The sequence below is a fragment of the Scomber scombrus genome, chromosome 11, assembly GCF_963691925.1.
Source record: "Scomber scombrus chromosome 11, fScoSco1.1, whole genome shotgun sequence".
Taxonomy (NCBI): Eukaryota; Metazoa; Chordata; class Actinopteri; order Scombriformes; family Scombridae; genus Scomber; species Scomber scombrus.
In genome coordinates this window covers 8590125-8662213 of record NC_084980.1, presented here as the reverse complement: position 1 = coordinate 8662213, position 72089 = coordinate 8590125, and the positions used below count along the sequence as shown (strand labels likewise).

The 72089-nt window shown below is 39.2% G+C and overlaps 2 protein-coding genes across 2 annotated transcripts; one reads left to right on the top strand and one right to left on the bottom strand.

Annotated features, from left to right (window-relative positions):
• Positions 1-34477: 34477 nt before the first annotated feature.
• Positions 34478-45670, bottom strand: LOC133990413 (WW domain-containing adapter protein with coiled-coil-like). The gene is made up of 13 exons (XM_062428721.1): positions 45328-45670; positions 44841-44874; positions 43868-44057; positions 43241-43332; positions 40228-40343; positions 39949-40043; positions 39498-39779; positions 38709-38825; positions 37595-37743; positions 37308-37399; positions 36477-36657; positions 36074-36201; positions 34478-35984 (listed from the first exon to the last, which is right to left on the bottom strand). The coding sequence occupies exons 1-13, from the start codon at positions 45366-45368 to the stop codon at positions 35915-35917; spliced, it is 1587 nt and encodes a 528-aa protein (XP_062284705.1). The 5' UTR covers positions 45369-45670; the 3' UTR covers positions 34478-35914.
• Positions 45382-71537, top strand: LOC133990757 (MAGUK p55 subfamily member 7-like). Its single transcript, XM_062429161.1, is given in 22 exon segments — positions 45382-45387; positions 45537-45605; positions 45607-45669; positions 48416-48450; positions 48859-48967; positions 50052-50129; positions 51599-51679; positions 54296-54433; positions 56731-56812; positions 56964-57049; positions 57995-58072; positions 58761-58957; positions 59033-59094; positions 59303-59314; positions 59781-59832; positions 60340-60344; positions 62901-63074; positions 64877-64957; positions 65064-65157; positions 65328-65436; positions 70248-70388; positions 71307-71537. Coding segments are annotated over 22 exon segments (1983 nt in total).
• The last annotated feature ends 552 nt before the right edge of the window (positions 71538-72089 follow it).

Genomic DNA, 72089 nt, shown 5'->3' with positions numbered 1-72089 from the left:
AATTTAAAGAGGGCAGAGTCATTTCAAATTACAGTCAAAATTCCACAGAGAAATGGAGTGGACCCAATCACGAGCTAGAGGGGGGAAAAACAGCTAAACAAGATGGAAGTAACCACGGCTGGTGAGGATAATGCATGCCTTCTTCAATTAACTTTGAAGAAGAAGTTGGAGTTAATTTAATGGCTAAGAAAAGACTGACAGCAGAGATAGTTTTAAGGGTTTTTTTTTGACTCTATGATTTTGTCTTCAAGAAAACTTTCATTATTATTATCATCAAAAGGTAAATTTAACAAAAAAATCTAATAATGACTGCTGTGCCAAGTGGTATTATTCTGGCTGCTGCTTCTAATGTTGTGTATGTTACAGTTTATTTGAAGAGATGGTCATTATGCATGTTGCTAATGTTGGCTGTGAGCGCACTGTGATGTGTGTGTGTGTGTGTGTGTGTGTGTGCGTGTGCGTGTGCGTGTGCGTGTGCGTAGGCTTATTAAATTCTGTTGGTTTTGTGTGGTAGGAGGACTTGCTGTCAGCCACCCATATTCTGCTTAAGTGCACACACAGCTTGTGTGATGATGCGATTATTTGTAAGGAGGATTTGCATTTTGCTTAAGAACTGTTTGTTTTGGTGATAACTCTCACTCCCTCAATGCTGGACTTAGTGTTCTATATACATTTCAGAGCTGGAATTTTCATCAGCACCATTGTAGGAAAGGACACAGTTAAGTTGGGCTGGTAGTTTGCTTTTTTCCCACCAATGAGGGAAGCAGGAACAGAGACCCAAGGTTTACAGTTTGCCATTAAACATAATAGTAGGAAAAGGTTTGCTTGTTTTTTCTCCAATACTACCTAATTTTGGTATGAATATAATAAAATCTGGTTATTTATGTTGGAGGGATGGTCATACATTTTCCCCCGGTCATTCAGGGAGGCTCAAGGAAAAGTACTTGTAGCTCCGGGGAAGGTCAAGATAAAAACAAATGAATATATAAAATTTAAAACAATGTCCCACCCCCCCACCCCCCCACCCCCCCACCCCTCAATCCCTGATAAATAATGAAGAGTCCCTCAAAGAACAAAAAATGAGCTACGGGCCAGAAAACCAAAATAGTTGTCTGACTGACACTATAAATTTCTGTGGAACTGTGGGGGATTGCAGGGTCTGGTGATAATTCTCTGTGAGTCTGTCTCTACAAGCTTCTCTTCTCCCATTCAACTAATCATGAGATCCATTGTTAATATATTGTCTATATCCACTTTGAGTCCAATAAAATCTATTTAGCACAGTTACATTTTACAAAATATAAAAGACATTTTGTTTCAAAATTCATTTGCTCACACACACTGGTGTCAACAGATGGACGTGTGTTTACAGTTTTCCACATTTAAAACATGTAAAATATTCCCTGGCACTGCGGAAAAAGTTAAGTGGATAAATACTGCATCCCAATTTAACACACTAATGCATTTTTTAGTATAGAGAGCACCATGTAAACATTGACTGTATGATAGGGATGCCAGGTTGGTTTGAGCAGCAGAGGCTGAGCTTAATAGAAAACCAGTAATCCCCTTAAGCATGAATGTTGTTAATGTGATGAATTCAGTGTAATACTTCTATGCTTGAGCATTTGATGATTTCATCATTTGCCATTTCTTCAGGGTGACAGGAGTGCAGTTACATGGATCATTGTCTCCATAATGTGTGCAAAACAAATTAATGTAAGTGCACTTCAGAATAAAGCAGCCTACTGGTGTGCAGTACTATACTCTTTCATTTAGCTATAAAGTAAGGACTGTTTGTCTTTATGTATGTATGTCCTTCGCATATCTCGAGGACTGTTTATCTGATCTACTGAACCTTTGGTGGATGTATTGCTGAAAACCCAAGGAAGTGCAGTGTCAAGCGCAAGTTCATTAAACTCATTATAACTGATAACCGATAACACTTTAATCTGTGCAATAACAATATCATTTCTGGTATATTACCACTCAATACCAATATTACTCTTGTAAATAAATGATGTCACGATTATTTTTATTTTTATTATATATTTTTACTATTATTGTTTTTGTACTTATCATTTATTGTTCTTTATTCTTTTTCTTAGTGATGCTCTGCTATTTTACTGTCCACTTGCTTTTGTAATAATGCAAATTTACTTATTGTGGGACTAATAAAGGAATATCTTATCTTATAATTATTGAGAATTATAAAACCAACCAACCAGCGCAGCTTTTCTAGCCTTTACAGTTCTAGTTCAGCAGCCCAAAAAACTCACAGACCAATTGTATTTGTTGTAAATCCTCTCACGTGATGCTACTCAGCCAATCAAATATGTGCATTCTGATAAGAACACAGGGGAGAGACGAGATAAGAAACTGTCGGTCTGAGAAATAAACGGGTCACAGAAGAGTGATTTCATATGGTGTGTTCCAAAAAAGAAAAGTAGACAGTGAAACAGAGTTTTTAATCAAGAATGGACAACCTCTTACGTTCATTCATCTGACGAAAATGTTGAAAATGTTCAAAAGCAGTTTTTCTCACATGTCCAGACTGTGGCAACTGTGAAATGCCACTAAGAGACAAAGCACAGAAAATAAACAATGTAAGAGCCCAATGTGATCGATACATTTCATTTTAAGGTGCACATTTTTTTCAAAAGCTCTCTGTTATGTTATTTTTAAATGCAGCCCTTACTTCACATGAAATGAGAAAATAACATTTATTTATTATTAAAGCCCTTTTCATTTAGAACATCTATAACAAAAAAGTTTCTTTCATCATGTTGGTGTATACTCAATGACACCTCACATCAACAATATTAATTCTTCTATGCGTCAAAGCAGCAACACTAGAGGCCAAACAATCACATTTTGAATGGGCATTGTACTAGTGAATAACAAAGGAAGACAGTGCACAGTAAGCACATGATGTAGGCCTAATTTCCATTTATTTTCTGTAGTGTTCATTTCCCTGGCTGCATACAAATGCATCATCAGTGATATTTTTACTGTTAATTAATCTGGGGAATTAAATATCTGGTCTTTTCATTAAGACTGATCCTGTTTTTTATTATTACTCCTATTACTGATGACAACTTTATTGCTTGTGTTTGTCACAGATAGTCAGGGGAACTATTGTCGGGGACAAGTGTAGATCAGGTTATCATTTAGCTAATAAAGTCATAACTGAAAAACTAGTCTGCATTTTTGTGCCATCCTGGCATCCCGGGGAGCAGATCTGGCCCCTTGCCTTGATTTAAGTCTTTTCAAGTGTTTCAAGTGAAATATCATGCCAAACTGATAAAGAGACAATATGGGTAAGAGCATAAAAATGTTGTGCAATAAAGACTTAAAAGAAAACCACAAGATAAAAATCGTATGTGCATTATGTAATTTCACACATTACTCACACACCTATAGTGACAAATGACTCCCAAATGTGCTTATTCTAATATGACACCAGTTATCATTCTCACAGTATGCAATTACAATGAGTAATCATTATTAACCTCATAGACAAATTCCTGTGTGCACTAAAACACCTCAGATCAAACAGATGTATTGATTAGTTAGTACAGTGGTTCCCAAACTTTCTCTGCTGGGCCCCCTTTGGTTGATGAGAAAATGTTCGCTTTACGTTTACGTGGGAGCCCAGTAAAAAACTTGTCCATGTTTTGATAGCAGTGTCCAAGCATGCCTCATTCATTTAGCCCTGTGGTTTTGGATTTTGATGAGGTTGATCGTCTGTCATCAGCTTTCAAGAGAAGACAATCTTTCTTACAAAAGGTTTAACGTTGTGGAGCTACTTTAATAAATTCTTGATCCAAATGAAAAGAAAAGAAGAGCTTTGAATATGTTCCGATTCCTGAATCCTTGAAACAAAGTTTATTCTGAAGAGTGTAGAATCTCTATATTCCTATGTGTAGATGATTTTGGGGTATGTATTCTCTTAGGAACATCTCGAAAGTAACATAAGATAACCTCGGTATACTGGATATTGGGTCCTGTTTTCGATCCAGCCTCTTTTGTACACCTTGCATGTTTGTGCAAAGCTGATGATATTAAAAAGATTTGGGTATACAGATGTTCTCAAGCCACTGTTAGATGAAATAGCTACACTGCAACAAGATGGTATTTTGATTCCTGTCCTTGGGAAAACTGTCAACGGGACTGTTTATTGTGTAGTTGCTGACAATCTTGGAGTGCATTCAATTGCTGGCCTTGTTGAAAATTTCTCAGGACCATACATTTTTTTTAGGTTGCGTCTAGGAGAGCGCTCTGAATTTTAAGAAAAGAAAATGAGATCAGGTGCTTTTCCCCATCCACACAAATGAGGATTATTCTGTTCATGTTCAGACTCTACATTAAAACCCTGAACTAAGCCACTACGTCATAGTGAAAAGGCCTTATCTATTAACAGAGACATTGAGACTCTTACTTGGTTGAAGGCTATCCACCTGATATTTTGCACAACAAGTATTGGGGGAAACGCCCAAGAGAAGTGAGGGGGGGGGGGGGGGGTTTATGCCCTTTCTCAAAATGTTTTCTCTTCTGTTTGAGTTTAGGAAAAGAGAAGAGACAAAAGTAGGAAGTCACTAAACCACTAAATCAGATGTTGAAATTTCAGAAAACTGTGTCCAGCAAAAAAATAATATCACTCCTTAAAATAAAAAAAACTGAAAAAGGGTGAAGAGGTTTTTTGTCAGGATGTTTAGGGCCATGTGCTGCTGTTGCTGATCATCATAATTGTTGTACTTACAAATATAATCTGTAAAGTAACTAGTAACTATACTGAAGATCCAATATCAAAACTGTATAAAGTACAGCACTGAATTAAATGTACTTAGTTACATTCCAACTGGGAATAATTTCCTAATTAACGACAACAGATTAATTATTGCCAGATGTGGAAATGAAAAATGCTCTTCAGTGAAATTGCCAATGCAGTGTTAATGTATTTATTGAAATATGGTGCTTCTCTATTTGAAATATGGACAGTAACATAACACACTTACATGTTTTCCCTCATTTGTGGCCAACACGAGGAGCTAAACTAGTTCATTATTCCTCACTCAGAGTATTTGTGCCAGTTAGACACTGACAGACACCAAGAAAATGAAAACAGAAAAATTCTCTGTGTTTTAGCCGTGCTCACGAGGATGATATTTTTTAAGGTCAGTTGATGGAAGGCCCTGAAAAATCAATGCGAGGTGGTTAAATTTCCCTAGGGCGTTGTGGGGAAGTGCTGCTCATCAAGTAACTAACAACCACAGGACCCAAATGAATACCACAGAATTACTTGGAGAAAGTGAGAGGAGCTCTTCCAAAGGTTCATGCTGCACGAATGTGAACCAGTAATGACTACACAGAGGGAAAGCGTGAACCGCATTCAATCTGTGGCCTGCAGGGCTGAAGGTGAATGAGATACTGTGCGAGTCAAATGAAAGTCAGGGGCGTGGACTCCATATTCAGCAGCTGCTGGGTTTGACAGAGGCTCTGTTGGTAAATTTTTGAAGAAAATGGCACTTAATTCATTTGTTACAGCTAAAAAATGCAATTAGAGTGAGAGCTACAACAGTCTTTCTGGTCCCTCAGTCCTTCTTCTTCCTGCCTCTGTTTGTTCTGTGACGTAATTTTCCCTCACTCTCTTTCCCTCTTTGATTGACACTCTCTCTCTCTCTCTCTCTTTCTCCCCGCTTTCCTTCCTGTTCTATCCATTCTGTACTGGATAAATGAAAGCCCATCAAGAAGATATCAAGATAAACATAAATGTGGTCTGAGGTTGACAAGAAAATAACAGTCATCCATCAAAGAGCTTGACTGCTTACGCAACATGTCAGAGGAACCCTTGGGTTCTCAACACCGCCTGATTCTCTTTAATTCAGGACACTGAACCGGATCACCACATCAGACAGCTGGACAACACTGCAGCGAGAAAGAGAGAGGGAGGAGAGTATTTTTTCTTTTCTTTTTTTAACAGTGTTGACCAGTGTGGTGTCCTGGACAGTGTCGTACCTCTCAGAGAAGATGGTGGAGAAGAAGGAAAAAGTCTTCGTCTTCATATCAGACATCTGGAATCTGCATCATCCTTCTTTTTCCAGGTTCCTCCCACTGACACATTTGAGCTTTCAGCCATCGGCCTAATGCTTCATTTCACTTTCGTACTCGAATGGAAATTGGAGGGCTACATCATTTCTTGTCCATTGTTTTGTCATAGATAAGGCGATGTTTATACAGTTTTGTCCTCCTTGGTAATGCACACCCCCATCCTGATAAATGCCACCTGAGTGAAGCCGACTTAATCTCGTTTTCTACCTGGTTATAAATAATTCTTTGCGGGTGCACCATTAGAACACATACAGGTACTGGACATTACCAAAATAAAAATAAAAAGAGAACTTCACACAAATCACTTAAAGAGGGTAATGCTGCAGTATATTAGGTTTGGCTACCTAGGAATTCTGTGAGATATGAGGAGGTCATTAAAAGACACTGCCCCAAGCATCTCCAGAGTCACATTTATGAATCATTTCCCTCGAATCAATACTTCATTATGAGGAAGTGTTATTGGACAAACCTGGCTCGTACTGTACAGAGCTTCAGTAACCGCTGATGGATTTCAATTTCTGATTGCATTTGGATGTGAGATGTAGCTGTGTAAAAAAGAAGCGCAGTTTCCGCCGCCACTGCACTCAGCTGCTATATTGTGACTAAACAAAAATAGCTTTATCTGTATGGGGCTGTCACCACCTGCTAGGAAACAAATTACATCTGGCTGTGAATTAAAAATATCTCGTATTGGATATTTTGTAAGTGCGGGGTGTGTCAGGAAAAAAACACTCTCTCACTGTGTAATGAACAAACCTGCTGGGTTGTGCTGAATATATTTCAGAAGATTAAGGACATGATTCATCTAATTGTGGGGCAAAGATATGAAAGGGTAAATTCATTATTATACTGGACATACTGTTAAAGAACAAACTGAAGCAGAGGAAGGGTGACAGAGTTGTTAAGAGGGTAAAAAAGGTATTTTTCCAAATAAAAAAAAGTTCATTCAAGATATATATTTTCCCATCGAAGTGACTCAATAACACGCATTTCACAGGATCCACCTAATCCTGTCAGAAGAAAAGTGTAGATGAGACCTAATTTGACAATTTGGGTAGGAGCACTTCCTCTGAGTGAATTCTGCTGAAGTGACAAAAACGTATGAAGTGGGATGGCGGCCCTCAAAAACCACAAACAACCTCAATACCATGACTTACTTTATCGTTTTACTTTCTTATGCTTTACTTTCTACAAACACTTCTCCATCAGAGCCACAGGAGTGATCTACCTTTTGTGGAGAATTCATGACAGCAAATGCTACTTTGGGGTTAACGTGTAGATCTGAGAAAACTTTTTATCTCCGAATGGTTTTACCAATAACTTTAACATGACACTATATAAGCACATAAATGCTAAATTTACTTTTCACACCTGATACAATGGTGACTATTTCACTCACTATTTTCACCGTTTCACTCACTGCATCTTGAGAGCTCTAGAGGTGCAGGACTCCCTCTTAGGGATGGCAGCTTTTTGAGCCAATGGTTCCCAGGATGGAGGTGAGCTCTGCGGCATGTCAATAACATTAAATGAAAATCTTGACCCCGGCCCTAATATTGATACTGCTTACAATCAGATCTGTAGGCAGCTTGACACCTGTGTTTGACAGGTCCAAAATGCTCAGCATCACACTGAGCCTGGGTCACACTGGCAGCAGAGACTTGCTCGGACAGGTGTTACAGCCATGGCACAAAAACTGGAACCTGGTTTAGGGTGAAAAGGTGGAAAATCCTGTGGTTGAAAAGGCCCATTAAGTCTTAGCATATAAGCTAAAAGTATGCTAGTATTTAAGCTAATGCCTCTAAGGATATTGATTTTCTTGGTGTCACAGTTATACAGGCAAGACCCAAATGCAAAGTGAAACCAGCATAGGGAACACCAAAAAACAGATTGACACTGTTAAATCATTTTAGCATGTTAGACATTTAGAGAACATCCACCGTCTGTTCACCTATAGATTCCCCTTCAATCTATCTATAAATATCAATCTATCTATAAATATCAACCGAGAACTGATCAATAAACACAAAGGGCATCTATAGCAATGTAAGAGCACAACACCGAATTAAACAGTCAGTTCATCTTAATATTCAGAGTATCTGTCCTTCTCCAACTCAGTTTGAACTTAACATCACAGGGAGAAAAAGCTGAGGGTCTCTGGTGGACTGCTGGATAATGACAGCTCAGGAACATAGAGCCAGTCTGGAACAGGGCCTTAACAAAAAGTTGATGATGTACATTTCCATTTCTCTCTGGGGCAAAGTGTATGAAGCTGTGGAGACTAAAAGTCTATGAGAATGAAACAAAAGACGGCTTCTGTAATTGAACTGCTTAAGGTTACAAATCCTGTGACAGACAGGTCAGGATAATGAGCCGAAATAAGAAGAGATGGAGCAAGGTTATTCACATCGTGACTCTTTGGCAGTGGACAAAAGGCTTTTCTGCCCCTGGCAGGAAAGCATCTTGGCACAGATACGTTGCCGACCTTTCGACCTCCCCTCTATTCTGCTTTCAAATGTAAAGCGTACCCCTGGTCTTATCAATTCTTACACACTTATAAGTTATGTGAGGTAACACCTTGATCAGTCACATCTGGCATCATAACATACCCTGAGCCCTGATGATAATTAACTTGCCTTCAGCAGAGGCTGTGCAGCCATCCTGCTCCCAGTCATGTGGAGATAACCTGGCTTGTTGCCATATTTGCCCGGCACATCACACACAGTCCTGCTGGGCTGTGAAAAAGCCATAAGGACTACACAGGCTCTGCTGGCTGAGCACATGCTTGAGTATAGCTCAGCTCAGTTTAGCCCCTTCGATCCTGCGACTACACTGTGATAATCCTAAAACCGCGGCGAGAGCCAAGAGCGCCATTCATCACTGCCAGGTTGTAGGCCGCAAGCCATTAGTTAGGAAGCATTCGCCCTTCCACACCAATACTCACCACTGAAAACAACACAAGCAGTGGACTGTAGTGGTCAAACTGCTGTGCTCCAGGGTACACAACGTGCAAAGAGTGGTACAAAAGGGCAGAGGTAACGTCACTCGTTTGTTTTTTTGTTTCTTTACTCCTTTAAAAAGGAGTAGTTCGCAAGTCCTCATCATAATAAACACTGAGCCACTGCTGCCCAACCAGCATCCAAACCACATGGCTACATCCTGCCAGGAGAAACAATTGATTACTGAGCGAGCCGTGCATTCATGTGTAATTAAATATCTAACATAATTAGTTTAAAAGGCAGGTTAGAATAATCAGGGCCAATTAATCAACCTGTCTCTTATTTGTCTGTTTGCTACAAAAAAAAAGGGATTTTGGCGTGTAAGGTTGTTCAAAGCAGCCAAAAGAATGAGATCTTGCTTCCAGTAAGCTTTTCAATCAATTTTGCTGTCGACGTGGAAAAATCCAGCGTGGAAAAACCCGGCGTAGAAAGAATGAAGATAGATGGCTTTTATTAGCCGTTGTGATTTGAGGTACTACATCACCAAAAAAAAGGGTGGCTCTTTGAATAAAGGGGTCAAAGGTGATATTGTGTAATTACAGCGATCATTAAATGAGGTGGAAGCTGTACTTGTATTTCTTCTAGGCGGTGTGAGCGGTGATCTGAATGTCACCTGCAAAAAAGGCGAAAGCGGTGGGAAGAAACCTGCAGCGCCCTTTTTTTTCTTTTCTTTTTTCGCATGATATCCATCGAGTTCTTTTCTCTTCTTTTCCCCCCTAATTAATTATCTTTAGTGAATTGAGTGGAAAAAGGTGCTTGTGCGCACTGAAACTGAAGCCTCATGTTGGGATCTTTTTGCCTTGTCTGCTCAAAAGCTGAAGGAGGAATTCTTGAGGTCGGCAAACTGTGCCTGTGCTGATTTATTCAAACTCGGCCGATTATGGTAGTGAATTAGAGTGAATAAGAGATGATTTGCTGACATTGTCTCTCTTGCGATTCCAGTCGCAATTACGTACACAGGAGGTCACGTGAAACAAACACATACATCAAGTTAATCTAATCTGAAAACCGCATCCAGTTGTTCACAAGTAATACACACAGTGAGTGATGCAGATGAGGATTAATATTTCATTCAAAGGATTTAATTGAATTGAGATTATCTGTGTGAAAGAACTCTTTGTGGTGTGTGTTGCTCTTGGCCTACTAACTTTCATAATAAAGTTGAACAATTGTGTGTGCTCATACATTACCAAGTGTGTGTCTTTGTGTGTGTGTGGGGAGCATGTCTATCTGTGCATGGCCATAAAAACAATTGGCACATTTCTAATAAAATCTGATTGCTGTGATTATAATTTGATGTAAATTACCCTTTCAGGGCTCATAGTCCCCCAGCGTGTGTCAATTTTTGGCGTCTACAGTTTCAGCAAGCGGCTTAATCACTACAGTTACTATCCATCTGAACAACAAATGTGCAAATATGTGTCTAAACTGATGTGGCACGAGCTGCTATTTTTCTTACTCTGCATAGGAGAAAAAATGATGATTTCAAATAGATACAAGATAACCAAGGATGTCAGTTTTTTTGTTGTTTGAACCTTGTGAAACAGATTAAAAATAAACTCTTCTTTGCAGTGAATGAATATTTTCTCTACCGGCAGAAACGAAGACTCCTTTAGAATTCTGGGCGTCTCTGCAAGAAGGTGCCAAGTGCCATCAAAAGACCAAACTTTCAAAGTTTGTCTTGAACAGAGCGTAGAGAAAAATAAGAGGCTCACATCAGTACTGATCAATGCTAAAGTGTCAGATGATTACATGGGAACAAACTGGAGTCAGAAGAAAGTTTAAGCTTTGTCTTGATGACATTAGAAAACAAACTTTTATTAATGATAATTTATGGTTTTTGACAGGTTACTTTAGAGATACAAGACACTGCACTGCTGCACATTCAGTAAGTAATTATACATACGCTCACACAAATAGTATCATTGGCAGGTTTCTCAAGTAACCCCAGCCTTCACCCTGATGCTGTAATCAAAAACGCTTTTATCGTCATCATCATTTTATTTATTTAAAACCTCTGAAACGCACTGAGGGAGAACCCTCATCTTCAGTGGTGCTGTGGTACAGATATACAATAATTGCTGACACACCTAAAATCAAAGAGCAATAACAGAAGAAGACATGGCTACTTTATGTACTTTAGGCACATGTTTAGAAGGTTTGTTGGACCCAACTGGAAACCAGCCTCGACCTGCATCTCTTCACCAAATTAAACAGTCCAGCTACATTCACACACACCTCAGTTTGTAATTTCAAATTTCAAATGTTCTAACCAGGAAGTTCTGATTAAAGGGGGCATATAGTGCTTCTGGTGATTTTTTCTGTTATTTATATTTTGTTATGATGTTGAAATCTGTGTTAAACATGGTCAAAGTCCCAAAACTTGAGGTGAACTTATGTAGAAATACTTCCTGCAAATAAAATGCCAGGGATTCAACCTGCATTTCAAAAGAGTTTCTTCCTACATTACTTATGAGCTAACATCCACTCATTGGGCATGTCCATAAACCGCTGTCCGATCTGTACATGGATGTATTATAAGAGTTGGATACCAAACCAAAATGGCACCCATTCAATCCTATAAGTTTGCTCCAGTGTTATGCAGCCCACTGAATATGCGCAGTAGTGCTAACTCAACCCTTTTATGCAGAAATGAGATGTTCAGTGGAATTCGTGTACATTTCACATTCAACATTAATAGTGGAATTATTATGACTGAGGGTGTTAAAAACTGATAATGTGATTAATGGTGGTCCACTAAATGATATAAATTATGTTCAGACAATAGGCTTGTTTTACTACTAATTACATCATTGGACTTCATAGTTAACCTATAAGTACTTTATAAATACATGGTAATAACATCATTATTCTTGGGCATCTTGCTCTTTTTCTCATTACTACTGTACTGTACCCCATCATATTTTCTTCACTGTAGCCCTTAATAAATGATGATATTCTACTGTAGGGCTGAAATGTAAAGCATTAACCAGAAATCTAATCAACATATGCATTTTAAGTGCTCTCATTGCTCCATCAGACATATTGCTCTCAACAAATGAATTTTCCATGCGGACCTGTCTTTAGTTTAAAAGTATTGATGCACGTTTGGCAGTAAGACACAGAAGTGGCCTCAGTGCAATTAAGTCAAGCACAACTTGGATTGTCTTCCATGGGCAGCAGCTGACAGGATTAGCTATAATGAGGACCTATATGGACATGTTGGAGATTACAAAGTAATTCATTCCTCACCGTGATGCCCTTTTTATTTATTTAGCACCACGGCGGTGAGACTGAGGAGACAAGTTGTATCTCTCCTCTCTGACTGAAGAGTGAAGTGTCTCGAGCAGTGGAGGGGATATGAAGACGTTGTTTAACACAGTCATCTTTTCATTGCTGTGCAGGTCCTGAGAGCAGGCAACGCATTTTCTATGGTTGTTCCAAATTCATAATTCAGTGTGTTTCGTTCTATAATAAACAGTACTATAGAAGGAGATGTTGAGTGAATACTCAAGACACTCAATATAGTATTTTTTTTTTTTATTCTCACTTGTCTATATATTGGAGGCATCTGTTTTAGTCCCTGATTCCCATTTGCTGTTATTGGTACTTCTATCAAATGAACACGAGGTCAAAAGGACCCAACATCTGCAGGCAGGAGATGATGGGATCTTGAGTAAGTGCTGCAATTCAGCAACAGGACCATTTTTCATGTGTTGTGTGTACACTCCAATGACCTACAGTAGATTTAGAAGAGCATCCATACAGGCCTTACCTTGAGCACCAAGTGTAATTTGTTTTGTTCGTCACACGAGGTGAATACAGAATTGAAACAGGCTCGTTGTTGGTTGCCAGGCCGAATTTACAGCTGTGACTGACAGGGACGTTAATGTTTCGTCCGCATCATCAAAATGGATTATGGGGGAAAATTACATCGGAAAGAAAATTCCTATTCAGCTGTTTCCAGACAGCTGGCATCAGGGATGTCATGTAGTGGACAACAGAGAGAGATCAGGTAAACAAGTGGGGGGGTGCAAAGAAAGCAAACGTAAACACAGGAGGTGGCCACCTCCTTCATCTTCTTTTTCTTCACCTCTGTTCACACTTGCACATTTGTTCTGCAGGGCTCAGAGCTCAGGGGAGATCAATACTTAATTTAGCTGAGCATTCAGCCGTCTTTAAGAGTACAAACTTCATTTGATTATCAGTGCATCATTACTACAACACAAGTACTTCTTTTTCTTATATTGTCTCTTCGCTATCTTCATATTTCTTTGTGCCTAACAGAATGAGAGATATATTTTTTGAGTCACATTTCAAGTATGTAATCATGGTCAGATGTGTCTGTCAGTGGAAGGAAATGATGCAACATACCAGCAAGTGTTCAAAACTTGTAATTTTGTGGCTGCAGCATCTGACGTTATCATAACATCAGCTAAACAAAAAAGTATCAATCCAGAAATTCTCTTAGAATTTGAAAGGAAAAAGTGGTCATATACCAGTGCTGCTACTCATTGAATTGTACCAGCAAGCTAGATATTCATCAAAACTTTTACTTTTTACAAGAGTATAAAGTGCTTTTAAACCAGGGGGCCACTCAGAGTTTATCGATAAAACGCCCACATAGACACAAGAAGGGCAGAGGTAGAAGTCCAATCTCTTAACTGTTACCCTGTAAGTCTTCCTTCTATTTAATGTCGCCTTATGCTTTCCTTTCATTCAGTTTCATTTTTTCCGGTCACGTTGACGCTGGCAGATCAGAGGTTAGCGTGTGCTTCAGAAGTAGCTGCATACTGTGATAAGTGTTTTGTTGTTTGGCTAAAGTGTTCCTCGCAATCAAATTGGCTTCATCAGACTATTGTCGTGCAAGCCTGTAATTTGGCATCAAGATTAGAAACTAATCCATTTCACTCTGAATGAGGCTGCTTGCTGGTGCGGCAGCTTCACAGATACATCACTGTGAATTGGCGATCGGCGACATAGTCAATTATTTAGCTTGTTGTCTTTCTATTTCCACCCCAGCCTCGGTTCAGAAGTATCATGAGTACAAATCATAGTCTCATTCGAATCTAAAAGGGACATGTTTGCGTCCAGGGCCAATGATTCTCATGGCCAAATGCTGTGTAATATTAATACAGGCCATGCAGTCTCCTGACTTTCAGCAGTTACAAGTCATTTTAGAGATATATTCCTTAACTGTATTTTCTTTTCTCCAAGAAATATATGTATTTTTACAATCAGGTTGAGGAGGAAGAGGTAAAGAGTCATTAAACTAGGGATGTAATCAGGTGATTTTTAAATCAGCCCAATATCAAATAGTCTAACAATGGAGGACAAAACAATTTGGATGAAAAGGCTGAAGGGCAGAGCACAGCTGTTCAAGTCAATTATTTATAGAGCACATTTCATACAATGTAAGCTTAATGTCCACACACATACAAATATGAACAAACACGATAAATCATGAATACATTTTTAAATACATATGTGAAGAATATATATTTGTAAAAAATAATGAATCCCCTGCTCACCTACCAGCACAAACATACCCACTCACACATACCCAGGGAGAGAAAGGGAGACGGTTTGAGTTTTTAAACTAAAACTCAAATAAACACTGGGGGAATTATTCGTAATTATTCCGAACCCAGAGGAAGGTAAACTTGAACTGTCTTCAGTCCGTTGAGAAGAGGCTCTAAGAAAGTGTCACTGAACAGTAGGGCTGGGAAATATATTGATTCTATATAGATATTGTGATATGAGACTAGATATCGTCTTAGAATTTGGATATCGTAATAACGTGATACGGCAGAAGTGTTGTCTTTTCCTGGTTTTAAAGTCTGCATTACAGTAAAATGATGTAATTTTCTGAACTTACCGGACTGTTTTAGTTGTTCTATTATTTGCCTTTTACGCACTTGTCTTTACATCCAAATTACTGATGATTATTTATCAAGAATCTCATTGTGTAAATATTTTGTGAAAGCACCAACAGTCATCCATACAATATTGTTGTGATATCAATATCGAGGTATATGTGCAAAAATATCATGATATTTGATTTTATCTATATCGCCCTGCCCTACTGAACAAGGTAAGTGCAGTTATGTTAATATATTTTACTCAACGTGTGCTTCTTAGTTGTGATAAGCAAACATGTTTGTGGCAGATTATTAACAGTAACGAAACCTAGATGACTGGACCGCACACAGTAAACTGCTAGCTAACGGTACTGGGGTTATGATACATTTATTTAGAGGCTAACATTAGCGTTGACATGCCTGTTATTTTTAAAGGAAGTTTTGAAAACTGATAATGTTAATAATGTTTGTCAAAGCCTGAAAAGCAGCAGATTTAATGTTAGTTAATGTTGGCATGTCGTGGTTGTGCTTATCACAGGACAAGGCATTCCTATTAAGTTGTTAAAGTTCATGTAAGATTGTTGTTGACTTTATTTTTGGCAATTTCTTTTTTCTGCCTTCTTTTACATAGCAAAGCTGATCTGCGGCAAGAAATGTATAGTTGGCAGCTAGAAGACGTATCAGGGGCCGCATGAACAAAGGGTGCGTACGCACAAAAACGTGGCGTACGTTTTTTTTCATGGCAAAGTTTAGATGTGTCAAGAGTGAAATGACTGTGGAAATGTGCGGTGCCTCACGCCAACTTCATGGCTGGCGTACGCACGTTTCTACAGCTGTTGATCCTTTGGCGACACTTAGAGGTGATGCTGGGAAACTTATAATAAATAAATGTGAAAACAATTAGTCCTCAGACTGAGTGATGTGCACATCAGAGACACATGAACAATTAACACTGATGAACAAGTAACACACCCACGTGTCTGCAATTACATGAGTGGATATAAAAGCATGCGCAAAGTGGTGCGAGGAGTCATGCGCTGCCTGTATCCATACAGGTGCTGACCACACTGGGGTTCCTAGCAACCGGCGCATTCCAGAGGGAGCTGGCCGACCGATCGGGACTGTGCCAGTCGTTTAGAGAATTATAGCAATGTGTGTGCTTCTCATCCACCTTGATGTCGGACCACTTCTTTTTCAATTCAGCGTGTGTGCGCTTTTCTGACCCCACAGCCTTGACAGCCTCACACACTCTCCCACTCACTCCTCTTGCGTTTATTGTTTATGCCGGAGGACATCGTGCCAAAGAGTACATTTTTGCGCGCCTCCACTTCAGTGAGTAGCGTCTCCAATTCACTTTCTGTGATGTTCTTCTTTTTTCCCCGTCTTACTCATTCTTTTGTTTTAATTTTCTGATCGTGCAGAGAGGGGAATCTCAGGTGCAGGGCCCTTTGAATATGATTTGCGTATTTAAATGGGTGCGTGGACAGGGAGGGATCGGGTGTGTGCTTAATTCCATGTTGATTGGGATGTACAAAGGAAATGTGCTTGGGTTCATGCGTACCCACAGATTCATACATCTGGATGTTTTTGTGCGTACAACGTTTTCTGGATTTGAGCGTACGCCATGTTTCAGTAGGAAATCCACGGACGTCTTTGTACATGAGGCCCCTGGTGTACTGTTAACATCCTAGGTAGGGCTGGGCGATTATGGCAAAAATCTAAATCACGATTAATTGAACTTTTAACCTTGATTACGATTAATGAACGATTATCTCCGCCCTTGATTAACAAGTATGTATTTTCACAGTTTCTTTTGTTTTGTATTTTACACTGACAAACTCAAACGATAATTTGTGATATTTCGCGCATGAGTATGAAAATAATGATGTTTTAAGGTGTGACGCTGTGGTTAATGTCTCTCTTCATCTCTCCTCTAATCTCCCCTTCTCTCCTTGTTTTTTTTTGTTATTTTTTTGTTAACCAAAATCCAAATAAGAACATCTTAGTGAAATGCTTTCCAAAAGACATCAGTAAGGTACTAAGTGTTCCAAATAAGGACATTAATCTGGAACATTGTGATATGGTCTCTCTTACTGAGCAAAAAGGACAATCATCTGAGTCTGTCGGCTTTAACAGTGATACAAATACAGTTGCACAAATTCTATGTAAAATACGCCTTTGTAAATCACCCGTATTTTTGGTTGATCATGGTTTATAAAGCCTGACCCATAGAGGTTTTACCTCAGATTGGACTTTAAATTCTCTCCCTGGGTGTGTCTGCGCTATCTATCTTTCCAAATTAAAGGCCTTGATAAAGACCAGATGAACTGTTTTCTCACTTTCTATAAGTGATTTGACATGGGGAACATTTTTGAAGAAGCCAAATGAGACAAAACCTCTAATCTGGGGACACAGATGTGCCGGCCATTTAATGCACAGTATAGATTTACAGAAGCATTCATTCACAAACTCAAACAGGAGACATTAAAAGTTTTCAAACCACATTGTACATGCTCTGACACACACTAATATTTTCCATACTTCCTTATCATTTAAAACTAGGCCAAATGTTCATTATACCACATGACCTAAATGATTAACAACCCAGTACCAGACCTGTAGAGGCTACAAACCATCATAATCTCATCAATTCAGGTAATCTGGCCCTGTGGGTGCTGTCCATGGTGCTGATTTTCTTCCACAATAAAAACAACTATTTCAGTGGACTGACTAGCACATGCAGCTAAATACAGGTAAGCGAAGCACAATGAGCAATATAACCACATCAAATATTCACACATATACATAGTCAGCTCAGTCAATAGTAAAAGCCACAGAGAGAGAAGAAGGTGTGCATTTCATTCACTCTATTTAAAGAGGAAGGCCATTCTCCTGTCATAGAATTTCCTACTGACACACAGGACACTGATGAGGATGAACCAAACAATCTCATGAACAGTGTGTAGGTGTCAATAAAAAATATGCCATTACCTATGAATGCTCTACATGCTGTAGCCTACTTGTAACATATTTTTTTGTTGCTGGACCAGTCTGAGCTTTGCGGAGCCCATCAAAATTGAATCTACAAAATGCTACTTTGGTCTTTTGTTAGTCGTGTTTTCCAGAATGTAGAACCTCTAATATTTGAATATCTCTAAACATGGTATTATTTTTCATAATGTTTGATCAATACTGAATATTTAAACAAATTAATGATATTTTTTGTTCGAATTGAGTGGGAAGACATTTTGCCCTCATCATACGGCTATGAGGGAGAAACTGCCAATAAGGAGGAGCTGTCAAACCCAGAGGGAGGCAGCTCTGATGACTGTGTTCCCTCTTTGTGTGCGGCATGTTTTGTCTTCAGTCTGGCTTAACAGTGATTCAAAAATAATGATGATACTACATTGAAGAGTGTTTGGCGAGTGTTTTTTATCATGATCGGTAAACACAGTGGGAGAGGGGATCTTGACAGCTTACCGTCTTCATTGTGTTCTGCCAAAACTTTCATTTTCCACTTTTAAAGTTTACAAAAGCCATGTGAGATTGATTGATGGAATTGGTGTACGACTGTTGTAATTTCTTCCTATGACACAATATTAGGTTTCTCTAAAAAGAACTGGTGGTGCCCTCAAGATGCCTTTTCCAGTAGAAACACTGCCAACTGCAGGCATCAAAAAAACGTGTGAACGATCTTAGAAGAAAGGAAGAACCCTCAATGCCCGACATCATGTCTGCTGAAGATGACAGCACGTGTTACGTGAGGATGACATTGTTGGTGAGAAATCTTCCACAGCATATCAGGCAACTTACAAGCTTTCTCAAATCCATATTGACAAAGCGCATCTACAGTGCAGTGGAGTTGAATGTGACACTGTTTGACTCTTTGAGGTCATCATTCAGCCATAAGGTAACACAACCTCTATTTAATAGGTGAGGAAGCTTGTAAGTGACCTTTAATGCAGCCCGGTATACACTCAAGTGTTTTTGTAAGTTTAGCTAATTAATTATTTAATTAGTTTATGTGTTGAGGTCAACGCTCTTATTTTGAAAGGTTAATGTTGCGCAGTGCCTAAAACCTGTTAATGAACCGCTGATAAGGGCATAGGGTGGGTTTACGTTGTTTAATGTACGTTCAACAAGGTTATGATGAAGCCCATATGACTGCAATCCTAAACCACTCTGTCAGTCTTAAAAGAGTAGGTGTAAAGGTTGTTGAAGTGCCTGCTAATATAATGACATTATTCATGTGAATTTCAGTAATACAGATAAGGTTAAATGTGTGTAGGTTCAGGATGTTTTATGTGGACTGCTTATATTTGATGTAAAGGAACAGTTCATGAAGTTAAATATGATGGTTTATAGTATTCATGATTTTAATATTAAAGTTGTAAAATGATTGGAAAGCATTCAATTGTAAAAACTAATTTTAAGTTTCTTTTTGATTAATATGTGTATTGTAAGGTTATACTTTTCTAAGATTTTCAATACAATGTAAAAGATGGTAATGATTTCTTTGTTTCATTGTAGCTCTTATGGTGTGTTCACAGTGTAAAAAAGAAACAAGGACATTATTCCTGTGCTTCTAATACTTGGTTAAACCATGTTTATCTTACACAGTCTGCCCATTTCATCTGATGTAGCATACATTTCTGCCATGTTATCATTATTTATGTATAATATCACTTTATGTTAGTTACTGTCCCTCACAGGTGCGTTTGCGAGGTCACAGCCTTTGGAAGTGGGACTCCCATCCTGTTTTCAAGTTTGTCATGCAGAGAGGGGACCGCATGCTGGCCAAAAATTTACTCCTCTAAGGAAACTATTATCATAAAATTGCTTTTTTTTGTTCAAATTCATGAATGTGGGCATTGTAGCCAAATCCACTTTCTTTGTTGTGCAAGATTCCTACTGTGTGGACACCCTCCTGGAGATCTGGTAGGAGAAAAGGTCAGCAAATATCAAGCGCCTGCATTCAAAGGACAACATTGTAGCGATTGGTGAGTGCACGGGGATACATGAAAGGCAAATTATTTCAATGTAACACTTTTTGGAATTGTTGTAAACATGTTTGGCCTCAACTAACTTGATTTTCTTTTCTCCAGTGGATGGAAAGGATTGACTCACGTGAAAAAAACAATAAACAGGGTTAGTGAAGCAGCTGATCTATTGTGACGAGCTTAGATAGCTGCTTTATTTTTTTTGCATTTGTAAATACATCATTTCTGTGGTGGAAAATTATAACCTCTTCTGACACTCTGTCACCATTTTTCCTATCTGCCTTTATTTGCACCAGTACATTTTAAGAGAGCTTCATGGGACAGGGGATAGTGGAAGATGGAGGGGGGGCAAGATCACCTGTAGGCTTACGTCACACAAGGACGAGTTGTTGTAATTAATCATAATTGTAGAAGAGAAAGACAAGTTGTGCGCTCTAGGGTTAGGGTTAGGTTTGGGCTTTAACAGCTGTTTCTCAGTAATAGCGTAGCATGCCTGATTGTAGAGAAATGTTGAGAACTGGGTCAAGGGAGCAGTTGGAGGAGTTCAGCTGCTATATCACCTCTTCTAGATCAGTAGAGGTAATAGGTGAACACATTTACATTGTGCCCACGGTGGAATGATGATGTCAGGGAAGAGACAGGACAGATCCATCAGTGTGTGGAATTGTTACATTTCTTTCTAACATCAGAAAGCTTTTCCTGGAGTGCACTTTTAAAGATTTGAAGGTCCTTCCAGCAGGCTTTCATTAGCATTTTTATTCTTATCCCCAATTTCTCCAAGGAGTTTTCAGTGTTACAGATACCTTTTTTGGTTTTTATGGGTGAAATACTGATTAGAATTAGGACAAAAATATTTCATAGTACAATCCAATCAATCACCTTTTATGACAGTGAAGTTTAAGGTCCACTCAGTCACTAAATGGGAAAGCATCCAATATTAAATATCCAAAGAAAAACACAATAACCAATGCATGCAGGCCAGAACTACGTCATTACTCATTGATTACCCTTAAATTTAGGTTACATTTCAAATCGAGCCCCCAAGACACACTGGGTTTTCAGGCACTACAAAGCCAAGAACTGAACTGATCAAATAACACCCAATGCTCAACCTCAGACCAGCACTGCTTTCCATCCACCTATCAGAGTATTTCTGTACTGGCAGAGATACAAAGCAGAAACCAAATACAGTACACTTATAGAAACAGGTGAGATAGAGACAAAGATGTGACAAATATGATTATATTAGAGTGGTATACTTTAAGAAATGTGATATGTTAACTCCAAACTTTACAAAGCTATGTGACAGTACAAAGCAACAGACTCTATTAAGAGAGAGACATGCCGCAAACAATGTGACTGTATGACACAAATATGTTTCTATGCTTTGGCAGCATTGCGACTTTACTACGAGGAGTTGCCAAAAGTAGTTTCACACACACACGTGCTTAATGTTTCCTACCATTTTCTTTTTCTTCTTTTCTATTTATTTAATTTTTAATTTTTTACTTAATTAATGAATTGCAGTTTTATTTCCATGTCATTATTTTACTCTTTCATCTTTCGCACGTGTAATATTTTCTGCCATTTTCTTGTTCTTTTTGATTTACTCATTGATTTTAGTTTATTTTATGAATTATTATCCTTGACCATTTGGCAATATTTTTCATCTGACAATCAAGCTAACAAAGCTTATTGAAACAATTCCCCCCCAATAAAGATTTGGCTTCAAATGTTGTTAATGAGCCAATCCTTTTATATGGAACTCAGGTTTTGGGCCCATTAATTAAGCAAAAGCACTGGTATTAAAACCCATTTGAATAAGTACATCTTGAGTTCTGATAAAAAAAAGAAAAAAAAACATACTGGGAGTGCACAGAAAGTGTCCAAACCACGAGTACAGAGCAGAGCTGAGCCAATTTCCCCTCTTAATTAAAATGAAGAAAAGAACAATGACATTTTGAAACCACTTAAGAGTTAGATTCAGACTCACACCGTCACAGAGTGTACTTAAAAAGGCAAAGCGTAAAAATACCTAGAATAGAAATGAGGAAATCATGTTCATGTCTGTGTCATTCATAAACTAAGACATATCAAGCAGTGGAGTATAGAAAGACAATCAATAGACTACAATGCTACAATGTTTTAAACCCTGCTGGGAGAAGACCTCAGGTCACAAAGCAAGAGTTCAGACTTCTTTCTTTTGTTGTCTCTTTTCCACAATGCCATACCAATAAAGCCAAAGCCAGAGAGCATTACACAAGTAACATCACCACCACAGAAATGAGCCTACAGGGCCGTAGGCGAACAGCAAAGAGTTCAATACCACAACGAACACACACACACACACACACACACACACACACACACACACACACACACACACACACACACACACACACACACACACACACACACAGTTTTAAGTATAAAAATCCAACCTGTGACAACAACCTTAACAAATAAGCACCGACATTCATCACCATCTTTATCAATCAATCCAGCACAATAATTAAATCAACCAGCAGCACAAAGGAAAAATGATAGAATATGCTTTCACTCTTCAAAGTTGACAACTTACTTGAAGGGAAAGGCGATTCTTCCTCTGGGAAAACTTGTCCATGACTTTGGGGATCCACGTCCTGTAGCCTCGGAGTCGTCAGACTTTCCATGAACAGTATGAACAGGCCAATAAGTTCAGTCGTGTCTGCCTCACGGTACTGCAAGTGAAAGTTTTTTATCCTCCTCAAGGTGGAAAAGTTAATCACCCACAATTTAGGCAGCTATGTTTACTTTTCGAAATAAGCATTGTCCAGATAATTCCCACTGCTCTCATTCTTTTTGCAGTACTTTCCAATCCTTGAGACCCGTCCTCGAGTAAGGTTACAATCTCCACCAAACAGCAGACAGTGAAACAGAGGGGTGCCATCCTGTGTATGCTAACGTTAGCTGTAAGCCACTTTGTCTCTCCAGGTTTTAACCCAGCAATTTAATTTCACTTTGAGTAGCTATCAGGTGGCTTGTGGGCTCCAAGGCGCTTTAAGTCCAGTTTCTCCTCCAAAAACCGTTTCAAGTCTGTGTTTGAGTATGAAATCCACTCATTTCCTCAAGATAGCTGGTGTTAGCTAACAAAGTCTCCCCTCTCCTTGCCCACTACCACAGTCATTTGAAATATTTCAACGTCAGCTTTGCAAAAGTCTAGCCAAAATATTGCTTATTGTGGAGCTGCCATTTGTTTGTTCTTTGGCGCCAGTTTATGCGCACTTGCGCAGTAGAGGACCCGCGGGACACGCCCCCTCAGTCGTCCCACTGTCTGAAGGTTTGAGAGAGGCTGTCACAGCTGTCAATCATGGCGCAAAAAATTGTTTTTTGACATATACTTAGATTTTTTAGTTTGTTGGTTTAGTTTTTCTAGTCTTAGCAACACAATGGCTGTCCGGTCTAGGTGATAGGTCACTGCAGTTATGTCTGTTGTAAACTATTATTGGATCAAGTGTAACATTGCATGTATGCCTGCGGGTGTTTCATGATAGGGCTAAGTTGAACTGTGAAAGGTTTGCTTAAAATGCTTAGAATATGGACTCATTGACTGTTAGATGGTGAATGCTTTACAAGAATGAGTAAGATCAAATTCAGTTTGGATGAAATCATGTTAAAAAAGATCCAGTGTGTTGTAAAAGGTGGTGAAATTGTCCATATGGTGGAGCAGTAGCCCTTCAGCCAGATATGCAGTTGCCTTAGCCAGCTAAATTTTACATCACCAAAATGGGGGGGGGCTTAAAATGTACTATTTGCTAGTGTTCAAAACACTGTGTCCGTGAGACAGTCTTCTGTAAGCTACTTCAATTGCTGCATCTTAAGGTCGTTGATGCCCACATGTTTAACCACAGTGGAGACGGACGGTTGAGGAGGAAGCAGCTGAAGGTCAGAGGTTTTAAGGTCATTAACAACAGCAACTGGATGGCATGAAGTGCAGCACTGTTGATCTGAACATAATATGAAATGGATGACATTGACAAGCACAGGGTGGGTCGTTGGTATGATTGCCCTCAACAGCTGCTTCGTTGGATGTCTCATCTACCAAGTGAGATCAAGCCGCAGTAGTGGCTTTGGGTGATGAGCAGTTTGCTCAGGCATAGTTAGGGCCGGCCCCTGGCATGAATACTCCATGTGGTCGTTTTGGGCCACATCGGCTAGGGGTGCCACACGATCAGTGTGACTTTCAGTAGTGTTAGCTCCTCACATTGCAGTGCGGGACATTTATATGTAAATGATAGTCCATTACATTTAAGCCCTTGCCAAACAAGTTCACATAATGTTGATTAAGCCTACCACCACTAAATATAAATTATCTTAAGTCTGTGATGACGATTGATCTCAGCACGCCCGAGAACAGGCTACAGGGCCCTGAAATGCTGCACCAAGCAAATCTAATGACGAAGCTGTTGGGGGGATTAGAAGTAGTTAATTCTCTGATTTTATGGCTCTTATATACTTATGCCACTGTTTTTTAGTATTTTACATTTTAGCATTTAGCATTATCCTGTCACAGCTACACGTGGCCCATGGTCCCTGTGCAGGAGCAGGAACATGAATTCGCTACAAAGTTTAAGAGGTTCCACTGGTGAGGCTGCATACTTTTAGCTGTCGAAGCAACTTTTACACATCTCCCAGAGTAAAATCTTCTTTAGTCATACTAAACAACTTGGATGAGCTGTACACAATAACAGTCCTGCCATGCAATTATCCCCCAGCTGATTGGCCATTGTTCTCAGAAGGCTAATTGGTCCAGTCTGATGGTGCTCCAAGCTGTCTGAGTATTTCTGAGTTATTTATTGGTATTAAGCATTAACATTGACATTTCATCTTTGGGGCACAATGTTCTGGCATTTCCAGCTCAATTAATGTACCTTTGATGAATATTGTCAACTCAGGGCTTTTTTAAAATGACTTAAACACACTCACTTGGCCTGCGGGGAATGAGGTCATTTGACCTCAGTATTGGATGAGTCAGTGGATACTAGATAAAAGGTCTTACAGTACATCTGATGCTTTAATCCTTGCATTTGGTTCTTTGGTTCTGGGTGTGTAGTTAAATCACAATATAGCAAATTGTAGTTTCTACAGGACTATGCCCTCACAGGCCAGGTTCACCCTGTGAAGAAGCCCGTCCATGAGGGACAAGAGATACAGCCATGTTGAATAATGATTAAAAACAAAATACACATGACCTTCTTTTAATACCCATATGAAAGGTTAGTAAAATGTCACATATCTCGCCTACAATTAATCACACTAACTATGTCGCACAGTGTTCAAAACCTCCCTTTGTTAGGAGGGACCACACAGCAGCCCACACACTGAGTAAATGCCCATCTACCTCTGTGGATATGCACACAGTTGTGGCTCCCACTTGGTCATGTGTATGTATGTGCTAGGCACGCTGGCTGTTTTCTCCTTTCTTTCATTTTCTTCTTTTAATGTTGGACTGTAGGTGGATTGGAATATATGTAAATGTCAATATGAAAGGTGGCGTGTGTTGGCTGGAGGAAACCATGTACTTTTTTAAATACCCCACTCCTTCCTTCTTGTCTTAGATTTCTGTATTACCGTGATACGTAGGGGAGGTTAGTGAAAAATGGCATGGTAAGACGAGTGAAAAATATCTGGCACAATACATAAGACAAAAGTAAAAAGCCCTCATTTAAAGTGAGTTGAAATAAGCTCCGACATCCTTTGAATAATACAGCTAGTTATTGTAACTGTTCTTCATGCTATACAAACCTTGTGTTGGAGGAGAGATGAAGAGGAAGAATATCATTAGATTTGTTAAGCAGGACTGTCAGTAAACAGAAACCAAACATTGGGCCAAATGGTGTTACAGTTGGTTGTGATGCTCTGATACGACTTCAACAGTTCCAAGCCTCAACACCTACACTGCACCCACTGACACTGCACAGATGTGAGCTACTCCTCTGAATATATCTGCACCAAGAGACCAGAGGAATTGTTTTCTTGTAAGAAATCTAACTAAATCTAAATCTATATCATACTAAAATATACAAAGATATAATTCTACCTGCAGCTGAGACTCTAAGACCAAAACATGTATCCTCCTCCTTTCATCCTGAGCCAGTGGTGAATGTTTTTGGTTGCTTGGTACTGAAGTGATTTAGTACTGCACCTCTGTAAAGGTTAGAGCTCTACGAACAGACAGAAAAGAAATGTTAGAAATCAGAGCAGAGTTATCCTGACTTTTGGTCCCTAGGTGGGTAAAGTTTCCAAAAACACTGGATCCTTTACACTTCCCTTTTCTTGTACAAATGCCCATGTCTTACAAACTTCATGAACCTTGTAATTCATGATTTCTGTTCCACATTTATAGTCTCAACCCCAAACCATGATAACCCCGATGACATCATCAAGATGTTGTCTTTGTTTGAGTTGTGATCCTCATGATATAAAATCAGTGGAGTATCCCTTTAATGGTCTTAATTTGCAAGTTCCAATGGTCCCAGACCATGAATACTCAAGTGATTGAGGTGGTAATAAATGTGACTTATATCTACAGCAACCTACAGCACATAAGTGCCTAACTGTTTGTATATAAATTCAACCTCTTTCCACTCCCTGTAACATCTCTGTATATTTGTAGAAGAAATTGAATATTCCAATGTAGGAAAGTCTCGACCTCTCTTTTATGTATTTATAGCTCCTATTGGAAACTTTCAGGTCTCTTGGTCTAAACCTCAGGCCAAATACCATGAAATTATTTAATAAATATCTAAATAGTTTCATGTTCATTACAGTTTCAAAATGTGGATTAAGCACTAATTTCCTTTCTGGGTGCACGCCAGACAGTAATTTGCTCATGGATTTGTGTTTCACTCATACTTGGACCAAAGCTCATTTTCTAAGAAACATCATTCCAATGTCTGACCACTAACTAAGAGCACTCCCCTGTGGTGGATCTACATTGTCACAGTCAAAGATATCCTGCTCAATTGTACCCTAATAGAGTATATGTGAATATATTTATTTTCACCCATTTCTATATACAGTGTGTCATATGGATTTGTATTTATTAATGCATTTTGTATATTTTCTATCTTACATACCATCAGAACTGAGGTAAATGTATAAATAAGCACATTTACATCAGGTCACATTAACCAAACTGACAGGAAAAGAAATTCACTATTTGTGCACCCCCTGTGCTTCATACCAGATCTAACTTATTATCCTGAGATGCTTCTGCAAACAGATCTCACCTCTGTGATTTCTATAGTAAACTCTTATTTTGCAAGGATGTGCACCTGGTTACACAACACATCATTCTTTGCAGTTTCGGTTTGGGGAAAAAAAGCCATCTTTCAAAAACAAAATCCAAAATGGATGTTTTTATACAGTCTTTGTGCAAGTCATTTAAAAGATGAGCCATCAGTGTTTAGATAGACAGATTACAGAAGTCCCCAGGCCCCAGAAAACATACTTTAGTCTAGGAAATAAATGAAAACAAATAAAAGATGCATACAGGCACTTGCAGAAAGGTAATTCTGATGTTGGTTGTCATTTTGAGATGCTCTATTACCACAGAAAAGAAGAGTTGTGATTTGAATAGTTTATAAGACGATATTTCCATTGGTAAATAGTGAATCTCACATAGTACTGCAGAGACCACTCAGTGCTCTTACAATGGTTTCCCAGGTACTCAAAGTTTTGGTGCAAATGTGAGCACCTATAACAATGTATGATATAATGCATCTATGTAATTGTCTTACACTGCCTGAAAAGCCTGAACCTCAATACAATATTCCTGGCTAATAAGCAACAACAGAAGTTAATCTTGCACAAATGTTTTTCTTGGCCACTTGGAGGCAGCAAAAATGTGCTGTAAAGACAACTCTGCCAGAAAGTATTACAACCTTTTAGGTTGTTGAAGCAAGGATATTGAAGTTATGTGATATGTGTCTTAATCATTCAGTTATCAGATGCCCTTTTAGGCCTACTTTTGGTCTCCATGAACTCCACCTTTATCCAAAATAGTCCACTATGTTCACCAGATAGTGGCTAACTTTGTCTCTCTGTTGTTTGTTGTTGGCTGGTAGCGTACACTCAGTTTTTTGAGAGCAGTGATAGAATAGTAAATTGTGTTCTGGAAAACCAAAACCATGAGCTGAAAGACACTGTAAAGCTCTGCAAACTGAGGGGAACTGCAAGTAATAATTCTCTGTGGGTTCATCACTATGAACGACCAATTTAACATACAAGTCATGTGAACTAGTGTTAACATAAAAACATTGATTACAGCAGCTTTACAATTTAGGTAAAAGACTCAAAGGTTATTCTGCCTCATTGGGACTTGAAATCATAAGATAACCTGAAAGCTGTCATCAGAGTTTGATTCAGATATTTCTAAACCCTGATTAGTGAAGGGAAATATGTGAAATCATGTTTTTCAAATGAGTCCTGTCCATTTGAAACTCTTACTTTGGCAGGAAATATTGTGTTCATGAAGGAAATCTTAGTAACAAGCTGCTAGAGAAAGAAAAAGTTTCTATGACACCCATGTCTATAATGCATTATAAACATACTTATAATCTGCTTAAAGCACTGTATAATTATAGTTATGATCACTCATAAATAGACATAATAATTTGCATAAGTAACCATAATAAAACTATTATTAGAATTATAATACACTATGATCCTTGCAAAAAACTGTTGTATTAAGTGACCTGCAATAATGAAGTATTATAATACTTGACCTTATAGGTAATTATAAAATGCTTTATAAAGTGCTATGATCATTGTTATAAAGAATTATTAATATGTATGAATGCTTATAACTATAATTATACAATGCAATAAGTTCATTATAATAGATTATATGTTTATAATGCATCATGAGCCTCCTTGAAAGTGTTACCAAGTTGTTTAATTTTCAGGGCCTTTAATAATGGTATAGTAAATCTATTTGTTAAAAAGAGAGAGAGAGACAAAGAGAGAGAGAGAGAGAGATAGAGAGATAGAGAGAGAAAGAGAGAGAGAGAGACCCATGGATGTATTTGAACATTATTTTCATAAGAGGTTTTGCTTCCAACGCCGCTGTTCCATAGCACTGCTAAAATTCAATCAGTTGGCCTGAGCTATTAAATCACAAGTTCGCCTTCCTCTCACCTGCAACCATCAATCCACGTGTTCTAGTAATTTAGAAATGATCATGAAAGCTGCAGTGTGTGCTGGAAATCTTTACAGCTACATTGGTTGGACGGCCCTCATAATGACACATGTCCCAGTCTCACTTCACATGTCTCAATGACAGTCGAAACGATGTGAACTTTAAAAGGCACCAGCTCTCTCATTTATCAAAAGTTTTACAAAGTCGACCAAAGCGAACCCCCCTCCGTCGATGTTGAGTTCACTTTGAGGGGAGATCGGTCACTTTAATGTGACCCCTCTGGCTGTGATGGTGGGAGAGGAGTTGGAGAGGAGTAGTAGGGAGTTAATGATGTCGGTGGTGTAAATGGTCAATGGAAGGGTAAGAAGGATGACGTGTATGCAGGTGAAAATTTAGCGATAGAAAAAACAAGGAGAAAGGGTGAAAAGAGGGAAAGAGCCAGAGGGGTAAGTTAAGAAAAGAGGGGGACAAAGGTGGGGTGGAGAGGGAACAGGGCTAATTGAAGAGAGGAGGGGAGGAGCAGTGAATAGAGAAACAGGGCTAATGGCTGAGCTCACAGCTAGCTCACTTGGAACAGTTGGACCCATAAATAAACTTGTGACAGCGATAAATATAGTATGACAGGTAATCAGCACGGTTACCAACGCCCCCCAAGGACACCGCTGGCGAAAGGGACCGTAGGACACCGAGACTGCCCAGTGTCTCACACACTCTGACAGATGAGAGGCTGATCGAGGTTCAGAGTGTGAGGAGACGTTACAAAATCCCCTGAGGAGAAGAAGCCAGCGAAGAGTACAAGTTGATGAAGATGACCTTTAACCTGAGCTGTATGAAGCGAACACTGAGGGATCGAAGGCTGCAGCGATGGGATCTATCAATCATCTAGCGTGGAGAAATATTGGTTGTTATATAAGGTGACAGTGATCAAGCCTATCAGGGTTTAAGGAATATATAACGTACAATGTTTCTGAGCTGCCTCATGGGCAAAGAGAGCAATATCTTGTCCAGGATACCTTTGACAGACTTTTAAATTCCTGCTGATGGCGGCAAAAGAGTTCACCATTGCAACATAGACTGATGAAACTGAAACTGATGTCAGTAAAAGTTGTTAAACAGAAGTGAAAATAGAAAAAGTGACATTGCAACACACTTTCTACATTTACTACTACGTTTTAATAGGTTGAGATTTACTTTTGCCTCATTTCTTTTATAGTAGCATTTTCACAATCGTTTCACAATTTTGGAGTATGAGAGTAATGACTGAAGATGTGAACCAAAGACTGACCCAACAGGCTTGTGATCAGAAGGATTACACACCATGATGAAGCTGCTGTGATCACTCTACTACCTTTTCTAGCAGGGAGAACTACTGTAGCCAAAGATGACAAGAAAGAAGATGCAGTCAAAAAGTCTTCACCTTTATAGGAAGCACCAGCAGTACAAAAGTAGTAGGAGAACCAGGAAATCCCTGGACGATACTCCCGAGCTGCAAAAGAGGGGACTTTTGGCACAGTAAAACATTAATCAATGCTGTGTACTGCAGGCATTTGCCAACACTGCAGATGAAATCGTGATTTGTAAAAGTTCTCCAAGGGTGAACTGGGTACAGAGGGTGATGAAAGTCCAGCGTGTCCTAGTTTTCCTGGAAAGGTCAAAAGAGACATATAACAAGTACCTCAACATTTACTTATGACGTGTACCATTGTGGAAACATTGACACTATCTAGGCCTAAGTGATTCAGAGGCTGTAGGCTGGATGCAGATCAGTGGAGAGGAGGGTTAACCATCCTTTACTATTAACGTGGTGAAATATTCAAATGCTGTGATTCCAAAAGCAAGTGACACTGGTTTTACACATCAAAGTCTTTAAAGGATTGATAAATTGCTTCATGTGATGTCACTTGAGTCAGCATCAGTTTGAACATGAAAGAAAATCTGGAGATGAAGTTACCAGATCTTTGAGGAAACTCTTCATCTCTGTTTGAGATTAGTGGGTCAAAGCTACATTGGCACAACACACCTGAATCTCGCATAACTTTAATTGTGGCATTGTGGATAATATAGGCCAGATTTTACAAGGAAGAGGAGTACTTGGAATAAAAAAGACAATATCTCTTTGATCCTTTTTATTATAGTATTCATTTATTTATTTACTGCTCATCCATAGTAGTCTAATGTTACACAAGTGTTAAATCAGTAGAGTATGATGGTAGATGCTCAAACAGACATGTCTGACTAAAAGACCAGAACAATTTCCAGGAGGCCAACAATTTACACATAACAATTTGGCTTGGTGGTCAGATAAAGTTAAATAAATGAGGCAGATAAAGTCTTAATTATCTTAGGTCAGACCAATCTTGAAATGAATGGGTCCAGTCTGAGTCATAGATCACATAATGAATTAAATGGATTTTTAATTGTGTTTACTGCTATGCTGGTGATGAAGGTGGAACAGAAAGTTGAGACTGTAATGAGAGAGGCACACTGCAATCTCTGGTGTGCTCCGTGCTGTCTGATAACACTCTATGAGGACAAATGAAGCAGCACTGACTGACGCATCAACTACAAGAAGTATTAGGTCTGGGCTCTGTTGTGTTATGATTACAAGGTAATAAATGAAGCGGAGGGTGAAATTTGAATATGCAATATGCAGTTTAGTAGAGTGTAAAAAAACATTCATTGGTTCCAGATCTTAAAGGGGTCAATGCTGACCAGTGCAAAAGCATAGAAAGGTTTTCCTTTGTTGGATAAGCAGCCCCAGACTTTCCCCACAGCGGGGCAACAAAGTTTTACATCAGCAATATTCGGCTTTGCTCATGCTCATTCTTGCAATTCATTGCAATTGAGGAGATCAAACATGTGTGCCAACAGAAGACACAAACACATCTATCTACAAATTAAAGCTGGTCACCCTTAGAGCAACAAATCTACAATGAAGCGTTAAGTTTGCTTGATGTGTTAAAAGAGGAACATGAATACTTCTGAGGTTTATTAGCGTATAAGCTTTTAAGTTTGAAGCCATTAATACATTTAAATGCAAACATGACTAGCTAATATCAAGTGTATGTGCCGTATGCTGAATGCTTAATTCTCTAAAGGGCATCTGAGAAGCTGTACACAAGTGTTATCAAGACATGCAGATAGTTTTATTTGAGATATCCTTTGGATATTTCTGTCAATACTCCAATATAAAAGAGGTGATTCAGATTTTATTTGTGGAAAGAATAACTCCAAATTCCACAAACAATACTGACATTACTCTAGATAATACACAGAATATGCTGTCAAAGAATAGGGAATATATTTCAGTAGAAATGAGTTCACAGTGAAGTCTGTGGGTTATTATTATTACAGAAATAGCTAGGGACACTGTTTATTGATAAGATGAGGCTTTAACTTTTTTAAAGACCAACTGAAATAACATTTAATAGTCCCGCTTGCAGTAAAAAATAATACCAAAATGTTTTTAAATGTAAGTAATGCAATTTAAGGAAAGCTAATGTGGGTTGTTCAGAGTCTGTGGCTCATGTGTTGTGTAGCAGGACGCTATCAGGCTCAGTGTGACTTTCTGCTCTGCCTACGATAGAATGCCACATTATCACTTTACGTAAGATTTAATTAGCTCTATTTAAGTATTTTGTTAACAGAAATAAGGTCTCTATCTACGTAAGCGGACAATGGATGGTGTATTGAAATAAAACAATGTAAAACTATGGAAGTGCCATCATGAAATCAAAGTACTTAAAATATAAATGAATCCCTTTTGGTTTCTTATTTAAGATAAAGTAATTCACAGCAGATATGTGTATTGTTGTAAACAAAAAGCAGTTTAAATTCAGCTGAACTTTACTGCTCTTAGCCCCTAATGAAATTCCATTCACATCCAATTTATTGAGCTAGTGGAAGATGAAGCTTTATCAAAACTCAGACAAGTAAAAAAAAAAAAGATACCTTTTGAGGTAAGTGAGAATTTTTATATGCAACTTGGTGAAACAAGCCTTTAAGAAAATATTTGGCTTATATATTACTGAAAATTCAATATACAGTATGTTTAGTTTATTACTACTGTATTAGAGCTATGTTGATGACTGCTGTCTCAATAGTAGCTGGGTATTGCTTAAAGCATAAATGTAACAGTGGATAAATGCAAAGTATGAGTAATATACATTAAAATAGTGTCACCTTGCACATTACATAATACCACATTTAAGGGATCATTATTAATAATGTTTCTGTCATGTGTTTATGTAAAACAACTTATTACTGGCCAATATATTATCAGATTTTTTTAAACAATCAAATATCAATATATGTATCAGCCACAAAAATCCTGTATCTTTCAAGCTACAATTACTACCGTTATTTGTTAATTTCCTTTTTTATCATGTTTAGTGAGTATACTGTTATGTAGCCACTGTTAAAAGTCGCAAGAGCTGCACCTGAGGAGAAAGAAAAACCACCATCTACATACAGTGAGTATTTTAGCTATTATAAAGTATGACCCTTCAGAAAAACATTGTGTTGAGTGTGTAAATGAGGCCAAAGCAGAAGGCCCACACGCTCACTGTGGAGCTGTGCAAGCAGAAAAGCTGCTGAGGTGTTCTAACTAAAAGGCCACGGTCAATGTCATCCTAGATGACAACACAACATTTAAATAGTACTTTCCACTTTTTTTTTCATCAGGCTCTTGTGTCGTCAATTGGCAGCTCTGTATTATTATCATCCATCATCTGTGCAACTACGCATGTATGGCTCGAGAGTTGGCCAAGAACCCCAACGTAGGTCAACTCAATTCTGATTTTATCCACCTGTCCATTTTTGTTTAGGCTACATTTTATATGTGACATATACAGTAATAGGTTTTTAATCTGATAGGGCAGAGCGAGCAAAAGTGCACACATGAGCTGAAGATAAATTAGCTTGCTGTCACCATCTTGTGGAGAAAGAAGGAGCTATCCTCTAGATACACTTACAGATAGTCCACATGCTCCTTAAATTGAGAAAAACTTCACCCGACACATTAACAAACTGCAAATTCTGATGCTCATACTCAAAGCTGTCATCCACACCCTCCTCTGGTTGCATAATTACGTACTTTAATTTAGAAAAGTTACAAAATGCATAATTCATCAGTAAAGGCTTACAGCACACACACACACACAGTCCCTAAATCACATAACTTTAATCAACGTCAAAAGCAGCTAAACTGTAAGTAAAAGTTAAACAGGAGGTGTGGTATAATATTTTATTCTCATATTTTATGGAATACAAAGCCCCCCCTCCCTCCCTCAATCCCACCTCCCACCCCTCCCCATAAGAAGTGTGCACATCAGATCCGGTGGAAATTATTCAAAAGGACAAGGAAAAGAAACAGCCGAGAGACAAAAGGAAGTCGCTTTGTGGGTGTAGAAGTGTATGACTGTAGTTTAATGTGATCTCTGTTGTTTATATAAAATAGTATACCGACCGTCCTGAATGAACCCTTTAAAAGAAGCCGCCAAAATCTGGCAAGAGTCAGTCGATGAAAGGGCTGCGGCCATGACGGATGGACAAAAGACGAAAATGAAACAAAATGCGAGTTTCCTTTTTGAAAAAATAAAATAACATTTAAAAAAAACAAAAACAAAACATCTGTTCCATTGATCTATTCTGTTATGAGACTACAAGGACGTAATCAATCAAGTGCAACTTTAATTTACATCACTGTAAATTCAGTCACTTTTCTATTCTTTTACACAAGCTCTTGCTACGCTGCACACAGGAATGAAGAATTTCTCCAATTGGACTTGGAGGAGAAAAAAATTATACAAATTAAAAAAAGAAGAAAAAAAAAAGAAATCACATAAGGGATAGAAAACGGCCAGCGGGACTACAAATTAATACAACCTCTTATGTACTAGCAGCCAACCTAGGTCCAATAATGTAGGCTTTTGCACAATGGCTTTGAAACATCTGGAGTGTGTTTGACATAACTTAGCCATAACTTTCCAGTGAATTTTCCGCTACTGGAACCATAAAGCAGATTCCCGTCGATTGGGATAAACAACTGAAGCACATTTAAGCTTTTTTTTTTTTTTTCTTTAGAAAGGTCCGGCCGCTTAAATCTCATGTCATGACATGTAAAAACCAAATCAGCTCCAAGACACACCAGGATGGCGAAACCACTGACGAGTATAGTGAATAAAAAATAACATTAGTAACATCACTGCCATTGAATCCATAAATCTCAATGCATGACTAAGTGACAAAGTCCATTTCAGAAGTTCAATTATAAGATGTTTGTTTTAGTTTATTTTTTTCCAAGAATGAATTGTAATCTTTTCCTGACCACTACACATCAAAAAACACACCAGAAAAACAAGTTAACCCGATACAATAACACACAATCCAAGGTTCACAGTCCGAAAAGGTGCTGTTTGAAAAGATCCTCAGGTCCTCTGTGTCCACTGGTTAAAGTGTCCGACTCGGTGAACCATCAAGTTTCGACTTTCAACAAGAGCAATTCATGTGGTGGGACACTGGAAAAACTATTAAAAAGAAAAAAAAAAAAAGAAGCGAGAAGTAAAAGAAGACATGTTGGAGGATGATGGAGCTTTATGTTGTCAGTCACCGTCTTCTAACAGCTTTTCTCAGTCGCTCTAACAGGGAGAATAAACAGGCTGCAGCAGCTCACTGTCCGTGTCTGTTCCTCTTCTTTTTTCTCTCCAACATTTTCATCCATCCATCCATCCATCCATCCTTGTCCTTCCTTCTCTGGTCAGGTCCTCACACCATGTAGGAGTTCTGGTTCTTCAGCTTGTCCAGCTCTTTGCTCTGCTGCCTCAGAAACAGGATTCTGTAGTTGAGAGGGGGAAAAAAAGTGAATGAGTGCGTACGATTATCAGTGTGTGAACACGTCTATGCAAATGTCATCATTTGCCTCACCTCTGTTCCCTCAGTGTAGCCTGAATTTCACTCACTCTGACCAGAGAGCGAAGGTTTTTCATCTCTGTGCAGATCTCTGACATGTACAGGCTGCCCATGTTGTGAATGTCCTCGCGCAACCGAGCCGCCTGACAGACAGAGTTGAGGATTTATTGTCAAGTTTGGACAACAGCTCTTATTTATTACAACATATGTGCAGCAAACCTGGAATACAAGGCTGTAATGCTCATTACATGCATGATGGAAAACTAAATTATTAGATGGTAAAAAAGGGATTGGCTCTGTTGATACAAAACAAGCAAATATCATAAACCAGTAAGTCAATCCCAGCTTCTGTTGTTTGATATTAATACTACAGTCAGCAGTCTTCTTCCTGTGTTTGCTGTGTATCTGAAGGACTTACCTGTTTCTCAGTGTTCTCTGAAGGCCATCCTTGGATATGTCTGATGAGACTCTCATCAAAATGAGCAGCCAGGGTGGGAGTGAAGGAGCTGGGGGCGTCAGCCTGGGTTTGACTGGTGCTGCCGGAGGGGACGTGGGGCAACGCCGCACCAGATATCGATCCCGTGCACAGCATCTCCTGGCTGGTAGTAGAGCGGAGAGGGCTGATTAATGTTTACTCGTGCTGGAATACTCATGTTTTGGCAGATGAATGAGGAGTATTATGAATTATTCTGTATGTGGAGTTAATTTGTTGCTGTTAATTATTGTGTCGTAGCACTAGATTTTCATGAAATTTGAATAACAAACCTCTCGCCAGTATATTAAAGCTCTTAACTACCGTGATAAGCAAAGGCGGGGTACTATAATTATGTGCCAAAAAAAGGGAACTGCATCACCAGAGTGTGATAAAGTGTTGATGGATATATCTCAAATTTGTGCAGCAACATTTCTTTCTCTGGTTTTCAGGCACCTCAACTGAGAAATTAACATGAAAATCACATACCGAATTACACTTAACATTAAAGTTCTACAGGTCTTTGCATGATCATTACTCTGAATAATACACTAAACAGTTCTCATTTTTAATAGGCATGCTGTTGCTAATTTTCTTAACACAAATAAATATGACGTGAGAAAATGTGTTTTGTGTCATTTAGGCAAACTCATTTTTTTTTAGATTTTTAATCCTTTGTGGCTTTTTGTTTGCTTTAGCTCCAAAGAACCAAACACAAACGGAAAGTGCTGATGAATTAAGTCATTTTGGGATTCAAACTTCTAATGTGAAAACTACCTTCTCTGCTGGAGAGTCCTGGGGTCTTCTGGACGCTTCTCTGCGGTCTGAGCCAGGGCGGCTGAGCCTTGCTTACTTGAAGACATACTGCCCTGAAGAGTGAAGATGGCAAGAGAGAGAGGGGGGGGGGGGGGGGGGGGGGGGGGGGGGGGGGGGGTGTGAGTGAAAACATAAAAGATAAGGTGGCGGAAACTCAACAAAGTAAAGGAGAGACAGCGAGTCACACGTGAACACTTCTATGCTTCATATGAGATTTTTTTCTGTGCTGCTTTAACATTGATGCTCACCCTGGTTTGTGAGGACGCGATGCTGCTGGGGTGCACGCCCAGAAGGGATTTCTGGTTGCTCTGTGGCGTGCCGTTCCGTGGTGAGACGTACGGTCTCGGTGATGATGCGTCTGATGTCAGAGACACAGGGGACTGACTGGAGTGCTGGGCTGTAGAGGTGGGATCGGTACAGAGTGATGGAGGATCAGTGCAATGCTTTCCTTTGATGCAATCATCTAATATACAAATATACTAATCCTCGTGAAAAGCAAACACCTGTAGTAGCTTCCTTGCTTCAAGAAGACATTGGCAAACATGATCAGTTAGACAACCTGAAAACTAGCCAAAATAAACAGCTGTAGTCATGGAACAGACCCTCAGGTTGAATTCTGGCAAAATAGTCTATTAAAGATGTGCCTGTTTGAGTGAAGTAGCATGACATTAATGTACAAATTAGCTTTTTGTAAATTGATTGGGTGCAATGAGTACAAATAAACAAAAGTCTGACTTGTGTCAATTTTACTGGTACATAGCTGGAGGAGGATAAGTTTCACTGGAGTACAAAAAGTACTTTGTTTTTCTACTAAGCTACTGTCACATCTGAAAACACTTCAATACACACAGATAAAGGAAAACTTCTCTTCATACTGGCCATTAAAGATTCCCGTCCAAATGTGCTTTTAATGTAAGTGATGGGGGACAAATTCCACATGCTTCGCTTTGTGCACAAATTGAAGCAATTATGTACTAAAAAGACTAATTATGGAAGATATCCACTTCGTTTGTCTCATTTGGAAAGCTTGGATCACTTACACTGAAAATACATTATGAAGGGATATTTTAACTACCAGAATGAACAGCAGGAACTATTGCAGCATCCAAAACTCATTTCAAATGTTCATTTTTGGGCTGCTGTTTAGAGACAGATGTAAAAAAAAAAACCTATCCTTTAACTTGCATGAAATGTAGAATTTCATTGCCTGAAGGTCAATAAAAACAATAACATATTGTTTTTTAGACTGGAGTAAACAAACTGATTTATGGTGACATAAACAGCAGAATGCCTTAAAAAAAAGGGGGGGGGGGGATTTTAGTTTGTGATAGCAGATGGTGAGAAGGAGCGAGGAGGTCATACCTTGGTTGGAGTGCTGAGCAGCTGAGAGCAAAGCAGTGATGTTGAAAGCAGGTCCAGCAGTGAGGAGCTTATGAAGCACAGACCGCAAGGAAGCTTGGGTGACAGCAGCTGCCAAGACTGGAGGGAGGAAAGAGGAAATGCACACACACACACACACACACAGGTGAGTGACCAAAGACACGCAACAGGTGAGTGCCCGACCATGCACAGTTAAGATGGAAAACACAGTGAAGATAAGGAATCAGTGGAGGGTTTTTTGTTTAAATCTTTTCACCAGCTGTAGTAGCCATTACTCTCTTCTATTTAACTTTGAAGAAACTCAAAAGGTTAAACAAGCACGTGTGTGTCAGGTTAATACAGAACAGTGAGAAATGTATCATGAATGACAAGAAATGCACACCCTGCTCAGGCACAGCTGTGCGCAGTCACCCATTAAACAGAATCCACACACACACACACACACACACACACACACACACACACACACACACACACACACACACACACACACACACACACACACACACACACACACACACACACACACACACACACACACACACACACACACACACACACACACACACACACAAAGGAGGGAAAACACTGACATTTCTGTTGTTAACACAGGACTTTATCCAAAGCTGTGTGATACATGCCATTAGGGGAACAGTTAGCGGCCCCACTCAGAGGAAAAAATATTAACGCAATGCAATAGCCACTTTTGTTATCCACGACCGGCACCGACAAGTTACATTAAAGCCAATTCTTATTAACTCCCATCCTCACCCTCGTTGAGCTTAGCCATGTCCATGCTGCCGTTGTTCATCTGCAGAGTTGCCTGCAGCGCTGGCAGGAGCTGATGCAGGAGGGCCGGGTCCTGGAGCAGGGCAGGCGACTGGGACTGGACAGATTGAGGCAACTGCCCCGTAGAGGAGGAGGAAGCGGAGGAGGAGGAGGGCATGGTGGAGGGGGTGGAGCCTAACGCTCCAGGTGCGGAGTTCAGGCTCTGAGAGGAAGAGGAGGAATGGCCGGAGTTGGATGCTGTGGACTGGTCCCCTGAAGTGGTCTCTGTGGAGATGAGCAAAGCCAGACGACATCAGTTTTTAGCACCATAACAAACAGGGGGGAAAAAAAGTCTTAATTGTATCTCAGATTTTACTCAGAAAGTGAACAATAGAGTCAGAGAGGAAGACTTTGAAAAGTTGAACCACATTGCTGACGTTAGCTTAAGGCATACTTGTGGCTTTGTCCTGCAAGGCCTCTTGTCTGTAGTCCATGTCCCTGGGGAAACTGTTCGCCGGCATCTTGACTGAGTCTTTCTGTCGTTGTTCTCTGGAGGAGATTAAAAGAGTTTGAAAGCAACTGTTACAATGTGCAAGACACACACTGCAGTGTATTCTGAACTAATGACGTTCTGTTAGGATTGGTGCGCTGTTATAATGTACAATTCTGCATCAGGTAAAAATGTCAATATTCTTCTGTTATTTATGTTGTAATATCATTAAAGTGGGCTTGCCTTTCCAACAGGTCCTTGGGCTTCTCCCACTGGGAGACCTCAGTTCTACAGTTGTAGTAGTACTTTTTCCCAGAGGAGCTGATGTGTTCGGTCCAGTCATCTGCTGGGTCCTGGTGCTGAGACAGACAGAGGCAGAGACATTATGAACACCACAAAAAAAAAAAGACGAATGCAGAAATTCACTGCTCAGGCAATTTTCAATATATCATTTTTGATTCGATATGTAAGTGAGTGGACACCAGTGGCTTTAAAAATTAAAAAACACTACAACAGTTTACAAAAATAAAATAGTCATGTAATGATTGGCAGTTAAACAGTGACAGAACGCAACACTTCATACTCTGAAAACCACACCTACCAGAGAAGAAAACAACCGGTGCCATGTTATGCAACCGAGGGCTGAAACACTGAATAAATGTCTGTAGCTGGTTGAAAACGTTCAATTTGAGCAAGTCAAAGGATTATTTTGGCACCTAATGTCTACCTGAGAGGAAAAGCAAACGCTGAAACCTGTTGTAAATGCTGAGATGCAATACATGAATGCTGACGTCACGTCTACAGTAGAGACGGCACAACTGTGTATCCACATAACAGGCAGGCATGACACTTCATAACTGATATGGTGACTACAGTTTGTTAACACAGGCGGAGAAATGACACACAGGCATACAATCACATTCAGGCTCTTTTTACAGTTTGCTATCCTGGGATTTAAACGTCTATTGCAAACACTGAATATGTTTCAATTAAACATCTTGTTTTTACTGTCATGTGTGTTCTCTGTGAGTAGCGGAGTGGCCAGTCACATTTGTCATTTTTAGTGGAGGTTTTTGAGCTGCAGGCTGTCTCTTCCACTGCATGGCACACAGACCTGTAACCTTATCCACTTCTTACAGGGTCAGGTTTTTGGTTCAGCAGCTTAGTTCTGGGTTCTTTACCCTGTTGGTAGTGCATTCCACCATACAGAGGCTCCTTGGCATTATTTACCAGACAGAAGTGACAAAGAAGCACCTTCACGCAATATAAAGTCAATGGAGAGCAATGGATTGTTTTCTCTTCTGGGGTTGGCAGGACTTAACTGCACTCTGTCTCTATTGGATGAAACTTACAAGATTATTGGTATGGTTCTTTAAAAAGGGGACATGCTTTTTGGGATTTTCTGTTATTTATATGCTGTTATGATGTTGGATATCTATGCTAAACATGGCTTAAATTCCAAAACTTGAGATAAATGTATGTACAAATGCTGTCAGCGAGTTAAAACCTCACATTTCAACGCGTTTCGTAGCCTCTGTTGTGTCGTAAGCATTTGACTAATTTCAGATCAGATTTCAATTCGAACATGTGCGGATGTACTTGAGAAGTTGACATTTCGAGTCAAGAACGTGAAAATAATATGGTGAAATCCTGCTACTATAGTGTATTTCATGGTTTGTTGACTGAGCTGCTCGAGCCAGAAGAAGTCAGCTGATCCTCTGCTTCTGGGAACTAACCATTGAAAGCAGAATGGGTTCATCAGAAGGAGCTAAAACAACCTGTTTCAGACAGAAGCTGAACTCAGGCGCTTGTATAAATGGTCAGTATGAGTTAAATAAGGAGTTTTCTCAAATGCAAATCATGGACAGACATTCAAGTAGAGCCCCAGATTTAAAATATATACCTGGAACTGTGCATAACACATCCCCTTTAGGTATTATTTTATGATTTCAAATATGACCACAACATGCAGACAATCCTGAAGGTAGTAAACATTCCTCACTTTCTTTTTCCACCCTCAATAATGGATAAGGGCTTTTTGGTCTGGATGGGAGCTGGTATGTTTAATATTAATGATTTCTACTGACGATTCCGGTCATTCCAACAGTTCCAGGACAGCTAGAGTTTTCTGATCACGTTTTTCCTATTTACCACTGCACAGTTTAAAATGGACGTGTTTTGCAAAAGACATCTGGGCCCCAATGACCAATACTTCATTATACCGTCATGATACTGTTATTTCAGGATTTCTCTCTTGTGTTTTTAAGTGGGATAGATTATGGACAGTAGTAAGAGATTTTCCTGGCAGTAGGGTCATAGTAATACCATCAACTGCATTGTTATTATGGTTGAATCTCATCTCTGTCTAAAGTAATAAATTCAAGTTGTTTTGAATCCTCTTTGATTTATCCTGGGTTCTCAGTACTTACAGCACACAGATGTACTATTGATAGTAAGGAGAGACAAACAAAGAGGCTTGACAGCTGCAAAAAGTCAAACAAGGCTCCTTAATTGAACTTTTTGACAACTGCAGGCCTCTAAAGGATGGATAATAATTTAGCTAAAAGCTAATCAGACTGATCTGGGCTTATGAATGTCAAAGCAGTGCAGAGAAGAATAGACTGGTATAATTAGGAGTAGGCCTTAATTAGCAAAACATAATATTCACTCTGTAATCCTCCTAAACCTGATCTGCAAAGTGTCTTCCAGTCTCTTTCTCTTGTTATCACTGTCATGATGGTGCACAAAGGTGAACAAATGTGGAAAACATGCCACCTTTGGCTACATATTTATAACTGGTTTCCACAATAAATATTAAATCAAACCATGCTGTGTATGCACGTGCAAGATGACATTAGTAAACCTTTTTATTTTGTTAATAGTTTACTATATCATGTTAAACCAGATGGTCTATGCTCATTATTTTAGCAAATCAGTGTCAGTCAGTGTCTAACCAGTTAAATATTGAGTATCCAGTCTTAGTGTTCAGTATGACTACTTAGAAATACAGCTTTTTATCTCATTCACTTGGACAAATCTTTTTAACAAGGAAGCTTTAAATCTAATTAGATCATCTCTTCTATAAAGAGAGCCTGTTATATAAATATGAAGCTTCAATCATGCCTTGTTGTTGGTTTACAAAAATGTCTGCATTCAGAGAAATACCTCTCCATAATGCCCTGCATACCGTGACCCTAAGTGGCGTGACAGGAAATGCTGAAGGTATATCATCAGATAGTGCTGGACAATGTCTTACCCTGTCTGTAGGCTTGCTCTGAGACGCATGCGAGTCGGAGCCATGGTGGGAGCTGTTGTTGTGAGAGTTCTCCTGAGGAGAACCGCTGGTCCCTGCAACGAAGCCATTTATCAAGTAGCAGAAAATACAGTGTTCAGGTCTGCAGAGGACTAAATCCACCCTGACAGCTGCAGCCACCAAATAAGAAAAAAAAATTTCACCGCATTTTATTGTTTTGGATCAGCGTTATTTACATTTGAGCAGCAATAGCAATACTGTGAACTGACGGCCATGAAATGACAAAATGATCCAAAGCTTCATCTTGTGACAGTTTCTAGGTTCATGTTTTGCTTTTTATCAAACTCTGCACCTACGTATTCAAGTGTTAAGAATTAGAGGGCACACATGACAAAACAAGTCCGCACGGCCAACAAAGCAAGAATGTCAAGGTCAGTTTTAAGAGTTAACACAAATACAATTTTACAGTTTGAAGCTGAGGTTGAGAGCCGTTAGTTTACCAGCAGCCACAAGCATTTAATGTTTTCTATCTGTGTGAGGTTGCTGCAGCACCGAGATGACGTCTTTTCCTCATAACAACCCTTAAAAGTAAAACTAAACATTCCATGCATTTGCACGACCACCACTTACCATTTTTTCCTCTAACTGTGTGGGAGGTTTTTGCCTTGCCATGTCCTGTGCCGTCTCCATGTCTGCTGACAGGACTTTCGTCTGAGCGTCGCAGAATCTTGTAAGGGGGCGTGGGATCTGACGAGCCATCACGCACCTTGTCGTAACGGTGAAGGCTGCTGGACTGGCTCTTTGGCTGAGATTTATGGGTCTAGAAAGAATAAACATAAACTTACCAAACCTACACTGGTGTAGTTTTCCTCACACGGCTTTAAGCATAACTAACTTTACTTGTGGATGTAATAGATTAAGGAGGTCTTGCTGAGGACATCCAATGCCACTTTAGACTGATAGGAAAGTAATATCAAAACTGCTACCCATAAAAATAAGTGGCAGTCAAGAGTGGAGGAGTTGAATTTGACATCCTTAGATTCGAGGAGCAAAAGATGTTATGATTACAACTAGATGATAAGATAACATTTGGCTGCCAAAAGAAACAACTATACTGTGTTTGCAAGGTCTTCAAAGATTCAATTAAAAAATTAAACTATATAGTTAAGGCATAAGGAGTCTATTTTGTACCCAGTGATTTGTTGGTCAACTTGTGAACTACCAGAATACAGTAAAATATAATTTTCTAATATTTTGTTTATTTTGGTAAAACTGCATGTAACATGTGTTTTTGCATTAAATATACAATTTTAGCTTAATCCTTTTGTTGAATGTAGCCTTCGTGAACAATTACACTGGTTTATATATGTATTCCACTTTGACAAGACAGATGGCAAAAAAAACAAATAAGTTCATGTATAGAATATCCTGAGTCGTTTATTTGACTTAACTGGAGCTGGGTTAGTGTCACTCACGCCATAGATAAGAAAAAAGCATGTGTGGGGTTGCCCTACCAGCAATATAACAATTTATCTGAGTATTAAAACGTCTTTGACACCTTCATTAGCTACGTTAGTGTTGAGTGGTAGTCAGGAAGTCATACCTGATAGGATTGTGAATCCCTTCTGTCGGTGCACCTGTGAACACACAGAGAACAAACGTTATTGAAAGACACTTTGCACTGGAGCTGCTCATTTCCTTGATTAAGCAACACATTTTTTTTTTTATCAAACTCATCTTTAGCCAGTTAGCTGCCGTTAGCTAAGTTAGCTTAATTTGCCAACTTAGCAACAGCTGCTTGCTTTTCTTGTCACTTTTAGTAAATAACTGTTGATATTTAGAGATAAAGAGTAAAATATGTTGAATATAAACTCGGCTTACTGTTATCCTGTCAGTAAGCTAACGCTACGTTAACATTAGTGGGTAAATATACGGACTCCGTCATTTATGGCAGGCAAACTGCGAGCTAACAGCGCCGCTAGCTAGCTGTTAGTAACAAACATCAATAACCGACATGACGGTTACAAATCTAAAATTGAGCTACACCCGAAGACTAATGTTTATAACGTGGAGGTTTGTGCTTAATTTACCCATCGCTGACTCTTGTTGGTTTCCTTGCATACATCACCATCAAGGCCGCGGTGATGTGTGTGTGTGTGTGAGGGGGAACCGTGGCCTCCTGTCGGTCTGTATGCTCTATCTCTCTCTCACTTCTCACTTCTCTCCGGCCTTCCTGGATTCACTCTTTCTTTCCCAGCAAACACCTACACGCCGCGCAACAACCACCAGCACTGCATAGCGGCTGGTCTGTCATCAAAACCACCTTCAGTGCATCATCTGGCATGTAGTCACGACGTATGCTTGGCTCGGGCCGATGTAGCTCAGCAGAAGGCAGTTCAGGCAGGAGGAAGCGGAGAGAAGACGGATTGAGAGTTAATGTTTAGCTAGAAGACAACTTCCGCTCTTCCCTTTCAAATTAACAGTGTCATTACAGAAAGTGAAACGCATCGAACGCATCTGACGCACTACGATTACTTCAAGCATCTCATTAACGTATCCCTTCTCAAAGGTCTATTAGTTATGTACTTAATGTCATTTAAAAAACAACAACAACAAAAACAAATCGTTTTTATTTTTGAAAAGTCACATTTAATTTGCATATTGCTCAAAAGGGAAGTATATAGTTTCCTTTAATACAAATTTCAGCTTTTATACCAAGAACAATCTTTTTTTTGTGACCAATTTATTTATTGTATTTTCCAAATGGAGGCTACACATGCAACACAAGGCAACCAGACAGTACACTAATAATATAATCAATAAAGTAAAAATGTACAAATGATTGAATACATTCGTTGATATTGTCTGCAGCCACAAACCACCAAAAGCATTAAACAATCCCCACAACCATCGTATAGGTCCTCACCAATATACATCATCATTCCCCTCCAAAAACAAACAAACAAACAAACAAACAAACAAACAAACAAAAGACAGACTTATGAACTTTGTCCTAATAATATTTAATCAATATTGAATCAGAAATGTGCTAAATGTATTAATAAGTGCATTTGTAATTGCTTAAAATGTGTTGAAATGATGATGAGTATTACCAAAAGAGTTAACTAGAACAATCGTTTCACCTTCAAAATGACAATTAAGACACATGGCAAACTCAATAAATAGGTCTTTACATTAAAGGTGCAGTGTGTTAAATTTTGTGGAACAGATTTGGCAGAAATGGAGAATAATCTTCATAAGTATGTTTTGATTTGTGTATAATTAGTGTATAATCACCTAGAAATAAACAGTTATGTGTGTCTGAAATGGGTTTTTTTTTTCAACCCCAAAAAAAGTAGAATTTACCACCAGACACAAGAACATTACCGTCACACTATTTTCTAAACTATAACTTTCTGAGTGTGTTTTCTGAACTATAACTGCAGCACCCACAGACATTTGCATTCACTATCTTCCTCTCAGTTCCTGTTTTTCACACACACACACACGCACGCACGCACGCACGCACGCACACACACACACACACACACACACACACACACAATACTTGAAGTCAGGCCTTTATTTTGAAGGCCGAGGCCTTATTTCCGGTATTGGCTGTCTCTGAATCACGTGACGCAGTTAAAAACGAAGCTATCTGGTGCTGTGGACTCCTCTGAGTTCACATCTCGTTGGCTGGCCTTTTTCTGGGACACACCCACGATCTAGCCTGGCCTGTTCTCTTCATATAAACATGAGTGGCACTGTGCACTGTGCCATCCACCTATATTTGATGTTGTTGCCCCCCCCCCGGGCTTCATTTGGTGTGTGCTGAATGAGACATGATAAGACATTCATATCATTTTATCAGCATACAAACGAACAGTTCTTCATTAACTTCTGCAGACAGGCATCACCTAATATCTCACCTCCTGTGACTGATGAGACTAATGCACTCCCCTAAGCAAATATCTTGATTTTATGCCTTTAAAACCCCCAAAAAGCTTAAAAAGAAAAAGTGTAATAGAAAAAAAGAAAAAAAGAGCTTAAAAAGAAAATGGGTAATAAAAGAGGTAAAAGAAAGCAGACAGGTGAACTGCTGAACTCTGATTCCATTAAATTGGTATGAATGTTTGTCTAAAGTGCAGTCATATGTGAGAGTGAGCTATAGACCAACACCATATCTAGTGCCAAGTGATTGCTGTATTGATTGCCTGCTGGCTTGATTTAGGTCAGACCTGACACATATTGACTGACTAAGAGGCAGTCTCTTTACAGTCTGGCCAGTTGAACACCAGGCACTCTCTCTCTCTATGAGTGGATGTTCAAAATGCAGCTCATGCTCCAGTGTGGTTATTGAAGGAATTTGGCTTGCCTCATCTGGGCCTGATGGCACGGACAGTCTCTGGTGAGTGTGATTTGGCGTTGTTTTGCTGAGCTGTTATTTCCACTACCTAAACATTACAACCCCTGATTCAGTTTAATAGCCAATACCTGTTCATTACCATCTATGACGTTTTCATTTATTAGCAGGACTTGGAACATGAAAACAATTCAAACCAAAGTCTGGATATTGTCAGGTCTGGATACTGGGCTACACTGGTCTACAGCCCTACTGTGGATTATGTCATCAAACCAGTGCATTTAAAAAAACAAAAACAGATTCTCATTGAAATGTACAAACTGTGAATCTTTGTTTAATAAAATTCTACATTTGTAAACCAAATCAAACTAATTATAAGCAGTGCACAGTATAGCCATTTAATATCACTAGCATGTGTTATGTATTGACTTTTTGGTAGATTTCTGTAGCATCATTATTAGGAATGTAAATCAACGAAACCTGCATTAACCAAAAATAATCCATTCATTTGATAAGGAGGAAAAATCAGTAATAGTGAATAATATACAAAACATGGATTAGTTGAACAGTGCAGTGCATTGATGTTGAAATATTTCATACCAGCATTAGGGGGCAGTAATATCTAAGAAGAGTCCACTTTTACATACAGTAGGCTGAAATGAGCAAAACAAACATATTACTTTCCTGTCTCTAATCATTTCTAATCCTCTGGCTCTAACTCTTAACTCTGGAAAATAAAGAGAATATCTCAAAGTAAATAATAAAGAAAATAATGAACTGTATTGGGGTGTCATTATTTGTTTTTCTTTTCTCAGAGTGAGAAGGATGCTGAGCCGAACAGAACACAGAGGTACGTCTAAAGGGTAGCAGGCTGTAGTGTTCATCATAGGAAATTTGTAGGCAATTTGAGCACATTTGGGATTTCCTATTCTTTTCACCCCCCTTTTCTTTGGCTGTCTTAATGTATAAAGTACATACTTACCTTGAACATAAAGCAATAAGCACAGTAACAGTGAATCTTTTAAGGAGGTCCTATGGGATTTTTTTTGTTATTTTATCACACCTTCCATTCAACGATTTGACCTTTCTCTTTTGGTTCTTGACCTCAGCTCGTAACTTTCAAAACACACTCTGTAAATGAATAACAGGTGCAGGACTGCTCATTGATGTGTGTGTGTGTGTGTGTGTGTGTGTGTGTGTGTGTACGTATATTCACACGTGCATGGTCCTCCACTCCTCCTCTCTCAGGCGTGTGCAGGCTGTTGTCATCAGTGATGTCTGGAACAGAGTCTCATACAGACAGAGAGGAGGACTACAGGTTCCTCCACAGCATGTTGATGGAGAAGAAGCTTCACCTGCTCTTTAAGGTGAAGTTTGTGCTGCAGTGATTCGTGCTTGCCTACTTTAAGTATTAAATCCTTTACTTAAATAAAAGTAATAATACCTAACTAAAATCCTTTAAAGTGCTACTTAAGTTAAAGTACAGCAGTACTGTCTGCACAAATGTACTGAAAGATTCAAAGGTTAAAGTGCAACACTTTGCTCTATAGTATTATACAGGCAGTGTTATTGAGTTGTTATTATTATATTATAATTATAATTATTATTAAATTACACTATTATACTGTATATTTCAATAGGCTGTTGGTTGTTATGACTAATGCATCAGTGTTGCAGCTGTTCAAGAACATTTTTTTAATATTCTACTGTGACATATTTATAATATATAAGATTTATAATAAGCTTATATAAGCTTTATAAGATGATGATACAGTTTGTATGTTAAATATTCTTTCATTAACATTCATATTCATTAACTACTACTACTACTACTTCTACCACTACTACTACTACTACTACTTCCCACTGCCAACAACTGTAAAATAACTGTGGAATTCCTTCAGGAGTAAAGCAGAAGTTTAAAGTTGCAGAAGATGAAAATACTCAAATATAGTACAAGTACCTCAAAATGTTACTGAAGTACAATAGAAGAGTGAACGTACTTAGTTACTTTACACCTCTGTTAAAAACAAAGAAGCAGGTCACATACAGCATAAGTAGTTTAACTTAAACTGATTTGCTACAAAAAGTGTTACCTTTTACTTATTTTGATAATTTTACAGGCTGGGTTCTACATTACAGATCAGATAAATGGTAAATGGTTATAAACTAAAAACTGTCCAATTATAAACCTGTCAGGCAATTTTCTAGAACAATTCTAAAAGTACTAGTATGAAACTTCAACCAAACTTTATTTGTATAGAACCTTTTATACAGGTTGGTGCAATTCAATGGGCTTTACTGATCACTGACAAGCTGATAATAAGACAGTACAAATGTCAACAGTAAAACAATTTTAAGACTGATGCACACATTAAATAAAGCAATTGCAGTACATACTTTTTTACTGCAGAGAAAACCTTCAGTGTGACACTTTTACTGACCTGACAGATCCACGAGCGGCTGAAGCGGTTCGAGAAGCGAAGCCCATACCCTGTCCAAGAGCATGCAGCGAGTCTGGCCTCAGATGTAAGTGACTCTCTCCAAACATCTTTTGCAGATAGACACGCTGCCGAGAGGATGACAGTTTGACAGCATAGGGAACAGGGAAGATTTTTCATCGTTCAAATTGTTTCCTCCGTCATACAGAACGACTTTCCTGTCACCCAGAGGCATGAGAGGAACGCATATTTTTTTCTTATGTGTGCTGACTTATGAAATGTTATCTCAAAACTCTGTCATTTCTGATATTATCACTGGAAAAGTTGTGTTTTATAGCACATATCATTTTGTGTCTGTGTGCCAGGAGTTAGGTCAGTGAGGACAGTGCAGCGCAAGAGGCTGCTAAAATCATTTTGTGTGTAGTCTAATGTTTCAGGTTGGAGAAGTACAATTAATTTTGGATTCAAGATGAAGGGACAGATAGCACTCCCACTGCGACTGTGATCCAAAACGGCATGACCAGTCTCTATTCCCTTAAGATGTGCATCACATTTCATATACCAGTCCTCTTCATTCCTGTTACCAAGCAATCATTCCTTTATTTCTCACTACCTCCTTTGCACCATTTTGATCATCTCCCACCTTCATTTCCCAATTTCCCCCCTCTTGTTCCTGGATCAAGGAACAAAGTTAAACAAAGATGTTCTTTTTCCCCTTTTCCTTAATGTATGCTTCCATCCCCAAACCACACTCCCCTTCCATTATCACAATTCTTCCTCTCTGTGTATCCTTTCCGTTTTCTCTTTATTTGCTTTCCTTTATCTTCCCCCTATACCCTACGTACTGTAATCCCTGCCATGTTTCCATTCTGACTATCTACTCCTATCCTCTCCCCCACACTACTCTTTTCACTCCCTTTGCCTCAGATTCGGTTCGACAGCCACTCTCCGCCTGGCTTAAATCATCAGGACCTACTGAATGGGCCAAACCATGGGTCTGTTTCCCCTCAGAGAGGCTTCTGTTTGCTCACAGTGGAAACTAATGACCTTCATGCATTGTGTCTCTGGAGTGTGCCTCGACATCTTGAAGCAGTAGAAGTCATTACAGTAATATGCTTGACAAGACAGCGACTGCACACAGTCAGTCGCCGCCCCTCCACTTGCTGCTGACGGTCAAGGCTGCTCTGTTTTAGCTGTCACCACAGCTGTCATGTAGCCTTGAACATTCAGGAGCATTTTTTTTCCGCCGGTGACTAAAGACACAAAATCTAAACAGAAACACGGATAAATAGTTAACGTCAAGCAGAGAGAATCGATTTCTCAATGAGGTGAACGGGGCCATGTGAAAGTGTAGGCCATAAGAAATAATGACAGTACTGATGATGTGTCACTGCATAAGACTGGATGCACTAATTTTTTTTTGTCTCTACTTATTTCTCTGTCTCTCTGGGTTATGCGCAGTGTGGACCAAAACAAACCTCCCTCAAACCATGATATAAATGTATACCTCTAATTATAAAAATATATCCTGCCTTTCCTCTTTTTCTCTGCTTCCAGTTGGCGGAAGACCTGATATACCACGGCTGGAGAGATGAAGTCAAAGAACTGGTTACCCTCTTTTCCAAACCCCACTTTAAGGTGAAGAGTATTTTCTTCCATGGTCATGTGTTCCTCTAACCTCACACATGTGTGTTGACCTAAAACGTCCCCAGCCAATTGTTTCGTCCTATCAAATCACATACAGTATTATTAAAGGAATCCTTAGAAATTTTAGGAAAATTCTGTTCGTTGGCGTTCTTGCAGAGAGTTAGATGGGAAGATTAATACCGCTCTTATTTGTGTCTGTTAAATATGAAGCTGAAGCCAGGAGACAGTTAGTTTAGCATAAAGTTTGAAAATAGGGGGAAGCAGCTAGCTAGCTTGTTCTTTCTTAAGGTTAAAAAGTCTGCCTACCAGCATCTAGAGGTCTCATTAATGAATTAGTTGTATATGATTAGTTACATCTTGTTTGTTTTCGGTTAAGTCATGCTAGCTGTTTCCTTCTATTTTTAGTTGTCATGCTAGACTAGCTAGCTGTTTCCTGGCTATACAGTAGCCTTCTAGTTAATGAAATATATCATGTTAATTAGTGAGCTTTAGAGGTGCTGGACAGCACATTTTGTGACCATTAGAAAGTGCCAGGCTAGATGTCTCCTGGCTACATATTTAAAAGACAAATATAAGAGTGATGTTAATATTCTTATTTAACTCTCTCAGCAAGAAAGTGAATAAGCCAATTTCCTAAAATGTCGAACTATTCCTTTAAATGGACTCGTCTCTGCAACATTACTACGCACACACACGCGCACATAAACAAGCCCAAAACTGTGCATGAGGGCAGTTTTCTATCACTGAACTGAAGCATATCCTGTAACTGACATTCACATGGCCCATTTGTGAGGTAATCTGTGAGTATGTAATCCAGTCGGAAGATGTTGTTTTGCTTCCTGCTACTCCAGTGCCCCAATCTAAAAGGACCATTAACAATAAAAGAAACCCATTTTTGAGAGTAAATGTAATAACTCAACATGTAATTACATGTTCAGTTATTTTTCTTGACACATCGAACACTAAATGTGTAATCTTAGAGCCTAGTTTCCATTCAGTCATGCTTCATTTGAGCTATTCAGATCCTGTTCAATGGACTGAACACAGGAGCTTACACACACACACATCAAAAGGCTTATAGCATTTTGTTTCCTACAATTGCCTCTTATATGGGTCACAGAACCTGACAAATTAATCCAACTGTAAATGTTATTTAAATTGTTTTCACCTCATCATTCTCCCCACTGAGAGGTGCTGACATCTATTAACCACACTGGCACTGAAGCTAATCAACTCCCTAGTTATGTTTATTAGTGTTCACTCATGTAGAGGCCCAGACAACTCACATGCATGTTTCCTTCTTTTAGATCTGCTGACAGTCATATTTCAAACACAGACAGACACACACACACACACACTCGCAGCGTATGGTTTTCCAGTGAGCTGCAAAAATCGTGGCTTTACTTAATGAGGAGCTGAAGCCAGCCGAGAACTAACAGGTTTGTTTTAACAGTCTTAATGACCTGTTTGTTCTTGGCCCAAGCGCAGGAGCTCACACATACTTATGAGAGACACTGGGCTTAAAATTCTGTAAATGAATGTTTGTTTTTTAAAACCTGTCTCTGAAACCAGCCAGAGACACATTGCTCACGCGTTGGCAGCTTCTAAGCAGAGCAACTGTTGATGGACGTGGGGATAACAAGTAGACTAACGGACTGATGGATTGGCTGATTGTTAAAATTAAGTTGGTGAGCAGATGTTTCCCCGTCTTCTTCATTCTTTCTTGCTACAGTAAAGTCCTTTTTGTGGAACTGTATTCTGTACATGCTCACAGAGAGATTACAGTTTATCCAGAATATTGTTTTTCTACAAACAAACCTGGGGTTTTTCACACTGCCAAAGTTAACAAAAAATGAACTTAAATTAACTGTCTGGGGATTGATAGTGAGTGAGTCATAGATCAATTTGCAGTCTTGCTTTGGAAAAGGAGGTTTTTTTTGTCTAAGACATGTGATGTTTGAGAAGAGCCAGTGGCCTGCAGGCAGAGGCACTGCTAGTGATGTGGGGGGTTGCTTTTAGGTGGCCCACAGGCTGGCAGTTCATTCCGCACTAAATCAAATTTGGCATGTTGGCATGGGCAAAAGTGCAGGTCTGTAACCAAAAAGAAAGTGCTGTATTTGGCTTCTTTTGCTGTAGTGGGTGCAGGCAGACCAGCCTAGCTTGTTGGAATTTTTGCAGAATCTCATTCACGATCCAGTCACCTTTAATTAGTCAGCAAGAATGTGTTGCATTTTTGTATGAGTACCTACAGCCATTTTCTAACATAACATAATTACAAGTAACCTTCTCTAACCAGCTGGTCTAAACCTGTGTTGGTAAAACTTTGGTGGCTGGCTCGAAACGGACATCAATCTAGAATGGATGCCATGTATTAAATAAAACTGCAATGATTACACTGGCATTTGTGCCGAATTTGACAGCCAAGATGACAATCTTCATTTTATTTGGAGAATACTGCCTCAGCCAGTGCCATTTTTTTTCTTACAACGTGAGTTGAAATAGAGGATAATGGCCCCAGTGCTACAACTATTCACAGTATTCTTAAATTCAAAATGTTAAACCTGAATAAAGATTAGAAACTTGACTGTGTTTCTGTTTCTCTTACAGAGTCTTTTGTTTGTCCACGATGCCGTGGCTCAGAGAGACTTTGAGCCTACTCTGCCACCAATACCTGATGACATACTGGAGGAGGAGGAGGAGGACTCGGTCAAGATTGTCAGTCTCGTCAAAACCAAAGAGCCCCTGGTAGGTAAATATGTCCTCATGTTTCCTAGGTCAGGTTAAAAATTAGATTAATCTCCTATTTGGCTAAAAGGAATGGTTCAACATTTTGGAAAATACATTTTGTTCTTGCCAAGAGTTAGATGAGAAGATCAAAACCACTCTCACATTTTTATGATAAATATGGAGCTTTAGCCAGCAAGTGGTCTAACTTAGCTTAGTTTAGCTTAGTGTAAAGACTGCAAACAGGGAGAAACAGCTAGCGTGGCTCAGTCCAGGTGTTGTTAGGTGGATTTTATACCTTTGGACAGAGGCAGGCTAGATGTTTCCTTGTGTCCATCCTTAATGCTAAGCTAAGCTTACTTCCTGCTCGTTCTAGCTGCATTTTTAAGTGCACAAAGAGTGATATTAATCTTCTCATTTTACTCCTGGCAAGAAAGGAAGTTCATACGTATCATAGCATGTTCTTACTTAAAAACACTGCAAGACTGCATTAAACGCATATTTTAATGTCTTGAATGCTTTCCATTGTCAGCAAATGTTTGTCACATACGATTTCCAAGAAATAGACTTGTTTGCCCTGAAAACAAACCCATCTGAAACTGAGTACAACTGTACTTTAGTAGCCTTCATGTCAGCCTGTTTCTAATTTGGTCTACCCGTAATGCACACAAAACAAACAAGTACAAGTATTTAAGTTAAGACAACCGTGTAACAGGGTAACTGTGCTTAGAAATGTGTAATTTGTCCAGCAATAATATCTGATACGCACAGGCACTTCAGCAATAGACATACCCAAGAGACTCAAAGCTGAATTTTTCTCTGGCGACTGAATTTATGTCATGTTGTCAAATGGTGAGACCGATGAAGCCATGCATGCCAAGGTGTAGCAGAGCGAAAGCCCTTGGAATGATAGGAAACATAAGAAAAGGCTCCTACAGCAGCCTGGATCATCTCTGCCTCTGGACTGCTGTTTGCTTTCTTTAACCAGGAATTTACGCAGTCAATTCTTCCATATCTTTGTTGCCATATATCTACTGCGACACACAGCATAGTTGCAGCATTGTTGAGTGTGTGTGTGTGTGTGTGTGTATTTACACATGTGTGTATTTATATGCGCTGCAAAGAAATATCTTTAAAGCAATTTTGAGCTTACTTTGGATTGAGGTCATTTCTTTGCTGTTTCTGATGTAAATCAACTTGTTTCAAGGCTGGTCTTTAATCATAGCTAATTTACTTTGTTCCAAGCCATTGTCACTTGTTTCTGGAAATTTCCTGGATCAAGTGGAACTGGAATGAAAACTGATGAAACTTCAAAGAGCATATACCTCCGCCAAGCCTCAAAATTCTCAAAATTTGTTATTTTAATAATGAATATAAATCTGAAATTTTTGATCTGCATTTGGATAAGGAACTCAGTGAAATACATATAGTGATGTGCAACTATGGATCTCAAGTGCCAGTTTTTTTTTCCCATTCACATAGTTCCTGTAGTTCATTAGAAAATATCAGAAATAATAAAAAAGTGCCCTCACAAAATTCCTTTAAAAGATTCCTGGATCCACATCAAAAGCTAAGCATTTGTTCTTTAGCCTATGGCCTTTCTTTCAACTAAATTTTATTGAAACCTGTTGACAGGTTGTTGATATTTTGATACTCTTCTAACTAAAAGACAAACAAACCCTAACCCAAAAACATAGCCCCTACAGCAGATACAATAATCACAACCAAATGAGGGTATTTAAAAAAAAAAAAAGAAACCTATGATTTAAGGGCAAATATGAAAATACTTTATATAATGACAGACTTTTTTTGCAGTGTGTATGCTCATGTGTTAGTGGTAGAGCTTCTAAAGAGAATGTGCTTAGAACCAATAATAGAGAACATACTTTTGTATTGATCCCAAAACTAGATTGGAAGGGGACTGACCTTTTTCTGACATGGTCTCTTTGATCGAACCAGCGTGTTCCAGTTTTCCAGACAACAGAGTTACACCCGAGCGTGAGCTGATTGTAGTCAACTACATAAGATGCTCTTTCCATTGCGATTTGCTCCACATCAATACCATCTGTTGAAAATAATGCAGATTTGGATAACCTTTCCCAGCGCTTTGTGTGTTACATGAAGGCAGCCGTCAAAATGGTCTTGTCTCGATACAAATAACCTTCAATGGAATGAAGTGACTCTGAATAAGAAGCTTGTCTGGGCTGTAATAAAATCAACATGTTATTTTCACCCTCCACCGCTTGACCTCATCACCATTGTGGATCTGCTCATCTGTTTGTCCATCACTCATTCACTCTCTAATCACCGTCCTCAAGGGGGCAACAATTAAGAGGGATAAATCCACGGGGGCTATTGTGGTGGCAAGGATCATCAGAGGAGGCGCAGCTGACAAGAGTGGTGAGCTGACAAAGTGTCTGCTGTTACAGTTGTGTCAAATCTACACGTTCCTGTTCTTTACTGTAGTATAATTATAAATGTACATAATAAACACACATGGTCAAGTAAAGTGCATGTGGTATGTATTTTCATGTGTGTAACACTTTAAAAGGTCTGATCCACGAAGGAGATGAGCTGAAAGAGGTGAATGGTGTGTCGCTAGAGAACAGGAAGCCTAAAGAAATCCTTCCTCTTCTGGTTAGTCTCACCTCTGCTGTCACATTATTTGCTTCAGTGTCTCCTCATTTATTGTTTCTGTTTGCTTCTCACCTCTTACTTCTTTCTAATAATATAACTCAAAGGAGGAGGCTGAAAATATCACATCTTTTTTTTTCTATCTATCTATCTATCTATCTATCTATCTATCTATCTATCTATCTATCTATCTATCTATCTATCTATCTATCTATTTACATATGTATAGAACAGTGTGTGTCTGACTGATTGAAAATATACTGCAGTGCTCATGTTCATGGTAAAGAGAGAAAATGTTACCCAGTGCATAGGTGTGTAGTTTTTGGAAAACAATAGAGGTCTCTGGCACAAAGAAATCAGCTTAATCAGACTCATGCCACTCTGACAATACTTAATATAAAGGCCACTTGATTGTTTTTGGTCTTTTGTTGGATTTATTAGTGAGAAAAATATAGAATATACAGCCGTCTCCTTTAAAGGTATATGAGGCTTCATCCAGGAGACAGTTAGCTTAGCTCATTATGTTTTATATAAAGTCTGGTAATAAGGGTAGCCTTTTTTTTAGATAGTAACTGGCAGAGATGCTGACAGGAAACAGGGAAATGACCTGCAGCATAGGCCCCTGGCCAGATTTGAACCAGGGACACTGTAATTATGTGGCATGCGCTCTGACTACTCAACCACCAGGGTGCACGCTTTAGTTTTTTGTACATGTTAATTAGTTAGCTTAATAGGTGTTATTAGGTGTATTTTTTAACCTGTGGACAATGTCAGGCTACCTGTTTCTAGTCTCAGTGCTAAGCTAGGCTAACATCTCCTGGCTATAGCTTCATATTTAGCATGCATATGTGAGAATGTTGATCTTCTCATCCAATACTTAACACAAAAGCGAACAAATATTACTTCAAAATGTTAAACTATTCCTTTAATGTCACTGTTACTGTGCAGGCTCATTGTCAGGGTGAAATTACGTTCAAAATCATCCCCGCTGCCTCCAAGGAAGAAATACCATCCAATAAGAAGAAGGTACACAAAATATTAATCACATATTTTCCCGTGCGTTGTGTCTTTTAAGCTAGCATGCAATCTGGCTGTATTGGAAAAGCTGCCCACCTGGTTTCAGTAAAAAGAAATGAAATCAGTGGTATCTTGTGTGTTTGGTTATATTTTGTGTTTTTGCCACAGCGCTGTCACTACAGCAGCATGGTTGTCAAGAAGTAAATTCAAATCAGACAGTCAAGGATAAAACACTCAATAACCTCATTAGTTTTAAGCTTTTTTAACATCATATGAGCAGTTCATTTATCATTTCACACACATCACAGTAGTATAGAGAGTTTTATTAAACATAAACCATGAGACCCTATTGTTCCACAGTCCTCTGTGTTCAGATCACCACCACCACATATGAATGGAGTTGATGTCCAATCTGGAAACTTTTAGAGAAGGGAGCATTTGCAATGGATTAAGACTAATTATTTTCTGTGATCATGGTCATTCCTCAAAAATGACACCAACATATGTGAAAAAGCAACAGACAAAGATGTTGTGTCCATTGCCAGGATACAGAAGAAGCGTTAGTAGGAAAAGAGAAGCATGAATGCTAACATTGGCAGGAACTGGATCTCATAATGTCTGTTTTTCTTTGTCAAAACCAGTTTGTCCTTTTCATGGCAAAAAAAATAACAAAAAATTCAATTATTTCCTTTCCCAGCTGTTTGTACGGACTCTTTTTGACTATGACCCGAGTGAGGATCCCACTGTCCCTTGCAAGGATGCAGCAGTAGCCTTTAAAAGGGGTGACGTCCTCCAGATTGTCAGCAAAGAAGATGACACCTGGTGGCAGGCCCGTCACCTCGGGTATGGTAAAACCCGGGCAGGGCTCATCCCTTCTCAACAGCTCCATGAGAGGTGATCTTTTTATGCTTTTTAGTCACCCACATGAACAACAAAATACAGTCATATAATTGATTTAACTTCTTACAGGAGAGTTGCACTACAGCGACCTAAAGCCCTGTTCAAGCCTCGGCGAGTCAAACCACCAACAGGTGACCAGCCAACAGTTTTCCATAAAATCAGCACACCTGAAAAGAATAAAAAGCTTTTAACACTTTCCAATAAACATATTATAGAGGTCCTTCATTGTTAAGCATGGAGGTCAGAGGTCATGTCTAAAGTTCATGGTTATGTTCAGTGGTTTGGGTGAATCCCTCTCTGTTGTACTCACCATTGTCATTTTCTCCACATGCACCGCAGTTGAAGGGGAAGGTACTGTCAGTTTGAATTTACTATTGAAAACTTACCCTCAGAATAATTGAGCAGATATAATACATGTGTATATTATAGGTTTCGGTTTGAGGTTTTTAAAGATTTAAAGAGTTGTACTATCCAAAGATAACAGTCATATAATGCTCACCGCTCCGTTTTTCCAAAATGGAGAGAATTCTGTTAAATGAAGCCATGTTGTAACCGAGCAGGTTTAAGGTATCCAGTGACTGAACTGTGCTTTTTCACCAGCAACAATTTTTAAGGTAGTTATTAATATTTCTAAATGGCAGATATAATTTCTAATTAAAACTATTAGAATTTCCAAAGAAAAACATGAAGACATTAGGGTTTGAACATATGCTAATACTTTGAGGAAGACATTTCAAAGTAACACACATGTCAGCTTCTTGTGGTTTTTGTCCATGATTTCCTCACTCTTTCCTCGTCTTTCTTCCTGTTTTTCCAGTCACGGAGGACGTAGACTATGGAGCTATAACAGGGATCCACATTGGTGAGATGTTTGACTTGTCTACTCAAATCCTGCTGATACTGGAAAAGGGACCAGTATGATACAAGACAATACAACTTGGCAAGGACCATTACTAGCAATGAAAATAGATGGGGGAAAAAAAAGCAAGAAAAATTGGGGAACCTGGTTATATTTACCAACCAGTTCATATGATGATGTAGTTTCGTGCTTAGATTTAGGGGAAAGGACGGAAACAGCAAATGTGGTTTTAGCCTTCCCATTTATCCCATTTGTCTTGCTCTCATGGATTGGATATGATGTGTGTGTGTGTTTGTGTGTGTGCGCGCTTGTGTGTGTTTTCGTGTGTGCATATGAGCAGTGCAGGATGTTCATATGGGGGTGTGCACTTATGACTGATTGTAAAAAGGCCCTCACGTCAGTACAAAGGCAAGGTAATTACAGATGTTGCATTATATCAGTTTTAAGAGTCATGTGCATTTAATAATGTGAATTTCATCTTATCTCAGGCCAAGTTGCACCTGAGGACATGGTTCAGACTCTGTGTTTCCTCTTTGTCTGGCATGAAAACCCTTACTGATGCTGCACAACTGATGCTGAATGACTACATGCAGAGTAATCAGAGAAGAGAGACAGTAAAGGAGAAGATACATGCAGTATTATAGATACACAAGTAAAGGCATGGTGAGGAGGGGAAAAAGCTTGAATTTAAATAGTTTGTCATTTCGTGAAATGTGTTATTAGCTTTCTTTCCGAGAGTTAGGCAAGAAAGTTGATACCACTCTTATAGTCTGGTAAATATGAAGCTACAGCCAGGAAATATTTACCTTAGTTCAGCATAAAGACTGGCAGCAGGGAGGAACAGTTAGTCTGCCTCTGTCAAGGATAAAAAATCTGCCTGAACAGCACCTCAAAAACAAATTAACACGCAAGTAAGTGTTATGCTAAGCTAAGCTAACCATCTCCTGGTTGTGACTTCATATTTATCAGATAGATATAATAGTGATATCAATTCAATTTAATTTGATCTATAACTGAATTGTTCGGTACCTCTTAATGCAACAGTTTGATTGATACCACTCTCATATCTATACAGTAACTAGCTGATACTGCTGCTAGTTATCCTAATTTAGAATACAAGTACTTTCCAGCAATTCTAAAGCTAATTATCACATTATATCCTGTCTGTTAAATCTACCTAAAAACCAAAATGTAAAAATGACAGTTTACTTGGTTATATGCCAGGCTGTTTCTTGACAGATTTCCTTTAGTCTCAGCTGGTTGCCTGGATCCTGGCCATGAAATTGTCTGGCACACCCTCCCTCCTAAAAAGGCCACATTTTTACACTATGGTTGTTGAAGGGATAAAACAAACACGACTTGATAGATAATTATTGAGCTTGAGAGTCGCTGGTACGCAGATATTGTTACCTTCAGACGGAGCCAGGCTAACTGTTTACCACTGCTTCCAGATCTTATGCTAAGCTAAGCGGCTGCTGGCTCCATATTTAGAATCCAGACACGAGGGAGATCTTCTAATTCACGGCAAGAAAGCAGATAAGCCTATTTCCCCAAATGTCAAACTATTCTTTTAAGTTACCCTAAATATTCTAAGTGAATCTATAGAGGACTACAGTGCTTCATACTGAGTGTTTATGTCCACTTTTTTGCACGACAATTGCGACTCATATCATGTAATCTTAGTATGAAGGGTTCAGGCCGACCTCACAACATGTGTTGCATGTCTTCACTCTTCTCGCAGGTCTTATCTCCTGTCTCTCTTACTTCATATTTTCCAGTAAAGCAGAAATATCTTGTGGCATTTCCAAAAATGTTCTAAGGTTTTACAACTAAGAGCATTTTCAGTCACAGATGAGGATTTCAGTATTACTGAAGACTGACAATTATGAGATATATTTCCTTGAATGTTATTTTGCTGTAGGGAAATATGATTTCTCTTTTGCTGTATAGCTTTGGTTTTATACGTTATTGCTCATTTTTTCGAGTGAAATCATCAGTAAAAATTTCTTGTAAACAAAAAGTTTGAAATCTCTGCTCACAGTGCCATGTCCCTTAGAGTGAAGCCCAGAGAGGAAACGAACAGATATACTTACAAAGTGAAATTACAGCTAACGTCAAAGAAAGCCTGGCATCATCACTTAGCAGCAGTTAACATCATGAAAGAGAGCAAGTATGCCAAGCCAGGCCAAACCACAGTCACATGGCAGACGCTGGTTGTCAGACACTGGCTGTTAGACGGCCTACAAGCCACGCGTTACAGACTATTTTGGGGTGCTTGATCCGAGAGCTGTCATCCCCTCACTGTGATTAGTGTGTTTCAAAGTGTTGAATCAGGATGATGCTTGACACCAGATTTTGGGTTTCTTAAACTGCCCTCATTGTTATCAGGTTATGCACTTTTTAACAGTGTAACAAACATGAAAAAACAAACCCAGTCTTGAATAAATCAAGCCTTACATTCTAATGAAACTTATGATATTTAAAGGTGTATTATCTAAAAATTGTGGTTAAAATAAAACTAGATAACATAAAATAAACAGACCTTCACAATGGAGAACTATGTGCATATTTTAGTATTCTTGCGTCTCCATAAGCTGGAGTAATCATTTTTTATATTAACAATAAATCAAATGACTTGGCTCTCAGTTCTGCTAAGCACTACCCAGCTTTTTAGCGTCTTTTGGCTCAATTTGTTTGTTTTATGGTCCACAGCTTCATAACAACCTCATTTGCAGACATAGCAGACAACAATTTTGAGTGAAAACCCACTTCACGCTACTTGTCCAGCAGCGAACATAATGCAGACAAATTTAGCAACTAGGTGATGAACATGCTAGAGCATTTAGTTGCTTAAGAGATATTTCACTTGGGAGTTGATGGAGGCCAGTAACACAGCTGAAAGGAGATTGAATATTGGACTTATTTTTGCCAGGTTGCCAGAACCACAACTCCCAATGAATGTTAGTTTGATGTGTAAATAGGCATTTTCAGTTTTCATCTGACAAGTAGGTTGGTATACTTAGTAATAGAAAGCCATTTACCGTTCACACACACATGCCTCCTGTACCTCTGTCCCAGCTGGTTTACGGAGGAGTTTTCGACTGGGCAGAAAGAGCAGTATGGCCAGAGAGGTGGCTCGGTCCAGGAGGTGGAGCTCAGGGGTTCACGGGTCATTTTGTTCACCTACCTACATAAAGGTCATCCCATACTGCAAAGACCCCAAGGATAGACACCGCCTGGTCATCCTGGTTGGTATGTATGAGCTAAACATGTAGCTGCATAAAGAGCATGTTTCTATCCGGTGTGGAAAGTTTTGTTTAAAGCACAATGTCAGTTAGTCAATGAGCAACTAGTGTGATATACTGTATGTATTACATGTATGTAACATTTATATATACAAAACCTATACCAGGGTAGTTACAGGGTATGTACAGTATTGCATGCTGTGGTTAAATGTGTTCTGTTTTATATTATCTCACTGCCTTTTTTGTCCTGTACAAAAAAATCAAAATAACATGATCCCATTCACTAAAAGGACAATATTATTGAAGCTTTTATTGATCAAAAGAAAAAGTAAGGCATTGATGAAGATTTATGTTCCCACTCATGAGTGCAAGAACGATCCTTTCCCAGACCCACATAAACACTGTCAGAAAACTCCAAGTTAGAATATATTGTGTTCTCCTAAGTTACGTATGGGCCCACCCCAGATTCAATTCCCTGCCAATCCTGCAGGCCTGCTCTATGTATTTTTGAGCTGTATCTCTCCTCAGGGAATTTTACATTGAGCCCTGCTGAAGGTCTTTTTAATGTCATAAAACGATACAACTATAGGTCATCTGTGACTGAGGGGAATAGAAGAAAGCAGAGAAGAGGAGAGATGGACGGTGAGGAAAAGAAAATTGAAAGTAGAAGAGAGGCACAATGCACTGAAGAGGTGCAAAAACAAAACCAGATAGAGACTGCATAAATGATAGATGAATGGAGAGAATGGGATGAGTGGATTGTGAATAAGATCCCTTATAATGTCAGCCAAGTGCTCCATCATCAAACTAGAACAGTTAAGACAGCTTGGATTTAGATTTAGACCTCTTTAATTGAGTTGGAGCTTACCCCGACTCTGGATTACGTTTTACTGTCTGCTGTGAAGGCTCTTCATTGACCGGAGGTCATCATTAAGAATATATAGCTTATTGGCAATGAGAGTTATAGACAGGAAAACCAAAACCTGGATAGCTAAAACAGGACCAGCTGGCTAATGTTCAACCAGGTTGGAAATGTATCTTTTTTTGTTTGCATTGCATATGCACTTTGAATGAGACAATAGACCATTCTGCCCCAGGAAAGTTGGTGAAAGTGAGTGCCAGCCACTTTAAGCCCTACAGATCGTGTAACTCTTGAAAGAAAAAAAAAAAGGGCAGAAGAAAGTATCCACTGTGCCTGATGATGCACTTCTTCAGCTCTGTGGAGCAGCTGCAAAAGACATTAGCATTGTAAGAGTGGAGAGTCTATAAACTTGATATTTTGTAATGTGTCGAGCTCATGCAACGCTGTGATGGAAAAGGCAGGTATGTCAGGAATCCTACTTTCAGACAGCGCTCCATTAGAGGCTGATGCAATCTGGGGCTGGAGAAACCTGCATTAGAAGAAAATCCCAGATGCTACAGTATGTGTGTGTGTGTGTTTCATCCTGTGCATCCTACACTATAGTGACACTGATACTGTGTGGCTTTGCAGATGTCACATTTAGATGTGATGCTATGTATTTTCCAGAGGGTATAGGAGCATTAAACATTCGATAGAGAGGTACAGACAGAGAAAAAGAGCAAGGTTGGTTGGAGAATAATTTTCAGACTGAAATCAGTATGAAATCAGAGCTCTTTCTGACTTACTCTCTTACTCCCCTATTCCTTCTCTGATGATAAAGACAGATGTGTCACCAGATCACTGAGCTTATTTGATGTTGGACTTGTCGTCTGGAAAACATTAGTAAACAGTGATATTGGGAATGAATACCCGCATACAGAACACAGTGTTTTGATCTTTGTCTTGAGGGCCCAGCGGCGTTGGCGTTAATGAACTGAAGAGGAGGCTCCTGATCTCCGACCCTGACCACTATGGTGTCACTGTACCACGTAAGACATCTTCAAGTTTCATAACTGTCACCTTCACATCCTGCACATTCAATGGTTTCTCATCTTCATAAAGCTGTCGTCAACCTCCCATGCTGTTTTCTTTCAGACACCACACGTGAGAAGAGAAGGCAAGAGAAAGAAGGGGTGGATTATCATTTTGTATCAATTCTCATGTTTGAAGAGGCAATTCTCAATCACAGGTATAAATGCAAATGGCGTCTTTGAGGTTTCTTTTCCAATTGTGTTAAAAATAGCCCTACGTGTGTTTTATTCATTTACTTTTTTATGACTGATATCCGCCATTTCTACCATTTTATTCTGTCTGTCGGGCTTTCCTGTCTTTGTCTGTCATGTTTATTTCTGTCTCTAGGTTTACAGAATATGGGATATTCAGAGGTCACTACTACGGAACAAGTCTGGACTCTATTCACAAAGTGATGGCAGAGGACAAAGTGTGCCTTCTGGACGTGCACCCTAGTGTGAGTAATATGCTATTAGGAAAATATTGAATTAATGAGAGGCAAACAATGTTGGATGGCTTTTGAAGCAAAGTGACAAGAAAAATCACACCAAAATCACCAATATGTCTTTGAAAAAATTTGTCATGTTTTGCAGACTTTAGAATGAATAATGTTTATTGTAAGTATACCGTGAAGCCCCATTTAGTTATGTTCACTTACTTCTTCTCTTTACCTCAAAGAGCTCTGAAGGAATGGTGCTCTCAATTGGACAGACAAGTGGACTGCCAGATTTAGAGAGAACTGGGTATCTGTGGAGTGGATGGTTGCATATCATTCATTATCGAAGCACCAACAGCAGCCTTCCTGGAGCATCTCAGGTGTTACTAGCTCACTGAAAGTGACCCTACAGTAACTGTGATTGTTGATCCTGATAATCTGAATGACTACACACCTCTTGATACATATCCTGTTGAAAGAAAGTTGCTCATCAATCCAAGGACATTCATGTTACATTAGATAATGTTTGATTGGTGAAGGTTTAAGGATGGACCAATTGTGAAATCAATGCAGTGCAGACAATGCTCAGGGTCAACCTCCTGCTCAATGCAACAGCAACTTGACGCCAAGGCATCTAGTCCAGAGAAAAGGGCATGAGTGAGGGAAAACAAGAACAACATAGAGCTGTAGGGGTAGAAACACAACATCACAAATATGATTGGAACAAAGAGTACGTGATTTCTAACCACATCAAAGCTTGACTAATAAAATACAGGATTTCTATGCTGTACTGAGTTGGCAAAAGATTACCTGTCTCTCACTAAACAATGCAAACCATCTGTCCGTGACTAGAGAGATGAGTGGCTCATCACCAGCGATCTCTTTTCTTCGCTTTAAGAATGTCCCAATCATTAATTCATCCAGGAGCTGTAAATCTGGATCTCTCTTCAGCACTTCTTGACTGGCTTGTTGTTTCCTTCTTCCCATTTTCTTTTATTTACAAGAACTTCAGGGCATCTAGCTGCCATCATCCTCTGATGGTAATTGCCTATCTTGGACAAGGATGTTTTGCTACAAGATCTTTGGCACACTTTTAATAGTGGTCTTTACTTGTTTAGGTTTTTGGATGTGATATCAACTAGTCTGTCCTATATATGACTCTTTACACCCTTTGAGAGGACCGTCACAGCTTCATCCTTGGTGTGCGCATCATTTGCTACCCACTGCTGAAACAAAGGCATCAGGCATGTGTGGAATCACCACTGCTTGGGGAACAAAAGCTTACAGTATGTAATGTCGAGCCAGAACTTGGTTCAGAAAACAAAAAAACCTTCAGTGTGGCTTGTTCCAGTAGGTCCTTGATGTAGCTCAAACTGTAGAGTCCATTCCTAAAGTCTGGATCTTCAAACTGTAAAATGAAGCTCTCACGGAGGCCCAGAGTGTTGCGCAGTACTATACATAGCTCATCAACTGATGGGGGGACATTCTGTAGGGAGACACACCTTATTACCTGAGTAATTCGGAGATGCATCATTGAAGAGGCACCAACAGCTGAAACACAGTGAACAAACAAGAAAACCCTTTATATTAACAGGAAAAGTGTATGTGATTGCATTTGTCAAGCAGTCACTATCCTGTTATGTGGTCCAAAGATTCAGGTTGTGTTTAAATGTATGACACTACCCTCCCTAATTAAACATTACCTTAATCATGTAACATGAATGTCCCTGGAATGATGAGCAGCTTTCCTTCAACAAGTTACTCCAGTACTTCAGTCTGTCCAACTGAGAGCACCATTCCTTCAGCATATTTTGTCGTAGTTAAACTTATTCCATGTAGCCCCTCTGATAGCACCCACACAGACACAACTGATACTCGCTCAGTATCAATGTCAGTAGTGCTTGGTTTGAAAATAGTTGGAATCACCAAATAATATGCCAATAGCGGTTGACGCCTTGTGGCCAAGTTGTACAGAATGTTTTTGAAGTTGCCAGCATTATGAACGACTTTTTTAAAGAAAGAACGCTTTGCTTAAAATCATCAGAACTCAATTACTTGATCAGCACAGGATAACGTTCAAGATAATGATGTTTAGGGGTGTAATTTAGTACCGGGAATTATTTCTAAAGGCAACTGTCTGTGGTTAGAGATTTTGGCTTTTAGGTAGCATAGGGATTCAGTTGCGAACGAGGGGCTGGATAACAGCTTCACAATGTCTTTCAATTCAAGGAACGCAGACCAAGTTTTTTCATTCTCTGGCCAATCAACAATGGAAGAAATCTCAGATGTGCCCAGTTCTCATGTCCACTGCCACCAATTGTTTCATTTTTTGACAAGTTTGTCTGTACTGCCTGAGGTCTGTTGAAAAGGAAATGATGCTATTCTATCATTAAGGTCATTCAATATGAAACACTTTTAACAATCACATCTGAAAGACGTGCATAGTTCCACAGGTGAAAGTCCTTCCAGAACAGCATGCAATACATCAGGTGGAAACCCTTTTGCAGAACGAAAGTGGGCAAGTCTTTTTTCAAACCATCAACAGATGAGAGATCAGTTGTCTTAAGCACATTAACAGCTTCGTCAAACTGGTGTTCCCAAAGTAAAAGTCTCACTTCTGACGTCATGCTGCTGAATATCTATACGGACAGCCAAACAATATCTGCAAAATTTCTTAACATTGAAAGACTCTTGGTCGAGTGAGGGTGCACTCACAGTGTCTGCAGATGCATAGAAAACAGTGCCTTTGATATAAAGCCCTTTATACAAACACACCTGTGGTCTCTAAATGCTGAAGGTCTCTAATCAGAAAGACCAAAGACCTTGTTGTAACAATGTTGTTTTATAGTTTTACACAATGCAGCTAGATAAATTGACGATAATATTGAGTCTTATGGGTAAGTTGCCTATCACACGATATATACCACTCACTTTGTGTCTCTTTTATGAAGTCCCCAACTGATTACAAAGTTTAAAATATATGCCAAGAGCTCTGCCTTCAGTGAGAAGTTTGTTTCCCTTATTCACCATCTTGAAATGAACTGTTATGACCATCCCATTTATTGGATCTTTGTAATGTTTGAACAATCTCACTTCTTTCCAAAAACATACTTATAAAAATCTAAAATATGGACATAAATGAATAGTTTTGTTCTTGTGCATTTAGCACACACGCGACCAATTCATAATTGAAGTTCTTTCTATAAAATGACGACCTTTTACGTTCAGTGCCCAAAGGCGTCTCCGTTGAAAGAAATTTGGCTTCAAAGACTGTACTTCATCAGACAATGATGTTACAATACAGGCATAAGCCTCACAGTTATTTTCCTTCAAAACTTTCGCTACAGTTTTCTTAATATTTTGATAAGAAAATTCTCCAAAGTCAAATAACTCATCAATTACTTCCTGCACTGCTGAATTTGAAAGATGTCATATTGTTCGCATGCAGAGAAATAATGATCCCAACTGATGTTAAATAGCCTCTCCATTTCAAGAGCAGGTCCAGGCTCAGGTACACAATCTTATGAAGGTGATGCCTCAGTATCAGAAACAGAATCCTTGTGTTTTACTGCATTTGTAATTGTTTGGTGTACAAAAAACTCTAGTCTTTTAGGGTGGAAAACTTTATTGACTTTTTTGAGCAGTGAATGTTGACAGTACATTCGTCTTGAAACAGCAACTTACAAATGGACATTTAACTGTTTCCCTGTTCCTCAAATGAGTCTTTAGATGAATAAAATATTAATGTTAATGTTGCTTCCAGACAATTTTGTCACCGTCTTTTACATGTCCTACTAAATGGTTTTTAAGTTCAGCTTGGGTTTAAAATGTATTCAAACAGTCTTCATATATACTGACAAGGCCTGAACACCTGATGATCTGATGATGTCCATGATACTCTTTATAATTTTACATATTTATCTCCAACATTTTTTAAATGAATAATCTTTCAAAATATGACAAATTATATAAAACAAAACAAACAGGGATAAAGTGATCAAAAGTGAGCAAAAATGCCACATATTCCCTAGTTAATCTTCCACATTCTGCTGCGGCATCATTTTTCTTACTGTACACATAGTTACAGATTCTTGTTGGCATATTATATTATTAAAGAGGATTTCTGTTTGCAAAAACATGCCACATTTTCAGGCCTCTACCCACCAATACAAAACCTGTAACCATCTTAGTTAAAATTGTATACACAACAGAACACTGGCTTACCAAGTGCTGGTGGGTGTTGTATGTTAACAAGATATTTATTCTTCTTCTGTGGCCGTAAACAAAACACATTGCCACACTCATAAATGTGCTATATTCATAGCCTAACAAGATATCTGGCTTTGACAAATAGTATTGTTGACACAATAATGACACAACAGGCAGCGTGGCTACAACTATGTCCTGGCACTTCCCCACACACCAGAGGAGCCTTTCATAGGAGAGATATAAACCAAGCAACTACACCAACTCACACAGCAACTCCCTCGAAGGGGCATAAATGTACTTCTAGTGACTGTAAATGCCTTAACGGACTCCCTGTCTTCCCAGAAAAGACACAGAGAGCCTGATAGTAGCTGCTCATGTCTGATAAGCTCTCATGTGTCCCCACAACACAGGGGGTGCCTCAAATACCACCAACTCCACTGTAGCATTTTTTTGCATATGCAGGGAGGGTGGGTTCTAGCAGAATGTGATGGTGGAGCAGTAAGCCAACGTTCCGAAATCTTTGTGGCCAGACTACAAGGGTCACGTTTAGACCACATTTTGTACCATAAATAGCTCCTCCAGCTTACATCTAATCTCTTAATTTTGTGTCTTTTTCCCTACAGAAAATAAAGCATGTCTACACATCTGAATTCAAACCATACGTGGTGTTTGTGAAGCCCCCACGTATCGAGGAGCTACGTCTCACCAGACGAAGAGCTAAATTCATCTCTGAGGAGGACACAAACCCAGTCAGGATCTTTTCAGTAAGAGAGACTACAATTTAAAAAACTCAAAGCACATGTGTGAAGTCAGGTGCATGTGTGTCTTGTAACATGCATAGCGGTGTGAGGTCAAACACCCTGGCCTCAATACATCCACCCAATCCAACAGCTGTGCACATACACACACATATCTAAACTTGCTTACTCATGCACACACCTTGCCTTGCTCTTGTTTGACCCTTTGGTTTGCATTTAAGAGACAGAGGGAGTTACAAGGCTGCTTGGTGGGTGGTTTCTTGTCTCATAACTAACACAGGTAAATACACTTTCTCCTAAGGTTGATGAGCTACGTGTGTGTGTGTGTATAAGTCATGAATTAAAAGATTAGGGAGGTTTTTACGAAGCTCTGGTGGGTATGTCAGTAAACTCAAACTCTCAAAACAAAAGTGCATGTTTGACTGTATATGTGTTTTAGGCTGGACAAAAAGATGCTAGGTCACTTTCATAATGTCCATCTGGCTTCTCATTCAGTGTTTGACCCTGGCTGCCTATGTGGCCCTTATTAAACCCATGAGGTCACACACCTGTGTCACAGCCTGGCTTGAGGTTGCCACTGCCAAGCACCACAACCCACAGAGAGTTCAGGCATATCTTATAGGGCTGCGCTTTCGACTTGTACTACAGCTGGAGTGAAAAGGCTTCTTATACTTTACTCTTGGCATGTAACGATGTTCTGTGCTTTGGTCAGTATAGTTGAACGGTCCTGTGGATCTGTTCTATATCCTGTTAATGTATGTGCAGATTTTTCTTAAACAACTTTTAGGAGGATGTTTTTGTCACTGTGTGGTCAGGCTGTACAATCACAAATCAAACTATGTATAGAGGTAAATAAAGTGGCTGACAGCTAGATCTATCATCCTTTTAATGCATTTGATTTACTTGAGGGTTTTCTTTTCACAGGATGAGGATTTTGAAGAGATGCTTGACTCGGCTGAAACCATGGAGAGCCACTACGGTCACCTGTTTGACAAGGTGATTGTGAACGGAGATATTGCGATGGCGTTCAGAGAGCTCAAGGGAGACCTCAAGCGTATAGAAGAGGCAGATGTCCAGTGGATTCCTGCAGATTGGGTTTGCTCCTCACCAACAGAAATGCGGAGAAGTTGCAGTCATTTGAGCAGCTGGATTTGAACTTTGACCTCTTATTTAGACACTAAGGCGACTAGTGTAGTGAAGTTTCCCCTGGTCAGAGAACATGTTTGTGTTGTGCTTGGATGAGGATTACATGAATGTGTTTATTATAAGGACACAAGTAAAAAAAATAAGAAAAGTATTAGTAGTAAAGTAAAGTCCTTCAATTTTTTGTCATATTTTAATTTAATTTCCATTTGTAAACAAGTCCTGGGATTACCAAACTTTTCCATAGTGTCCCTTAGTGTGTAGCTAATTAGGCAAACATAGTCCATCCCTCTCTCTTTCCCTCTGTCTGTCTCAGAGCCAGTTTTTCTGTTGGCATTTGGCTAAAACAATGTCGGCTCGCTGGACAAAGGAAGAAAAAAAAAAGGAAACTCTCCAGAGCTTGTGGCTGAGTATAATCCTTCCCTGCCAAATCACAAACATCAGCATGTAATTATTCTGACAGCTGCTGCACTTCAATTAAGTGTAATGTACACCAGAGAAATATTATTAGTAGCAGCCAGGGAGATGTTTTGCCAACAACATGCTGCACAAAATAGGGACACA

What these genes read in the sequence shown, in the direction of transcription:
- LOC133990413 (XM_062428721.1), bottom strand. Translation starts at nt 45,368, where the DNA reads ATGGTGATGTATGCAAGGAAACCAACAAGAGTCAGCGATGG. An exon ending in AGGACTCTCCAGCAGAGAAG is followed by an intron (nt 36,658 to 37,307) that starts GTAGTTTTCACA and finishes CTCTACTACCAG; the next exon opens with CCAGGAGATGCTGTGCACGG. An exon ending in GCTACACTGAGGGAACAGAG is followed by an intron (nt 35,985 to 36,073) that starts GTGAGGCAAATG and finishes TCTCAACTACAG; the next exon opens with AATCCTGTTTCTGAGGCAGC.